Genomic DNA, 72,089 nt, shown 5'->3' with positions numbered 1-72,089 from the left:
GGCTATAGTGATGGGGCAGCACCACCAACATCGAGCTGGTCTGGTGCACTAGGCAATGGCCACTTACACCAGCCATGTTGGGGCTTAACCAGGGCTCACAACCATCCAAAACCTTTATTTTTTTTCTAATAGATTTTGATCAAAAATAAAAAAATCCAATCAAATAGGACTCGAACAATAATCCATACAAACCACCACATATAAATCTCCTAAAATATTTTTAGAATAGAGGGATCACTATATCTTTTTGTGCTAACTCTTTTTTGTGTGTTTTTAGGGGTTCTCTATCTTATATTTTATAACATCACTTCTAGAAAATATGAGACATCGCATTCTATTTATAGAAAAAAACTTGATAACCATATAAATGGTTGTCACACCCCAAACCCCAAGATCATGATTTTACATGAAAACATCTATGACTTATGAGCATACAAGGCATCTTAACTCTAAAAAAAAAGTATACTCAAAATAATACTTTGTTATAAGAAAATACCTTGAGTCATAAATTAACTAAACCCAATATAAATTATTTAACATCAAATAACCTAACTTCAAAGTCAAATAAAACTAAATGTACTATAAGTCTAAAATCATAAATTGATTTAATTATTAAAATCTAAAAAATCAATTTTAAACTTCTAAAATAACCACTTTACACTTTAAACCTCTTCCAAACCATATGAAAAATAAAAAAATAAGGGGTGAGTACCCCACACTCAGTAAGTAATATTTCATCTCCCTAGCTAGACCAAGCATGCCAAAACTTAATAGTGTATATATATATATATATATAAAACTTAAAATTAGTTAATTTATCATACAAAAATATTTGTACTTTAAAAGATTGAAAAGTACAAAACATATTTATAAATCATTCACAAACCTAAATAATTCAAACAAATTATTTTAAACATAAACTTGGATTGCACACTCATATTCAAAGTCAAATTTAGAATCAAAATACTATGATTACTCTAACCACAATAATAATAGGTTATATTTTACCATATGACTAGAATTCAAATTCTAAATAGACATGACTATAAATGTCAATACCCCAAAGACCAGGTTCAAAGAATAGTTAATTAAATTCATCTTCTTATTCAATCCATGAATGTGTTCCAAAAAATAATAATATTCAAAACACATTTGTAATCATAAACAGACTTTCACAAAATACTTAACTTTATTTACAAATTCTTTATCATGTTTGATATATATATTATTTACAAATCATTTATCATGTTTGATACTTCTAATTTATGAAATAACAAATATTTTAAATATATAAGTACCAAAATAACTTTTTAAAATATTTATTATTTCATAAATTAGAAGTATCAAACAATATAAATGATTTGTAAATAATATATATATAAAACTCAAAATAACTAATCAAATAGATGAACAATTACTTGCTTATTAAGCATATCCAATATTAACATTAGAGACAATCAAACACTCCTAACAATAATAATCACCATAAATTATATGCTCACTAATATCTAATGCAATATATAAGCTTATTTCTAATTCCTAGTTTAATCAAAGCTTAAATATATCACTAGTAGAAATGACTCTAAAATCCCTTCTGAAGATCACCCAACATTATAACCATGTCACTACAACCCCTTCCTTTAATAATAAAATATCTATTTTAAATAATTAAATATAAAAAAATTAATGAACTAAAAGATATGGAAATTATGGTCCCAAAATAATAATATTATAAAACACAATTAGAAAAGGCTAAGAAATATTTATATTTCAAGTATAGAAATATTATAAGTATAATTAAGGTGAAGGTGTTGAAAATTATTAATTCTAACGCTTTTGAGAAAATGATTTATTAAATTCATTCATTCATTTACATAAAAATAAAGTTTTGTTTATGAAACATCTTCCACTAATCAAATTCTATATGAAAATGAATTAATTTTAGTATATTGAACCTTTTAAAACCAAACTATAAAAGTTGTTTACTCTTGAAAATAAATTTAAGTTATTAACTACTCAATTTTAGTAATTAGAAATATTTTTTTCATAAATTCATAAAAAAAATCTCTACAAAATATTAAAAACACATTAAAACTCATTGGTAACATATTAAATAGAAACAAAAAGTTTGGGCTATCAAACATTCATGGTGAGTTGTACTCTCCAATTAACTGAGAGTGAGCTTAAAAGAAATTATGTTCTTATAAACCTAAAAATTACATATTTAAGTTACCTACTTTCAATAATCATAACTCTTAATCCACAACACTAATATGGGTGAATGACCTATCAAATTGAAGAACCGATAACATACTATAACCAGGTATCAAATTCTGAATGTAACACTTAATGAAAGTCCATATTTTTATGGCCTAAAGTTAACAACTTGTCATTTTGCTTCTAATTTCTTAATTTTACTATTACTTTAAATTGATCTAACAGAAAGATATAAAATCACTTTTAATGGCTTCCTATCAATATAAGATTCTGTTAGTACAACACCCTCTTTAAAAGTGATAAAAGATCAAATATCATAAATAACCTAATTCCTAAACTTTTTTCAATAACCTTAGTATGCATGCAAAAAGTCAATTAAAAGGTAAGGATAGAGAATACAGATCTTAAATTGATAAAAGAAATAAAAACTTTGGCCTTTTATCAAATATCCTTCTTAATCTTTCTCTCGCTCTCTATTGATATAGGCGTTGATTGTCTTATAAAATAAAGTATGAGTTACTATATGATTTTATTTTCTTTTTATTCTTTAAATTATTATGTAATTACTAATATACTCATTATTATTTATAATATTATTAATTAATTAATTAATTAAAGGGCTTGATAAAGACCTAATTAATTATATTATTTTATTTATTATTACTTTTTTGGGCTTTCACATTCTCCCCCTTTAAAAGAGGTTTAGTCCTCTAAACTTCACATACCAAGTCCTTTAAACAATTTTGGATGCGTTTCTTTCATATCACTTTCATATTTCATGGTCTTACACCTTAAATTTTGCTCCTTTTTTTCCATAATCTTAATTGGTACCTCATCATATATTAAATCTTCTCAAAGTTGTAGAGAAGTGTAATCTACAACATGATTATGATTAGGAACATATTGTCTTAGCATAGACATTTGGAAAATACTACAAGCACCTAACAATGTTGGTTGCAAGGCAAGCTTATAGATCATTTTTCCAATCCTTTCTAATATCTCGAAAGACCCAACATGTCTAGGATTTAACTCTCATCGAATTCCAAACCTCATTACTTTTTTTATTGGTGATACCTCGAGAAAGACATGATCACCAACATTCGATTCCAAACTATACCTCTTATAATCAACATAACATTTTTGCATACTCTTTGATGCATGTAGTCTTTCTCTTATCAATTTAACCTTCTTCATAGTCCTTTATATCACATTTGGTTCCAACTCCTTCCCCAATATCCTATCTTCACCTACATCATGTCAATAAATAGGTGACCTACATCTTTTCCCATAAAGGCTTTATAAGATGCCATCTAGATACTTGCTTAATAACTATTTTTATAAGCAAATTCCATAAAAGGTGACTAATCTTCCCATGAACCTCTCATATCAATCACACACCCTCAATATATCTTCAAGAATCTTTATGGTCTTTTTTTAGTGTCCATCAATTTGTGGGTGAAAAGGTGCACTAAAACTCAACTTTCTACCCATAACATTGTGTAAGCTCCTCCAAAACTAAGATACAAAATGACTAACTCTATCCAACACTATAGATAATGGAATGTCATGCAGTCTCACAATTTCTTTAATGTACAACTTTTCTAAATGGCCTAAGGAAGTCTCAACTTTGAAAGCTAAGAAATATGTATACTTAGTCAATCAGTCAACAATCACCTAAACTACATAATTACCTGTTTGAGTTCAAGGCAACACAAACATAAAATCTATGGCAAAATATTACTTGCCCCTTAAAAATATCACATATATTATTTCAAGATAATCTTAGAAATTTATTCAATCAAGTCCCTACCTATTTTTTCTAGGTCTAAAATTATAATCCCCCATATTAATCATATTATAATCCTTAATTTCTAAAACTTATTTGCCATCAAATCATACTTGATCAATGGTTCTTAATGTGTATGACTCATTAGGTTCTCTAATATGTTGTCCCAAGTATAAATCGCAATCCTAAATAAAATAGGATTAAATAATTAAATCATTATCTTATTATCAATTCAATAAATTGATTGATTTTTATATAAAGATCAAGTACAATATCTAGTAATGTGTCATGATCTTTAAATATTAGAAAAGTCATATATGGTTTGACTTAACTTCTCACTAACTAGTTTCTCAATATCATTATTTTCTCTTCATCAATAATGTTTTGATTTAGATATTAAAGCATGAAGTGTGTCTACTCTATCAAATCATGTTTGTTTTCGACATTACAATCATTGATTATTTGAATAAGATTTAAAACTCTTTTTAAAACTCATTCCACCTTGCACAAGGATTTTACAATCAATATTATTTAAGAATAGATAAAAAAAAAAATTTAATTCACCTAGAGTGATGAATCCTATGTTGATTACTCAAATATTATCATATAGTTCATGTTATGCTTAATATCTAACTATTTGTTATATTTGATGAGGACAACATATTGTCATGATAAAATAATAACACTCCCCTCAACTATCATGTCAGCCTTTTCATATAAATAAACAATATCTATATATGGAGTTCTTATGTTGATTAGTTCAATGTACATTTCATCTAACAAGCATTTACATATTAGTCTCAGGATTCACTCATACCTTGGCTTATAAAAACAATTGTTTCATTTCATAATGAAAAGAATATAATATGTACTTGTCTCAAAAACTCTAATTAATTTATAGTCTTAATAGAGTATCAACAAGGAATATTTAAGAACAATGCTTTGAGGCAACAAGAATCTCATAATTATAAGCACTTTTATAATTTTCTTTGCAAAATATTTTTCCCCCAGATAACTTTATCTTTATTCTATACTCATTAATCAAATATCAATGAATATTAAAGATAAATAATATTTATTAATAATAAATATGTTGTTTCATGAAAAAAGTCAATTCAACATGTAACTGGCCAAGTCAGTATAAGGGATGTACATTAACAAGCTGATTATATTGGAATTTAAGAGGCAATAAGTGAGGCTACATGGATTAAGAATTTCATATTTGAATTTATGTGGTTCTTAGCATAATTGACCCAATAGTTGATTATTATGATATTAATAAAGTCATTACACAAACGGGGAACCAAGTCTTATAAAAATTCCAAACATGTACAAAATTGATATCACCTAATACAATAGATCTTGAGATGAGGTAATGTGATCATAGAGAAAGTGCATGCTAAGAATATTATAGACTCGATGACAAAAGCATTATCCCAGAAGAGATATGAGAGTCATGTTTAGGTATTCGGTATGAGATACATAAGTGATAGGCTTTAGTTTAAGTGGAAGATGAAAGCTTAATGACTTATGAGTTAATAGATATTAGTTTATACGTGTAAACATAATATAATTGTTTAATCAACCTAACCATTTTTTAGCTTTCAAGTTTGTTTTAATTACATTATGCTTTTACTTATTTGATAGGATTCATCATTTTTTGTATTAAAAAGTTAATGTCACCGACCACTTATTAAGTGGATGATTTTTGAAAATCTAAGCACATAATATGAACTGATTTGATAAGAGTTATTAAATCAATTTCCATAAAAAAGTTCATCTACTAGGTAATAAGAGCAAATTGAGAAGTGCATATATGAAGTAGATACATTCCTAGTCCTAGGTTTATGTGGCACTATAAGATAAAGTTATCAAATTCCATAGTGACCATACTTGAAAAAAGTTATAAGAAATCTTGATTGATTCTTTATAGTCATTGTTGGTGTCATAATGGATTGGATACTCACGTACTTGACTATGTAAGACAAGATGTATGGGTAAAAGTACTCATGTTATCTTTTATACAAATGGTTCTACTAACACTAGGATTGTAATTAACCATTATTGCAAACATGATTAGGAGCCTAAAGGATCACACATATAAAGTATTGAGTACTTCCTAAAAGAGATTTAATAGAACTATGACTCACTTAGAAGTCTTAAGGAGATTAGACTCTATACCAATCCCAATAAGGTTAGGGTTACGATCATATTATAAATAGTAATCTAGATTTATCCTTAAACTAGAATACTAATGAGATTATGATTCGTTCTAAGAGTTCTAGTTGAACTAGAACTCTTGAAAAGATTCCAATATTAATAACAATTAAGACATGGTAGATAGGTTGGGGTATTTGACATAATATCAAACTAATTGGGTTTATGATAGATTGGGCTAGTAATTAAAACTTTGTATATAGGTTGGGCTATTTGACATAGTTTCAAACGAAATGGGTTTATGAGCATTGGAAGCTCACATAGTAGGTGTGAGTCTTTGCCATCCAAATGGACTTATGAGCCAATATGATAGTTTTGGTCATCACTATCTACATGGGCTTAAGAAAAAATATAAAATTAGAAGAACAAGTCCAAAAGTTTTGATTTACACATAACCCTAGCTCAACTAGGATTAAACCTATTATTTATCTTATCTCTTAAAAGGTATTTGGATCAACATCAAACATAATATGTTTTGATTATATATAAATTAAAATAAAATATAAAGGATCGTATTAGAATGGGTTTTAAAGTGGGAGAAATCAAAATTCTTAGTAGAAAGACACAACCAAGAAAAAAACTTAAAAGTATAGATAACTTTTTTCTCTTTAGTTTCTCTAAGTGAAAAAGACTTGTCATCTTTTTCAATTATTTCTATGTGCTGATCATTATTGGATGACAACTAGCATGAACTCCAAAATAACTTTTCCTTGATAAAAAAAGAGTTATATATTTGGAATTGGCATTCATTCATGTATGGATTGCCACTAAAGCCCAAGCAATTCAATGACTTAAAGGTTTTACTACAATTAAAGCTGAAAGAGATCTCTTCTTATTTGATAGTTCTCATTTTAAGCACAAGGTATTCTTTAGTTGATAAGTTTTGATTGATATTGTACCATATGGGTTATTATAGAGAGGTTGAAAGATTTAAATTTTGTTATGTTTATGCCTCAATGACCTACACTGAAAATAATAAAAGTTATCTCTTTAGTTAAATCTGTCTCACTATTAAAACCTAGAATCCATAAAATCTTTGAGTTTTAGCAAAGCTTAATATTTTTCTGACATCAACACCTTAAACACCACAATTTTCTATGATTATAATACCCAAAAATCAATTCTAGAAAACAAAAACTCCAATATTTAGTAAAAATCTTGCTTTCTTAAAATGGAACTTGTTACAACTACATTTATGGACTAAATAGACAAGGCCAAGCTTGAAAAAAGATCTGCACAACAATTCAAAAGCATATGATATATTATTTTCCTGCTTAATTTTGTATTTTAATAATTTATTCTCTACTTAGCTTAGAACTTTTAATTTAATTAGAGTTTTATTATTTGTGAATCTTAATGCTAGATATATTCTATTAGTAAATTTTAAATAGAAACCCTTTTTTATAAAGGATTTTAGGTTTAGAACTAATACAAATAGGGATGTCTAGTTTATTATATGAACATTTAGAATATTTAGACTTATATAAAATATCACAGATTTTTCTCTAATTCCTCTATAGTGTTACGGCTCTATGTTTAGGTCTTGAGAGCACTAGCTTTTATCTATGTTATATGCCATATCAATTGGTATCATAGTAGGTTAGCCTCTTTGATGGACGAAGACGGTCACAACCCATCCTACGATGCAAGAGTGAAAGCTTTTTAGGGTGTTATGCGGGCTTAGGAGTTGAGAATGGATCATTTAGAGCAGACTCATGAACATATAATGGATCGTTTGGATCAAGCCATAACATGTCTAACTTGACTATTGGGTGATGCAAACAAGGATCATAAAAAGGAGAGGAACTTACCTAGAGACTTACCTCGAGGCATGTTTAACCCTAAACCTATTCCTGAAGATCCATCTAGATAACTAGTTATATATGTAAAGAGTGTTGGTGAAGGTGAATTTAATGAAGGTCATAAGGCCTTAACATTCCTAGATAGACTACCATAACAAACACATGATTTTTGCATAATATGGAAATCCTAGTATTCATTGGAGATTTGGACATAGAAGAATTCATTGATTAGGTTGCAAAATGTGATAGGGTTAATGAGTACTCATCTTTCTCAAAAGAAAAGATGGTTAAATAGATCGCATATAACCTAAAGGGTAGAGCTTCTTCCTAGTGGAAACATCATACATATACATGGTTAAGAGAAGTGAGATAACTTATTACATCATGGATATACATGAGGTAGTTGTTACATGAGAGATTATTTCCTCCTAACTATGTGAAATATTTATTTCAACTATACTAGGATTATGCATAATGTAGTAAATCAGTTAATGAGTATACCGCTGGATTCTAAAGGCTATTAGAATATAACAGGCTCTAAGAGACAAACAATCAATAAGTTACAAAGTTTATAGGAGGATTAAAACTAGTAATCTAAGATAAGATCAGAGTACAGATGTTGTTTATGCTCTCTAGAGAAAGGAATATGGTGTTAAGATTGAGATGCTAATGCAAGAGAGCACTGACAATAGTATAAAAATGGATAGGTTTGATCCTTCTAGGAGGCTATATAATGAGACTATGATTAGATTCTACTAATAAAAAAAAGACAGTACAACCATCAAGGCCAACTCTTATGAGGCTAGATATTACTAGACTTGACAAGGCTTTGAGAAAACTAGTTCAAATGAACAAACCAAATAACCTTTATGTCAAGCCAATGATATCCAAGTGCTTTAAATATGGAGAACCATGAAACCATTCCAGGGATTGTAGGAGACATAAATTGGCCAATCTAATCAAAAGGCAGTATAAGCCACAATCCTTCAACAATGAGGGTGAGTTGTGTAAACTTAGAGAGGGCAATACAAAAAATTTAAATAAGTATAATGATGATGAGAGACAACCCATGTGATTAAGAAGATGTTACTAACACCAAATATTGTTGAGGATTCGGAGTGAAATAAGTTATTTCATACTCATTGTACCATTATGACTTAACTATTAATAGTGGAAGCTGTGAAATATTTTTGGTAATCATATTGCTAATAAATTAAAATCACCACTAGAACTTCATCCTAAAACTTACAATATTGGGTGGATTAAGTTGGAATGGGAGATATGGGTAAACCAACATTAAACAACACCTTTTTTCCATTATAAAGTATAGGGATGAGATGTATTATGATGTGGTAGATAAGGACGAATGTATTTTGATCTTCAGTAGGCCTTTGAAATATGATGTGGATGTTAAACACCTAAGTAGAGATAATTTGTACAAGATTCAAAAGAATGGTGTGAATCTAATCTTAAAGCATCTAAAGGAAAGGGACAAGATTTTTTATATGACCCCTGTGGATATAACAATTCAGAAACCCACAGTCAAATTAAATCTTCCTATAAAAGCTAAGAATAGGTTCGGAATTAAAGTTCACATAACAATAACCTATACTGAGGAACCAATACTATAAGTAATCAAACCCCCAGCCAACAATTATAGAGAATCATGAAAGAGGAGTATAAAAGACATCATGAAGATTAGTTAATTCTTTGAGAATTCAAGAGAAGTTCTTTTAACAACCAAAGCAAGATAAATCTCTCACAACACACATAAAAATACAACAAGAATATAATTGATAACTTAAACAAATAATGTTTTTACAATGCTATTTATACTTAAAAAACCCTTGTGGACCTAATTGACTACCATTATCCCAAACATTAAAATAAAATAAAAATAATAATTATAAATTAAAAACCTAATTGTCACCCATGATAAACTAGGAAAATTAGATGTAGGATAAAATCCTTGCCTGAAAACAATTCTTGGCTAATTAAACATATTGTCACCGCTTGGTATTTTAATCAAACAAGAAAACTTCTTTAATTAAATTTCCTTAATAAGGCCGCAAGCCACCCCAAAGAAAAACCGATGATTCTAAATTTAAATAAGCCTAGGAAGTGATGGATCAGGCCCTACTTATGCATAAATTAAATTGACTAAGGTCTGATATTCATTTTTTGATGTTGCCTTCTTGGAATCCACATTGGCCCAAATATTTTGAATAAGCCCATTAAATATATATTTGAGCTTTTTTTACCTTGATCTTGCAATTGGATCAATTAGGGATTGCAATAGATCTTTTGGTGTACTTTTAATCATATCACTTTTATTAGAATGACTAGTTTAAAACATGAGATGCAAGTAAATGTATAGAAAACTAGGTAAATTCATGCATTGATTATGAAGGTGTTAGTGGATGAACAAGCAAAAGAGAAATTGGTAGAAATTTCTAAAGCACTTAAGCCTTTAGTTACTAAGTTTAAAGAGATTTTACATGATGAATTGCCAGAAGGATTGCCATCAATGAGAGATGGTCGACATCAAATTTGATGTCGGGAGCTAGCCTTCCAAATCTGCCACATTACCGAATGAGCCCTAAAAAGGGTGAGATATTTAAAGAGAAGGTAGGGGAGATGTTGAGAAAACGGTCAAATTTAAAAGATTCTTAGTCCTTGTGAAATTTCAATATTATTGACTATAAAGAAGGATGACAATTTATGTATGTGTGTAGACAGTCATGTCGTCAACATAATCATTATAGGATACAAGATTATGATTCCTCAATTAGATGACATGCTTGATCAGTTACATGGGGCATTAATATTTACAAAGAATGACTTAAGGAGTGGTTACTATTATATTTAGATTTGACAAAGTGGTGAGTGGAAGATAACTTTCAAGATAAAGAAAGGATTGTATGAGGGTGATGGATAACGTTATACATCCTTTTATAAATAAATTTATGGTTGTTTATTTTGATGACATCTTGATTTATAATAGATCCAAGATTGATCATGTGAGACACTTAAGAAAAGAGTTTGAGGTGCTGTTATAAATCATATGTGAATATAAAGACATGTAGTTTTATAACTAATAAGCAATTTTTATTAGGCTTTATTGTTAGTGTAGGTGAAGTAAACCCTCGTGTAAATGTAGGGGCGAGGGTAGCACAACCCTTACCGAGTAAAGGAAGCTCTGGATGAAAAGACATAAATAGGTGATAGAAATAGTAATAAATATGATGTGTAATGGATAGGATGACCTTCATAAAGTAATTTAAAGGTATTGATGAAGTTGAAAAGAGAATTATGAATTTTGGGTTCAAAATTCATAACGTCAACGAAACTAGTAATAGGTGTTGACAGATAAAATAATAAGGAAAATGAGAAAGTGATTCCAAGGAATTATTATGGTAATAAGAAGTAAAATATAAGAAATGATGGTACGAAAAAGTGATGGTGTAAGCACTACTTAAAAATCAATAATGTTACTATGAAATAGTAATAAGTCTGACAATATATATATATATATATATATATATATATATATAAACTTATATTATCCATACAAGGATTGAACAAGAAAATTTAGATTTTGGCATGAAATCACCTACTAACCAGTTTTACGCTATCATGCATAACGCGGAATCCGACCATTAGATCGGGTTGAGAGTTTGTGAGGAGTCTCCTAATGTATTTTTATACCTTAGGTTAAAATATTATGTCAATCAAAGTTCATGAAGACCTTATGATTCAGGTCGGCAGCGAAGTATGTTACATGAAAAAAACACGAAAGCATTATAAAGGGTAAGATAGTAAACTAGGCAAAATTTCTCTTTATAAACAAGAGAAAATTGGCAGAATGTTCCATTAGCTAGGGAGAACAAGAAAGCCTCTATCTTTCATTAAATCTTGAGTGGTTTCATGCTTAATTAAGAGATTTTTATGAGGATTAATCATTCTCTTGAAAAATAAACATGATTTAAGTAAGTTTTGGAGTGAGAAATCAAGAAAATAAGATGAATGTGTAGAGAGACAAAGTGAGAAATTTTGAAGAGAAGGAAAAAGAGTTTGGGTTTTCTTGTATCAAACTCCACGGAAATGGTGTTTAAAATTTTAAGCAAGTCTTCTCCTTCATTTATATGCAATTTTAATTGGCTTTAGTAATGAGTACAAAATGGTTATGTGTTTAAGGTTGTGTCTTGATTAAATGATGAATTATTGTTATTAACCTTGTGATAAAATGTGTTCTTTGATGTATTTTAGGAATGCATAATGTGAAATTATATGAAAAACTGAAAGAAAATCCATGGATTTGTTCAATGGTGGCATTCAACCATAAAAAGGTACTTGATAAAATGTGTTCTTGATTGATTAGGTGGGTTCTAGTTGTTTTTGGATGGAATACATGATCAAAGTTAAAGTGAAAATCATTGTTATACCATGAAGGATATTCGACAAAAATAGGAAATGGTGGAGGAGGGATTTTAAATGTGAAGTTATGTTGAACTATAGTTTAAGCTTGAAATTTCTCCTTGATTTGGTGTGGGTAAGTGACAAATAAACATTCTTTTCAAACTCTTTTAAGTTTACATGATTTTCATGAATTGGTTAATTATGGGTTATGTTAAACCTAGGGTTTGGAAAATAATTGATGTTAATGACGAGTTTAATGTATGTAAAGTAGTTTTTTATGTTAGAAACATGCTAAACTAGGTTTGATGATGTTGGAGTTATAAAAGCAACCTTTGGTTTGACAAGAGGGGAAGTTTGGCCAAGCTAGCAATTTAGGGAGGAAATTGATTTTTGTATTAATGCATACTTGGAAAGGATTATTCATCATATAATTAAACAAGTTAAATGAGTTTGGAACAAGGAATGTTCTTTGGGTGAAGGTTTCGGCCATAATACATAGAAAAGGGTTTAGGATTTTGTCAATTGAATTTATAAACTTAAAGTTGTATTAGATTATTTAAGTCAGTAACTTAAAAGAAAAATGGAAGAGAAAACTCAAGAGCAAATGGCTTGAAGATTTCGGCCATTTTAGGAAAATGGTAGGGAAAACGGTGTTTGAGTGGATCATTGCCTTGAGTTATTGTTAAAACTTAGACCTGAAGATGTTAAAATGATTTTAGAATAAAGGAAATGGAAAGAAATACTAGTTTATCTATTATGTGTTAAGCATTTTTTAATACATCTTCTACCATTCAAAAGGGTGTTGGGTTTGGCATGGTTATCGAGAAGATGGCTATGGATACACATGCTATTACAGAGGATGTGAAACAAAATTTGATGAAGACCAATACCAAATACAAGGAAGCTTCCAATAGACACAACTATGCTAAAGTGTTCAAGGGAGAAGATAAGGTAATGATGTTTCTTCACAAAACAATTCTTGATGGGTTCGTATAACAAGCTATAGTAGAAGAAATATACTCCTTACACTATCCTGAAGAATATTAGTGACAATGCTTATGTTCTCAATTCACTAGATAATATGAGTATTTCTAGAAGTTTAATGTGTCAGATATTTATCATTTATATGATGATCAACCTTTGTATCCAGAGCTTAAGGTGACTCGAGGTCAAGTCTTTCGCAAGTAGTGGGGGCTGATATGGAACATGTTACAACTATATTTATGGACCAGATAAACAAGGCCAAACTTGAAAACGAAAAAAATCCAAGATGACGACTTTTAAAAGACAAGTAAGGATGGGAAGGGGGAGGCTCTCGAAACCAAACGAGACTAGAAGGAATATGGGAACTAGCACCATTCATACAAGTGCTTTTATCTCAAAGAGCCAACAAAAGGGCAGCCCTCTCTCTCTATCTTGTTCTTAGTAAGTCTGTGAAGAAACTTGAAAGTAGTTAATATAAAGCTTGAACTTGTTTTAATTATTTTTCTACTTAATTTTAGATTTTAATTATTTATTTTCTACTTAGTTTAGGACATTTAATTTAATTAGTGTTTTGTTAATTAGGAATCCTAATGCTAGATGGATTTTATTAGTTAAGAAATTTTTAATTAAAAATGTTTTTAGGTCCAAAACTAATATAAATAGAGATGTCTAGTTTATTTTGAGAACATTTAGAATATTCAGATTTTTATAAAATATTAGAGATGTTAGGGCTATAACTTTAGGACTCAAGAACCTCAGTTTTTATCTACAGTATATGCCACGTCATTTCTTATTAATAAAAAAACTCCTCCTCTTTCTTTATTTCTTTATATTTTCCTTTTAATCTATTTTTCAATCAATCTCATATGGATAACCACTAGCCTCGGTGGCCATGTTTTGCCGTAGAGATGGACTATTTCTTTTTGCGTGATAAATGATGTTTAGGTGTTGCAAGCATGTCTTAAAGAAGAAATAAAAATATGTGACTCGAGTCATAGACCCAACTGGATCGAATCAATTGGTTTATTTCAATTATACAAGAAAACCAACAATAAATTGATCAAATTAAAAATAAATAAAAAAAGTGATTCGAAAAACCTAGGGAAAAAATATTTTGTTCAAAAGGGAAAGATGATAAATTTAAATTCACAACCCATTAAATATGAAAGAACAAAATGGGGTAAAAAAGAATGAAATAAAAAGAATTATAAAGCTCTTTGTTTTTTTAAAAAAAAATATGTTAACTTTTTAAACTCGTGACCTGGTTTATTAAACCCGAAACACCCTATCTGAAAAAACCATGAAGTTTAATTCTCAATCAATCAAATATTGAAGGATGAAATTGAAAAAAAAATTAATTATACAAAAGGATTAAAAATAGCAATTAAAAGAATGATGATCCAAATTAAAATACAAAATAAATTTTATATTTGATTAAAGGGTAAAATTAAAAAGAAAAATTAATTTAGGAGAAAGACCTAAAAAAAGAATAAGGATCAAAATTTACCTAAAACTAAGAAATAATTTTTAATTGACTGATGAAATTGAAAAGAATAATACCTTTTATAAAAGGGCCAAGAAAAAATTAGAAATGAAAACAATAAGGACCAAATTGAGAAACATAATTCCATCAATTTGAATTGGAGGATGAAATTAAAGACCAATAAAACTTTTACATAAAGGCTAAGAAAAAAAATTTAAAATCAAAAGAATAAGGATCAAATTAGAAAATATAATATTTGATAAATTAGAATGGAAGGATGAAATTGAAAACAAGTAAAATTTATACAAAAAGGTCAGGAATAAAAACTAAAAATCAAAAGATTAAGGACTGAAGTTGAAATATCAACAACAAAGATGGTCAAGTTATACTTTTTAGGGGAGGAAAGAGAAGAAAAAAAGACCCACGACCGACAAACTAAACCACCAACACCAACACGTGCTACTTCATAAGAAAAAGAACATGTCAACACTTCCAACGATACGACATAATGATATTTTTGGATGCCGAGAGGTGTCGCACAAGCCGTCGAAGAGCACAGACACCTCCCACGAGCCTTTTGGTGTCATGCACATTCTTGTCCTTTTATTATATTTAGCCAAATATCAAATCTTCCCTAAACTAACTTAATAATAATGAAAAACAATTTTGTGGAAAGACAAAACAAGCCTCTTGACTTTAGTTTTAAATTTTGTTTTCTTTATAATTGTTTACTATTTTTTATATTCTATCAAATATCAAATTTCCCCTTAGATAATATTATAATAACAAAAAAAATCATTTTGAAAATATAAAAATACCTCTTCAAAATAGTTTTAATTTTTTTTTCAAATAGTATTTTGATCAATTCAGTATGTAATTGAAGTGATGGGGTAAGAAAGAATGGTACAAAAAAGTGATGGTGTAAGCACTACTTAAAAATTAGTAATATTATTATGAAACAGTAATAAGTTTGAATATATATATAAACTTGTATTATGCATACAAGGATTGATAACTAAGAGATCATGTGAAAAAATTTTAAATTTTTAATATATTTAAAAGCTAGTGTTAAGTTTTTTTTGGTAGAAAAATAAAACCATTATTACATTCCTCGAGTGAATAATGTCTCTGAATTTGAAAATACAACATTTCCCCAATTCCGATCAATTATCCAACAATGTTGTATTAGCTTATTTGTAACCAGTGTGTAGGTATTTGAATTAATAGATCAAAATACAATATTTTTGTCGGATGAGAATTAGTTGAAGTCCTCTTCGGTTGATTAATGAATTATTTGCAGTTTTGAACACGCGCGAGTGAGCGTGGGAGAGCCCAAAGATGGGAATGAATAAACAAATGTATTTGAAAGGATGCGAAAAAAGAGGGCCAAACAGTGGCTTAGATTCGGTCGCTAGGAATTAGATTTGTTTTGGCTTTACTTTTGGACTAGGGATTTATATTGTATCACTCAAAATACAATATTCGGTTCGCTGGCGCACAAAGGACGTGGCCCACATGTGGTGCCTCCTCGTTTGGCCACGTCTTTTAATTAACTTTTGTTTTCTTTAGTGAGCGCAGATCTGGCGTTTTCGGAGTGGGTGTTAGAGCGTGGGAAGCAAAAATTTCTATGCTCCAAATCTAAACGTGTCTCCTTGTAATAGGCTGTTATTGCATTTTGTCCACGGATTTAAAAAAATGGTCGACCTTTTGAGATGACAATGATTGATGCGTTGTCGTTTGCCTTTCGAGTGTTAAAAAATAATAGCATATGTGAACACTAATTAATTTGACCATCGTTGTTTATTTATTTATTTATTTATTTATTTATTTAACCATAAATTTAAAACTACCAAAATTCTCCATAATTGTTAGGGATTGGCTGCTTATTAACTTGAAATCATATCCTTTTGAAGATCCGGAGTTAAAAATCAAAATGGATTGTTTGGAATTTCTTAATGCTAGAAAATATCATATTGAACTTTTCCTTGGACTAAAAAAGTCCCATGTAAGTGTCCAAGTGAAGATGTTCAATTCAATTTGGTTACAGCACCAAACTCTCATAAATATATAGAAAATAGAGTCTATTTCAAGGATATATTTGATTTGTATAAAATAATTTGTATGTAAAATATTTTTATAATGATGGTGGTGATAAAAAAGATGATGCTGGTTAAAAAAATAATGATGATGTAACTAATGATGAGAAGGAGAGGAAAAGGAGGTGAGATGGTGGTATTATAAAGGTGGAGAAGATCGTTGTGATGGTGAGACAAAAGTGATGATTAAAATAGTTTGATAATATTATAAGTAATTTATTATTCGTAAAATATTTTAATGAATTTTACGAGTTAAAAATAATTTCCAACAAATTAATTAAATTTAAAGATTGACTATATTTTTTATTGAATAGTTTTTCTGTAAAATATTTTATAAGAAAACAAAAATATTTTCTCTGTAAATACAAACACGTTCTCCTTCTCCTCTTTGGTTTGTAGTTTCATTTTTCTTTTTTTGGAATAGATTTTTTCCTTTTTAACATGGGAATATCTCATACTCTCACTTCAAATTAGGTGAGCTGAGAAAGCCTCGTAAACAAAGGAAAGGAAAGGTCTCTTTTGACCTTGTATTCCTATTGGATCCGTAAATGAACTTCACTCATCTTTTGAGAGAACCAATGAAAAAATAAAAAAATATCTTCATCATTTTTTATTTTATTTTATTTTTTCAATTATCTACTATACTTTATAAAATTACAATTTACATTCCAACCAACATAAATTTTAAAATTAAATAAAAAAAATCAAATTGTATTCTTATATAATATATCGAAATCTCAAATAAAAAATATATTAGAAATTCATTCTCTTCAAAGTACAATCTATCTCTTCATATATATTTTTCTCTCTTCTCGTGAAAATCTAAACTTAAATTATATTGTGAAGTGTATGAATTTTATTTCTGGATTTCTTGATTAGATAAGATTGAATAAGTCTTGACTTAGATCGATTTAAGAAAGAAAAATAATTTTTTAAGTGGGTTTTGGCTGGGCGATCACAACCAATTAAAGTTTTTTTATTATTATTATTGGGGATCTAGGTTCAGGAGTGGTGGCTAATTTTTCTAAAAAAACCTTCCATAGAAAATTTATAATATTTAATATAATAACTCGTTAGTTATTAAATAAAATAATATTTTTTAAAATAATCATATATTTTTGTTGATAATTTTTTACACGTAAGAGCAATAATATAAAATGTTACGTGTCATTTAAAGTTAAAGATTTAAATTGTAATTTTTATGTAAGTGAAAAAAGACTAAACTATATAATAATCACGTAATATTTCCATGAAAAAAATGAACTTTGTCTATCAAGTATATGTTTTCTTGATAGATAATACACACACAATTGATGAGAGTGGCGAAATGTTTGTACATTCCGAGTATGTGGTGCTTTGCTTCGTTGATGTGATGTACTTGAAAATATTTCATGATAAAACAATTTCATAAATATATATTAATTTCCCCATAATCATTGTAATTCTCATAATTATAATCTATATTTTGAAGCTACATATTTCTTTTGGTGGCACTATTCTCACTCCTTTCCTTCTATTATATATTATTCCCAATCTGTAGTTTTATTGAGTAATTTTTATTTGCTAATTATAATATCTTTCATTTTTATTCTTCTTATGTAATTTTCCTGTTCAGGGTATTTTTCTTTTTGTTTAATTTTTGTTCAATTTGATTGATTTTAATAAAAAAAAAACAATAATCAAATCGAAACAAGTGAATTCTCAAGAATTTAAACCAAAACTAAAAGATTCAATTTATAAAATTGATTGGTTCGATTTGATTAGATTGTTTGCCTATCGAATCAAACCGAAACAATCAAATTTTCGTTTCCCTCCGTAAGATAAATGAGATGTAATATGCCTTACAATCAAACAAGAGTCAAATTTAATATCGATTAATTAACAGTGTTTAACTTATTTTCCAACATAAAAACAATTAAACTGAACTTCTTAATCGTTTTTGTGTCCAGAAAGTGCAGTAATTCAAAAAAATTACCATCAAGAAATTACGTAACTTACACGAAATTCAGAGCTAGAAAAAAAAAAATCTAATTGACCCCTTGTTCATAACCTGAATTTTGGACCAGGTCATGCCGAAGCTAGTTGTTTTAACCATGCAAAGAGTAGGTGATTAGTCCAACCAACAAAAAAGGAAACTTGAAGTTTTTGTGGCAAAAGGCTTTGGGGGCGGCGTGAGTGAGAATTGGGAGCGGTGTATATTTTTAGGGTTAAAGAACTTGAGATCAGTTCTAAAGTTTTTGAACAAAAACTGAACTTAATTTTTCAACTATTCAACTAAGAATATCCACAAGTTTTGCAAAACTATATATGTCGATTTCAAATTTCAAATCGATTTTCATGAATATTTTGTGGATATTTCATAATCGAAATGCAGATCAATTTTTTATATATAGTTTTTCTCGCTTCAAGTTAATTTATTTTTAGTTTTTTATATATTTTTTTATGTGTTGTTGTTAAAAATAAATTTTAAAAAATAAAAAATATTTTTTTAGTATATATTTATATAAAAAATATTTTAAAAAATAATTATTATTACAATATCAAACAGACTCATATACCGTACTACTTAAGTACCGTATTACTTATTATTGGTTATTTGAAATTGTAGATAAACATATCAAGGTGTCCTTCTCATTTATAAGTCACGTATAATATTATGTGTAAATATCCATATGATTTTGCTGTAAGAAAATGACATAAACTTAGGACTGAAGGTAGATTATTCAGCGTTATCAAAAGAAAGAATCATAAAAAATTCTTATCACGTTAATTTGATGTATTATAATATTCTCTTAAGTTTAAAAGAATTTGCCTCCTTTATTAAAATTTTATGGCTAAGAGTTTAGAATCGATTACTTAAGCATATATTTTATAAATCATGTGTTATATAATATCATAAGAACCATAAAAGATCGATAGTTTTTTTATTTTTAACATTTTCTTAACGAGATATTTTATTTTATGTTGATTGATTACGTCCTTCTATTCAAGAAGTTTTGCTTAATATCATCCGGCTTTTTTCTTATTTGATAGAAATCAAATGGGTATTTTCAATGATATTTCGAGATAAATATAAATTAAAATATTTGATCTTGTATCATAAATGGTCCCTTGATTTTTTTTTATATGGCATTTAATTTTTTTTATAAGAAAAGTAATAATTAAAATTTCATTGAATCAAAATAATTTGCAAGTGTAATTTCTCCCTTCCTAATTTTTTTTCAATTAGAAATATAAATTATGTAAAAATATAATTTTTACATTATTTTGTTAACCTAAAGACACCCTAGCTCGAACATTTACCTAGCTTTGATTATAAATTGAACAGGGTGATTGAACAGGGTGAGAGATGATTTGATATGATCCAATTTGATTTATAAAAAAAAATCTCACGATGGCTTCGTTTTAAGATGATGATGTTTTAGATTGACTTAAGTCAACTCAAAACTTAAATTAACTTATCAAATCTGTCTTTAGGCCCACATGGGTATAATAAATTATTTTTTGGAATATATTTTTTATTTAATTATATGACAATAAAAATAGCGATCAAATAAAATACAAAAAAAAAGAGAAAAAAACCTTCATTTAGGGTATCATAAGGCGACGTCGAATGGCGGGTTATCCTCCCGAGAGGTGTTGGAAAAGGAAAGGGTTTTGAGTATAATCATAAAGTTATGATTATGAAGTTTAGGAGTCGCCACCTAGCATTATGGTTACTAAGAAACCTATGGTTTGCGAAAGTATGGGTAGGGGACTGGTTGTGCAAGGGGAAGACATATCACTATAGTGCACCCTACCTAAGGTAAGTTGCATTATTATTTGATTGTTTTTCTAGGTTATGTTTATATCCAATAGTCTTTGTCTTTAGGCCCACATGGGTATAATAAATTATTTTTTGGAATATATTTTTTATTTAATTATATGACAATAAAAATAGCGATCAAATAAAATACAAAAAAAAAAAAAGAGAAAGAGAAAAACCTTCATTTAGGGTATCATAGGGCGACGTCAAATGGCGGGTTTATCCTCCCGAGAGGTGTTGGAAAAGGAAAGGGTTTTGAGTATAATCATAAAGTTATGATTATGAAGTTTAAGAGTCGCCACCTAGCATTATGGTTACTAAGAAATCTATGGTTTGCGAAAGTATGGGTAGGGGACTGGTTGTGCAAGGGGAAGACATATCACCATAGTGCACCCTACCTAAGGTAAGTTGCATTATTATTTGATTGTTTTTCTAGGTTATGTTTATATCCAATAGTCTTTTTCTAATAACTAAGGTAGATTTCTCTTCGTGAGAGAATATCTATCTTATTGGGTAAAATCCTAACTGTTCTAAAGTCTAAATTCTAGCATTATATTTATTTTGCGCTTTATATATTTAATACTTGAGGGTATAATTTATAATATAATTTTATACCCCAAATATTAAAGTCTACAGCTAAATCCTAGCACTTTAAATATAAAGTGAACAGAATGATTAGTTAAGGATTTTTGATATTTTGGTCGAACCCTAACGGATCATCATAAACTGGTTATGATATCCATTTTACATTTTAAAACATGAGAAAGATGCAATTTTTAAAAAATATATATATATACATGAAAAACTTTTAGGATTCGGCTGTATGTATGAAAACAAAATATATATTTTTTTTAAAAATAAAATTTAAAATTTTTTAGATTTGTTTTTTAATTTTCAAATTTTTTAAGAAACATTTCGTAGAAAACTAGGTATTTTAATACCGGATTTGTATCTTATAGTGTAAATGTACAACCCAATATTATGCAAAATTGGTAGAAAAACATGCGAGAAAATCATAAATTTTTTAAAATGAGTTTTGAAATTTTTTGGAAATTTTTTTCATTTTTTAATTATTATTATTATATTATTATTAAGTATATTGGGCTAGGCTAGACCCAGCCAGGTCGAGTTGGGCCAACTAGCGACCCAACAAATTTGACCTCTCTCTTTTTTTAGAGCTGGGCTGGACCGGCCTAGTTATCTAGGATGGGTCAAAACGAGTCCAGTCCAGTTTGTATTTGCTGGAAAATACAAACCTAGCCTCTCTCTTTTTTTAGGGCTGGGCTGGACCCGACCCAGCCATCTAGGCCAGGCCGCAACGGGTCCAGCCTAGTTTGTATCTGTTGATAGAAGCCAGCTGTTGCAGAACGTGAATTATTTCGCGTCCTACATGGAGACGAGATGGGGGGAATTAAAGAATGAGCTCACCTGGCGCAAGGGTCACGACTGTCGTCACTAGTCTGGCTGAGGACGATGGAAGTGTTGATGGCTCAAGGCAGTGTTGAGGTGGTGGTTAGGTTCTTGTGGTGCAGAGAGAAGAAGAAGTTTGTGGTGGAAAGGGAGAAAAAGGGATTGACAGTGGTGCTTTCTGTCGCCAACGAGGATAGGTTGATAAAGAAGGGTTGTGTTGTGGTTATTCACAACGGTGCAGAGGTGGTGGCAGCTGAAAACACGATGGAGAGAAAGAAAGAAGAGAGAACTAACGGCTAAAAAGAAAAAAACCTAGGAAGGGTGGCTGGTTTTTTGTCAACTTTGCACCTAATTATTTTTTGTTCTCATGCCATGGAATCCAACCCTATTTATATGGGGTGGAAGAGGGATATTTTGTCTTTAATGATGTCAAATCTTGGCCCTTAATTCAGCTAGAAAGGATCCCCACTGTTGGCTCAAAGTGACCATCATAAACTGTCAAGTTTGACAGTTGAAGGCTGCTTGAGTTGATCTCTTTAAGCAGGTGTCATAGCCATTGTGGCACTATTTTGACTAGAAAACTTTGTTTTGATTGCTAGAATTTCTTTACTTATATTGTCTCCTCTTAGTCTTCTTAATGTTCTGGTAATACCTAAAAAACAAGGAAATGAAACTCACGATAAAGATTCTCTTAGATGTCTCCACATCAAGTAAATATAGGACTTAGAATCCTTGTAAAGTATGGACTCCAATTCTTCAATTAATCCAAACCACATTAGAAACCCTATAGCTCAATCCCATGAAAACAATTAGGGCTTAAATAATTCTCATTTAATCTCCCTTTTCTATCCAAAATTAACCCATTTGATTGAGCTGAAAATAGCCAAGAAAGAACACTTTGTCAACAAATCTGTCAAAAAAGTAACAGAAACTTAAAACAATTTAAATAATATGTTTCTGAACTCAGATTGACCTGTAAGTTTACCGCAACATATTTCCATGTGTCTGGTATCTCGCTATAAAATTCTAGTTCAATTTGATGAATAGCTTAAGAGATATGTTTGATCTCACAAAGCTGGTTAGTTGGTATTTTAAAGCAAAATTCAGACCTAACTTGGTTTGTATTAATAAATGACTAGCATGCATAGGCATAACATCACACAACACCTCATCCTTATATTTTCCAACTGAAAAAGAAATCAAAACTTGTTTAGTAAGTCTTACTTCTTCATAACCATTTGACCATTGAAGTAACTTATTTTAACCTGAAAAAAAAACCTATAAAAAAACATTCTTAGAAACTCAATAAACTAATATCTTAACCCAAAAAAATCCTAAATTGGTCCAAAAATACAAAATCTAACCAAAGAAAATTTTTCTTTCTCGAGCTCGATCTAGTTTTTTCAGCATGATAAAGTGTAAAAAACACTTTAATGGAACTATTCTCGTTGAATTGAACGCATTAATATCAAAAATAGGTTTTCTGTCATAGTAATGCGAACAACCATTTACTTTCTCTCTCCTCTTTTATTTTCCAGCATCTCTCTCTCCTCTCTCAAACTCGAGGAATTAAACATGAACAAAACCATGTTTTGGACCAAAATGTAAAAACCTTAAAAAAGAGAATCAAGCTTGAAAAATTAAAAAACTTTAGGGACCAAATGTTTTTTGAAAAAGCTCTATGTCTAGTTAAATGGAGAAAAATGGGCTGTAATTTTTTCTATTGTCAATTTTAGTCCTTAAAGTTCCAATCTTTTTAATTAATGAAATTGATTTATATCTTACCAAATCAAACACTAATTTAATGCCGGAATATATTATAAGCATCAAGGGTGTTCACGGTTCGGTTCGGTTCGGTTTAGACTCAAAAAACCAACCGAACCGAATTACATTAATTTTGTGAAATATTAACCGAACCGGACCGAAAACCGGTTCAAACCGAACCGGTCCGGTTCGGTTAAATCCGGTTTTCTTGGCAAAAAACCAGGAAACCTAAACCTGAACCCTGACCCACCAACCCAAAACTCCACCCGGTCCTTTGGCTCTCTGATCCAAACCTTAGCAACCAAATCTGAATCTGTCATCGAAATTTACAAGAAAGACCTGGAATAATTCAGATACGGCTTGAAAAATGAATCTGCCATTATCCGCGATGTCGCTTCACACGCCGTTCATGATCTCCCCTCTTTCTTCGAGGCCAGCGTTGCCGTCGATCAGGAGTATATCAAGGGGTGATGGGCTCGTTTGGGGAAACCAATCTGGATTTTCACCTTTGCTTCTATGAACATGAACAGGTACCATTGGGGTTTCTTGAACCATAAACAGTTAAACACAATTCAAATGTTTGCTATCCCTGAAGCCAAGAAAACATCTAAACCAAATCTCTCTATATACATATCTGATACATCCATTATCAAGTTGAACCAAACAGAGGAGGCCAGGGCATTGCTTGTTAAACGCTTAAACGCAGATGGTAGTGCAGAAACTAGAAAAGTGCAGAAACTGGGAAAGGAAGATTGTGAATTAATTGAGAGGAAGATTGTGAATTTATTTGGGAAGGAGGCGGCTTTTTGTGAGATGAGATGCACAGGGAGGAAGGGTTAGCGAGTTAGGTTAACTATTTATACCATAATTTTTTGTTAATTGTTTAATGGGTCCGGTTCGGTTTGGTCCGGTTTCTGGTTCAAAACCGGACCAGACCTGCTAAAATTTATGGTTTTAAAAATCGGTTTTTCATTTCGGTTCGGTTTTTTCGGTTAATTTTTCTTCGGTTTTATCAGTTTTCTCGGTTAATCAGTTATTTTGAACACCCCTAATAAGCATATTGTAAGCCCAAAATCTCATTTAACTTCATTTGTAAGGACAAATTTGAAGAAAAAAAATTAATGAAAAAGTAAGAATTGCTTAGAAAAAAAAAAAAGAAATACGTTGCATTGTCACAGTAAATAATGCAATTTGAAAAGAATCTACAGTTAAATCAACAAACCTAATTAATAATATGGTGGGTTCAATCATTTTATTTTTCATGTCTCTCTCTGTCGTTGTTCTTGAGCATCATTATCGGGCACCCTAGAAGGTTGTAACGCTGACACACTATTATAGTTGACAATAATGCATCGACTCTTGGCTCCAATTAATTGCGCAGGTTCTAGCTAGCCATTAATCATGCTTACATAATATCGAAATCCTTGTCTTTCAATCTACCAAACTTGAAACCAGTAAAGAAATTGATGGAGACTGGAACCTCTTATCTAGCTATTGGTTGCTTTATGTACCAAAACATATAACAAGACCAATATTTAATTCCTTTAAGATCTAAGACTTCAAGCTAGAACATTAATAGTCTAGAAATGCAGATTCTTGAGGTCTGAATTTGATTGACAACTCCAAAGCAAACTTTCTTCCCATGTGATTGGTATTAATATAAAATCAACTCTCATAATTCCATTTAATTTAATATATTTGAAGTTCTGATGCTTCTCCACCATGCATGAGAGATTCACATGTATCTGTGGGTCACATTCGATATGTTCTTGTTGAGAAATAATCGATGGAGGATCCTAGAACAACGAGGAAGCGTCTACAACATCAGAAAGGTTAGTCTTAATGACCTGGTAGAGAGAAGAAATTCATGGTGTGAAAGGAATCGTAGCTGTTAAAGATAGGGCTTGGCTGGGGTAAGACGAGATTTGTCTTCAAATCTCAAAGATCATGCTGTCTTGTCAAATGAAAATGTCGCGCAGGTTGTTGAAAACCAATTTCAAAGAATCTTCGAACTGGATTCCAAAATGCCTAGAGCCTAGAGGTGTTGAATCTTGTTTTTCTATTTATCTGACACTTAAAACCCTAGAAATTATAAAATAGTTTTTGTACAATCACTGATTTTAAATACATAAAAATCTAGAAATACCCAGTAACAAGTAAATAAAATCAATAATATTAAAATACAAAGTCTTAAATTACATTAAAATTCGTTAAATTATTAAATTGAATCCTTAATTGTTTTATAGGATGTTTTTCGTCATTGTTTTACATTAGTTTTTACTTCTAAGAATTAAAGTATTAATAAAATCTATAATATTAATCCTTCTATCAAACTCTACTAATATTGAAAAAAATATTGTTAAGATTGATGAAATTCATATAATTTATTTTGACATATTTTGCTAATACCGAAAAACAATCAAACAATCCAATTTTATTTATAAAATTTCAAACTTTAGATAAAAAAAACTTCATAGTTTAAAATCAAACATTTTAATGTAATAATTATGCAACCTTGTTCACTTATAATTAATTCAAAAACATCTATTGATAATCAGATAAAAATTCTATAACTATATTTAGAAAAGCCGACCTCTTTAAAAGCTTTTGATGGACTTTTGTACTCTAAATAAAATAGAATAATTATAATGTACTAGCAATAGCAATAAGTAAATTCAATCACATCATTAATTAAAAAAAAGTTAAATATATATTAATAAAGAATCTAAAATAAAACTATTAATTCCAAAAAATATGTTATATTTTATAATAATTACTAAAATATAGATTAGTCTTTTATTGTAATTTTATTTATACCCAATACAAAATCTAAATTATATAAAATGAGCTATTTAAGTCACTCCTTGGTATTGTATGTTCTTTATTTTAACTATCATAACTCTTTTTATTAGTACAGTTACAATCAAAACTCTATACAACTTTAAAAAGAAAATAAAAAACATAAAATATGAAAATATAAAACTAATTAAATTATATCAAAATTTATCAAATTATTAGATCAATCTTTAATTAGTCTTTTAATTTTAGGTAATATTTATTAATTTCTTATGTTGTTTTTTTACTCTTTTAGACAAACACTAATAATATTGAAAAATAAAAGATTTATCAAAAACGTAATTTATACGGTTTCTATTCATATATGTAATGGTAATTTATATTCACGTAACAAATAAATAAAAAAATATTTAAAATAAGAAAAGGTTCATGATAATATAATATTAAGAAAAAAAATATTTTAATAATTATTATTTTTAATTGTATATATTTATCCTCATTTATTATTAACTATTTTGACTAACTATCAAAACTCTGAATGCCTGTTTGGTTCTTTTTTATTTGAACTTTTATTGCTTTGCTTTAAAACAAAACACTAAAAAGATGTTTTTCTAACTTTTAAGGTTTTTTAACTCTTTGCTTTGCTTTTATTGCTTTACTTAATTTTTTTAGAGTGGGAGATAATTTTATAAAAATAATTTAAACTCATATTAGCTTTTACTTCAAAAGACATGAGAAGTAATACATTTTAAGATGAAAAGTTGCTTATCTTATTTTAAGAAAATAACCTTAAATATTTTTAAATTAACTAATTTAAATCATATTTTATACATATTAATTAAATGATAGTTAATAACCTTAGATATTTTAAACTTAAAATTCCATTTAACCCCTACTATGTTGTGAGATTAATAACATCAAATTGTGTTGTTTTGTATTATTGGTAAAATCATTTAAGTTAAAATTATCATTGAGTACATAACTTAAATTATTATTTTTAGAAATTAAATATCTTGTTTATTAAACTAAATGAATTTATTAAGAAATTAAAATATTACATAGTTTTTTAGTAAATGTAACTACTAAATAATTTAATTAAGATCTATACAAGTTATAATCTAACATAATTAAAATTAATTAATTGAAGTTGATTGATTTTAAAATATTTAAGTCTAGTAACTATGTTATTAAATATTAGTTAATTGCTATGTATAAACAAAAATGATTTAAAATAGTTAGTTTTATAATATTTAAGAATATTTTTGTTTTTTAAATAATAAAACATTACCCCTAACTTTTTATAATTTGGTCAAAATTATACTTACCTACTGAATTTAAAAAAATATATATATAGTTTACATTCTAATAATTTACATTCTAATAATTTTTATATTATTAACCCGAACAACTTATCACTTATTTTCTCATCAATAGACTAAAAATCTTCTTCCAGAAAAAATTAATTTCTCTCTTATCCTGACATTTCTTCTTTTTAAAAAAATTCTAAATGAAACCTAATAATTTTTTATGCATTTGTCTCTTGAAGCTGTGGTGGAAAAATCGCAAATTAAAAACTCAGAAAGAACCCTAAATTTGTTTATTGTTTCGGAACAGATTGGTGGAGATGAGTTTCTTGATTTTTGCATTATCATTGGCAGGATTGGCTAAAATCTATGGTGGAACGGTGTAAACCATGTTTTTAAAAAATTTAAATTTTATTTGTTAAAATTTAATATATTTTAGATTATTTTAATGTGCTGATGTTAAAAATAATTTTTAAAAAATAAAAAAAAATATTATTATTTCAATACAAAAAATTATTTAAAAAATAATTTTAACCACAAACTAAAAAAAAAAAAAAAAAAAAGAGAGATCAATCATCACCTTTCTTCTCTCAAAATCTTTGTCCAGAGCCTAGACACGTTCAACAAAAACCCAGAGCACCCTAGCTAACCAGCCATCCACATCATCTTCCCCACACCACTGTACAAACAAAAGCCTAAAACACCAACGTCCATAGCTCTCTCTATCTCTCTCTGCGTAAAAAATCTAACCACCCTAAATTCTCCCATCCTCATCTCCTTCCTCAAGAGACAATACAAAAGAAAAACGACATAAAGGAAGCTTGTTGGGTTGCTCGTTGGATTTCTTGTCATCTCACTAGCTGGAAGTTTATATGGGTTTGTGTTCTTATTATTTTTTAGTCCATTGATCAAGAAAGTAGAGGATTTAACTTTCTTGGAAAAAAAGATGATGGGCTTGCAAACTTGGAAGTCATTGGGAGAGGTGGTTGTGGAGAAGTAATCATAGCTTCATTGCAAATGAAGAACGAAAGTGTGCCTGCGTGGTGCTGATGATGATGATTTGTGTATTAGCTTGCTTTCTATTTCAGATTTGTGTATTAGCTTGATGATGAGATTTAACAATGCTTGGTTATTGGCTTTTAGGATTTTAACTTGGGGGAAAAAATGAAATCGGTGACGTTTTTGTTATATTGTAGGTGTAAGTGCTTTTTAATTATTAAATAAAAAATAATTATAAACATATAAATAATTAGAATTTTATTTTTATTTTTTTTTACGAAAATATTAAATATTAATGCTCATATAAAATTCAAGATGCAAACTATAAATTTTTAAAAAAATCAGTAAAAAAATACAACTTCATTTAAATTATAAAATATTAAAGATAATTATATGTTTAAATGAAATAGAAAGCCTTTTATGTAAAAAAAAATTATTTTCCATGTTTTTTTTTTAAATGGAAGCTAATAAGCCTTAAAATTATATTATAAAAATTACAATCTATTCTCAGAAGTTAAGCAACTGATTTTTTAAATCTTAATCAAACACTTTTTCTAGTGCTTTGATTTAAAACAAATGAATAAAAGCTAGAAAAGTACGGGATATTTTAATTAATTATTTAAAACAAATCATACATGCTCTAACTAACCTTAATTATTTTATTTTAAGTATATTACATCAACTTGTATATATTTTAATTAAATTATTTAGTAGTTCTATTTGATAAAAAAAAAAAACTATGTAATGTTCCTATTGTTGTTTATTTTTTACTCATTTCTTTATGATATTTGAGTTTTTTTCAGAGAAAGAATTCATTTTTTAAAGAAATTCATTAATTTAGTTTTTTAAAAAAATATTTAATTTTAAAAAAATAAATAAATTATTTTCTTCATGAAAATTCTCACTTTTGACTAATAATACAACACGGTACATTGCCAAATAGTTTGACAAATTTAATCTCAAAATACAACATAGCATAACAACAGCAAGGGAGCTCTAAAAATGCAAAAAAAAAAAAAAAAAAAAGTCACTAAAAAATAATTAAATATTAAAATTTGCAAATAATTAAATTACATCAAAGAAAATATTTGATGCAATAATTATATTGAATCCTTAGTCAATTTTTTTATAAAGTATTTTTTGTTATTATTTTACATTACCTTTTACTCTTTTGGATAAACACTAATGTAATTTAAAAATACAATATTTTATAATCAATCTTTAAATAAAAAACTTAAAAGATAAATGTGTATTCATTGTTCATTTATTGAAAAGTATTTTTACCTCGTAAAATTATAAAAAATATTATATAAATAATAATTCACTTATAATATCATTCAACAATTACCACATAACTACCATCCATTACTTCACCACCACTATAATATTTGACACTATGCCATCACCATAACCTCTGCTACCACTACCCCACCATCACCCTATTACTCTATCTACCATTATCACCACCACCAATATCACCATCACAGTCACTACTCTATCATTACCACCATAACCTTTATCGTCAACACTTCATTACTCCACCGACCACATCCATCATCATCACCTAACAACAACCTCATTGTTTTATCTACCACAATCATCATCATTGCTACTACTTTTTACCACCATAACCTTTATCACTATCACTCGATCACCATTATCATTATTTAGCACCATTGCCCTCATTCATACCTTCAACCTCACCTTTTTTACTAATACCACTATCATCATCATCATCACAACATCATCATCATCATAACTTTTATTTGAACTCAATACCATAAATAGGCATTTTTATCTACAACAAATACCTATTTTTTATTTGAACTCAATTTTAAAATGTTAACTTTTATTGTATATTTTTGTAGTAACGTATTTTGTTTAGGTGTTTATTTGTTTCCCATAGAAATTCAATTTGAATTTGTGACTTAGATGTTTTGTGATGAAATAAATAATGGCTTATTTAATGGGTTCATTTTATTTATTGTCAATTTTATTGTCAAGTTGAAATTTTTGGTAAATGTATAAAAACATGAATTTTTATAGATAATTGATGATGAATTAGTTGTACTATTAAAATAGTTTAAATAAGTTTGAGTTAAACCAATGTTTTGTTGTTTATTTAATTTATGTAATTAATTAATACATGTTGTCATCAAAATTCTATATAGGTCTGACATAAGTATCATTCATGAATGTATCAAGAATCACTCAAAGGGTTATGTAGGATGGATTATTGTAATGAGGTTCAAGGTTTTATTAATTATGCACTATCTAATCCAAGAAATATTAGTAAAGGTGGTATTAAATATCCATATAAGATATGTAAAAATAAAAATTTTCCCGATCTAGATATTGTAACAATATATCTTCTATAAAAAAGGTTCATTAAGAGATACATGTGTTGGTTTGTACACGATAAACTATATGTTCCTTACAAGACCATAGTAGAAAGGATGATTGGGTTAACTTCTAGTTCTAACAATGTGCATGAAGTTGTAGATGAAAATAGCAATTCTTATACAAATATTGTTATGGATGTGATGAGACTGAATCAGGGTTATGACAGTCAATGCCCAATAGTAGATGATGAACCTAATACAGACACGGCCAGGTTTTTTGATCTTTTGAAAGACTCCGATGAACTATTATGGGATGGGTGCACAAATCAAAGTGAATTATCAGTCATTGTACAGGTGTTTACCATCAATTCATATCATAGGTTGAGTGAGGCTAGTTACAACAGAATTGTTGAATGGGCAAAAAGCATTTTACTTGAAGAGAATAGGCTAAAAGAAAACTTTTATGTTGTTAAATTTATGATAAAACCCCTCGGCCTAAGATACCAGAAAATTGACACGTGTCTAAATTTCTACATGTTGTCTACCTTGAAAATATAGAGTTAACCGAGTGCAGAAAATATGAGCATGTTCGTCATAAAACCAGAACTAGCAGGGGAAGGACTCTTGTCACACATAAAAGATTTAGATACTTCTCATCACACTTAAACTACAAAGGTTATTCATGTCACTAAAGACTGTTGAACACATGACATTGCATCATTCACATGATGCGATGGATGGAATGATGGGGTACCCTTCCGATGGTGAAGCCTAGAAATATTTCAATAGGTTGTATCCTCAGTTTTTAGTGGAATCAAGAAACGTGTTTCTTGGTTAGCCTTTTTCACTCTAGTCCTGAAAGTTTTTTAGGACCTTTTTTTTTATTGCAAGCTTATTTTTTTTTTTCAATTTCATCCTCTAACATTGGATTTAATAGGTATTAAACTTTATAATTTATTTTGATCTTCTTTTTATGAAGTTATCATGATCTTATAATTTAGTTCACAAGTTTTGCAGGTTAGCCAAGTTGACTCAGGTTATTTTTTGTTATTTTTTTAATTAATTTCTTTGTCAACTACATCCTTAAAGATTGTACTAATTGGGAATTGAGCTGTATAATTTTATTTTTTTTCTATGAGGTTATTATAGTTTCATGACCCGAGTCACGAGTTTTGTGGGTTAGTTAGGTTGACTCATATTTTTCTTGTCCTCTTTTAAATGAATTTTTTTTTTCAATTTTATCCTTCAATATTGGATTGATAAGGAGTTGGACTTGAAATTTTTTGTATTTCCTTTCTATAGAGTTATCGAGGTCTTTTGACCTGGGGTTGACAAGTTAACCGAGTCAACTCAGGTCATTTTTTTTCTTTTTTGTTTGATTTTTTTTTCAAATTAACTCTTTAGCATTTGCACTAGGAACCCTAACTGGTCTTAGAATCTGGATAAGGAAACTGGTTGTGTATAGAAATGATGTATCACCCCTGGTACAACATACCTAAAATAAGCTATATTGTTTATCTACCTAATATAAACTAAAGTGTTATTGTGTTTTCTAACTGTTAGTCTAACTAATAGTTAAAGTTGGTTCATCCCAGTAGAGTGAATCATAGTTTTAAGGTCAAGCCTAGTCATTCTTGACTCATTTTTTTATTTTAATATTGGGAATACGTCTTACATATAAGTTAATAATCTTTGATATTGGAAAAAAAATATTTTTTTGTTATTTTTAAAATGTAGGTTAAGTTCTCATGGATTTCATAAACTGGTTATTAAATCCAACAAAATGCGTGCAAAGATATTAACAAAAATATTTTTCTTAAATTTTTGTATTTAAGGATGCTAAATCATACCTTATATATATAATGGGCTAGAAAAAACTCAAATTCAAAATAATTATTCAAAATGAAATAAATAAATAAAATAGGATAATAAAAACAAGTCTTCATGCCACAATTCTTTCATGTAGCTCGTATCTCCAATTTTCATACATTCTTTGTAGATTTTCAGTCTTATCTTCAAACATGTTGTTTACTCTCGTCTGGATGCATTACTAGGCCTAACATATATGGTTGGAAAGCTTGAGATGTCTAGATTCCAAACAAACTTGAATCGCAGAAATATTCCACTTGTAGCTCTATATATGTCCAAAACAGTACACAAAGGTCTAGTTTGACAGATTTGACAAGATTTGTCTAGTAACTTTGACTCTTTGAAATAATATGTTTCTAAAATCCATTTGACCTAAACATTTACCAAACTATAGTTTCATATGTCTAGTATCTCCCTGTAAAATTTCAACTTATTCCGATGTATAGTTTGAGAGATATGTCTAATCTCGTAAAACTGACCAACAAACATTTTAAGACTAAATTCGGGCCTAACTTTGTTTATATCACACTAGTTTGTGTGGCTAGAGGGGCTTTCAATAATGAGATAGGGAGATTACTACAATGTTTGGTTTGCTTTATTGTGGTTTGGGGAAGGCGCTGTGATTTTTAGAAAATGAGCATATTTGACTGCTGGTTATAGTTGATGGTGGGTTTTACGAAAAGTATAGTGGCTATGGTGTTCTAAGAAAGGGTTATGATGGTGATGGATAAGATGGCTATGGTGTTTTGAGAAAGGGTTACGATGGTGTTAGATAAGATGGCCCCCATGGTGTTTTTTTGTTCTCTCATCTGTATGGTTGGCGGTTGGGTTTAAGAATAACGGGAATATGGTTTTTTGTGTCTTTTGGGAGAGAATGTGAGGTATAATGTTTTTTAGCTTTTCTTTTTTGGCTAATGCTCCTACCAATTCCCCCCTGTATATGAGATTTTCTCAATATTTATAGGCAAAATAATTTGTTTTTTTTTTCCAATTGCTTGGCTCCCAAGCAAACTTGGTGACTAAGCAACCCAAAATCACTTTGATCCCTCATTTTTCTTTTTCTTTTTGCACTTTTGGTCATCTTGTTCAAATATTTTTAAAAAAAAAATACAACATCAACGTTGACTCGATTAGAAAAATAAATCAGTTATTTTAAAATAAATACATCGAAAGTAGATTTTTTGAATTTTTAATTCTTTTGAAAAGACATTGAAAATGCCAAAAACAACACAAATACATCAAAAATATTTTTTTATTTCTTTTTAATTTTCGCTATCTTTGGAATATTTTTCAAAAAAAAAATAAGAAAAAGAGAGTCAAAACTGGATTATGACAGCAAGACCAACAAATTTTTTCCCCTTACATTTTCTTAATGTGCTATCATATACTTTTTTTAGAATTCAAGAAAAAAATCATCAATAAAAAAATAAAAAAAAATCTCAAAACATAATTTTAAAATAATAAATGCTTCTTGACAAACACCGGAACCGCGACTCGTCGGCAATGGATTCACAAAAGTTTATACTAAGACCTCTACCATTGTATTTTACAAAAGCACCATCAAACTACAAGCATGTTGGTGACATAAATGTGGCTTCAATCTTTTAGTGTTAGTTGATTCGTTGTGGCATAACTAAAGTTCAAGTGCCCACCCAACAAGATGACATTAAAATCATCCAAATGTTGTAGCCCCACGATGCTTTCATGTGATTGAAAAGAGTGCCACCTCTTTCTTTCTCCTTCAACTTTTGCTCGCAGTGTCATGTGTTGAATGCGCCCACAGTCACAAATGAACTCAAATGGGTCCCGAAGAAGCCTGTCCTCTCATGTTTCTCACTTGAATCACTCCTCCTTCATTTGGATTTAACAATAAATAAGCTAGACAATGTCGATCCATCATGTGGGCTTGTCATGAATGTGGACAGAACATGGCTCTGGCCTTCTGACTTTTAGGCTATCTGCTGCTAATGGTGTTTCTATCCATCATTGTTTTGCTAATCATGTTTATATTTGTCTTGTTTCTTTTAGGCCATATGTAATAGAAGGTGCTGCAATATCAACTAAGTTTATTTTTTCTGTTTATTGGAATTTATAATAATAAATTAATAATTTCTAAATTAAATCAACTACCGCATATACCTCAACTGGTCAGACCCTAGATTTACTCCCTAAATGCCACTAGTTTGAATCTCACAAACCTCAAGACCACTGAAGACTTACATGGTCATTAACTTCAAGACCCGTAGAATTAGTCGAAATACACGCAAACTGGCTCAAACACCAGATGGCCACAACCCATGTCTCTTAACTCTATTTACATTTCCGGTCCATATTAAACCATCCAACTCAGATAGGCTAGTTCGAGTCTACGAGGGCATTATTTCTACCAGAGAACCACATCGTCTGGGTTGCTAATTAGGTATAAAAAATCTCCAAGTTAAAGGAACCTTGTATCATGAGCAAATGCCAAGTTTGCTCGAGTTCGGCAGCAGAGATAGACAATAAGCAAATGCAGTGACAGTTGCCGAAAAGGGCTAATAATCTACCAGCATGTCGTCAGAAAAGTTTATTAGAAATCAAGCAACCAAACTGGGACAATAATAAAGGAAAATGAAAATAAAATCACTACTCTCTTAGCTAGAGATACAGAAGTGACAAGCATCACATGCCTCCGCGGCACCAAAACCAGCAAGTTGTTGATAGTAATGCAGCGGCAGAATTATTCATTCACGAAGAGTTCCAGAGAACAGCAAATCAACTGTATCAATTCCAGCATGATCCATGTGGAGTAACCATCAAAAACAATATGCTAGCAATCAACAGCGTTTGTATTATAGGATGCTAGCAATCCAAACAGGATATCTTTTGCTAAAACACTTTTTAATGTCACGGTTCTTTAAAAAATATGTGTATTATAGCTTTGCAATCCAAACAGGATATCCATGTCGAGCCACAATACTGCTGGCTATTAGGGGAAGAAACAAGGCTCAAATCCAACCACTCACCCCAACCCTAAAAAGCATTATCCCCCTGTAACCGGGTTAAGTTACAATATAATCAAACCAAAACCGCAACAAGTGAAGAAGAGCCATCACAACAAATAATCAGAGACTTAGCATTTGATCCCTGGCACTCTTTGATATTGATCAAGTGGACAATTATGATACTAAAACATTATACTCATTCATAAGTTTCTGGAATTGAGCCAAACGGGTCTGCAGTTGTACTATTCCTGCAGCCTTCTGTGAAAGAATGGCATTTAACTTGGAGATATATTCATCAAGTTGATTGCCTGGTTGGTCAGCTTCAGCAAGCAAGTCCATCTCCTGCATAAATATGAAAGATTATTTCAGTTTTATTATGGCAGAGAAATGTGATGCATCAAAAAGATATCATGACTCACCTCCCTAACAATGTCTATTGTCTCCTCCACTTGTTTTCGGTGCGCAGATACAAGATCTTCCTCTTCCTAAAAGAAGCCACAGCAAAATTTAATTCGCAATTGAACAACTGTTCAGAAACAATATAGAATATCTAGAATGCACTTGCCTTCAACAGGACATTAAGTTCATCATCTGAATGAGAATTGTTAGCCTGAACTGCAAGGACATCCCTCTGTTTCATCAGAGTATCTGTTCTCCGCCTATCCTCCAAAGCTGATTTTTGGAAGGTGTCTACCTTCTTATTATTATTCATCCATGATGGTTTTTCATGTTCATAGGATTCTTCAGTGTAATTGCAATCATTAGCAATGATGCCACTTTGACCAACACTCTGGACCTTGTAATAATCTGTTTGAACAGATGCAGATAAATTTCCCTCTGCCCTTCCGCTTGGAACACGGTCCATATTAAAAGGTGGAGATGTTTCTCTCTCAGTTGGTCTTGACCATCCAAACCTGCTCTTTTCATTGGGAAAATCAGCTATGCTATCTACAAAGGTTGGTTCAGATGGTGAAAATGAAGTCAAGGGCAAGGTAGTTGATTCCCTAAGGTTGGAAGAAGACAATGGATCCCTCTTGGAGTTGTTCCCTTTTGATAGACTCTTAACCCTGGAAAATAAATGTCTGTCAGAGGTATTCAAGCAAAACATAGAGCTCACTTCCTCACAGCTACTTCAGTTACAAAACCCCATACCTATCAGCATATCTGAGAGTGTTGAGAGTGTGTTCACATGATCCTGAGCTTGGTGAAATACATGATATCATAACAGTGCGGGAGTCACCAACAAATGAATCTCTGAGAACTTCTGTCAGCTTACTGCCTCTGAAGGGTATGTGACCCTGGTCACTGTCAAGAGCTCTGATACATTCTTTCAGGGCGAGTAAGCTCTTATTAATTTCAGCACCTTCTATTCTGAAAAAAAAAGTAAAAATTATTTAGTGGTTTAATTGAACCCCGCAGAATTTTTTTGACATCAAGGTGCTAAGACAGTAGTCATAATTGTAGAAGAAAGAAAAAAGGTCAAATTGTTGACTTGGTGCAATTTGTGACCAAGAAGATCTGTTTGGGCATCCAATGGAACCAGTTGAAATAAGGACAGTTTCAGAGAAACAAGATAGTAAGAGCATGGTCTACCTTGTCTGTTTATCATTATCAGTAGTATCTGCCCCGCGCTCACTTCCAGCAAGATCTATAAAAGACAATTTTCCCACTAACCGGGAAGGCTTTGAGTCAGAGCCATTGGCTGACTTCTTGATGGCAAGCTGAAGTATAGCATGTGATCGGGAGGATTCCTCATTTGCACCAGTTGTGCCAGTGCTTCTTGTGGCATTTCCTTTCTCAATGAACTCCCTAATTGCCTCAACATCTGAAACTCTGTATTCTTGCAAACCAACAATGCAGACCTGTTGTTTCCCATCCTCCCTCATGCACAGCTTTCTGCAGAACCAAGAAGCCGTTTGGATGATTGAACATAACTTTAGATTTTTAGCCAACCCAAAACCTATGACCTTCAATAACTTACTTCCGATCATTGAGGAGATCAAATAGTTTCCCTCCATATATCTCAAAGAAACTGACAAACAATTGAAAGCCTTGGTTCCAATATGTATGGCGCATCAATCCTAATATGTCTTGGGATGCTTTGAGAGGCAGCGGTTGCATGGTATAAGTCTTTCCACTCCCTGGTTGGGAATTATTAATCACCAAGTTTATTCACAAAAATATGATGGAAAGGAGTAAGGAAGGCATGGAAAACATAAAACAATAAGACCACAGAAACAACAAACCAAAACACAGGATTTCTTTCCTCCTATTCTTCCCTTTTTCACTTTCTATGAAGGTCATTTGCTGCATTTGTAGACCACATTTAAACACCATTACCCCAAATATTAAAAGAGTTTTACCATGCCGTTAAACCAGGGAAAGTTACATGACATGGAATACCAAGCACTGACTTGTGTAGTTTAGTTATAGCCAAGGTAAAAGCAGGAGAATGGGGAGAAATAAGTTAGAAGAGTTTATAACAAGGAAAGTGATTCTGTTAGTCAGTATCAAGCAGAGAGAATATCATATAAATCCAAACTGCTTGCCTGTTTGCCCATATGCAAAGCAAGTTGCTTTTGTTCGCTGGAAAATTAGAGGAACTATTGGTTGAACAGTCTGGGAGTACACCTAGATACATCAATAGAAAAAAGAAAAAAGAAAAAGAAATCAGATGAAACCAGCTGATAATTCATTCCTATAATGAAACACCAATTGTCGATATACTAATACTCACTTCATCATTCGAAACACCTTCATTCAGCACCGCATCAAAAACAAATTCATGTTTCTCAACATATTCAGTCAAATCAACCTGCACATGCATACATTATCATAGCATTTTACACCCTTCCATTCAAAACAACAACAAAGAAAAATAATAGAGATTCAACGCACGACGACATCCTTGGATTCACATTGTACATACAAATACCACAACAATGTCAATGTAAAGAAACATTTAGTCAGCAAGCAGTAATCACCTTGAGTTTGGTTTCATGAACTGTGAGAGAATTCGAATTCGAATTCGATTCGATGGTGATGATGTCTTCCTCTTTCTTTGCTATCTCCTTTTTGTTTAACGGTCTCTTACGTACCTGCAAGATTACAAATTCTCTCAACCAATCACTACAACTACAAGAAAAGATTTTGATTTGAGTAAATAAACAGAGTCAACATACCACAACTTTGATCTTTGCAACATTGTTGTTGCTGTTCAATCTTTCCTTGTCCAAAGACATACTTTTAGTAAGGTTATTATTTTCACCTCGACTTGCAGCTGCTGCTTGATTAAGTGGTTTTAGCTCTGGCAACAAGTCAGTATCAAAAGAATGGAGATCGAATAGACCAGGACTGAACTGATCATCTCCGATCTTTCTTAGACTCGATGATCTTGACCTGTGTCCAAAGTCCTGCAATTTTCAAACGCCACCCATCTCTTTTTCTTAAGAAGAAACATAGGCAAAGAAAGATTGAGATTAACTCATTAACTAACTAACCAACCTGTGAAGATGACTGAAGAAGCCATCTACTACTGTCCAGGAAATTATCCGAGTACTGACGGTGGTGATGCGCCGTCGTCGAATTCGATCTCGGCATCTGTCGTCTCCCTACAACGTTCATCCTTGATCTCTCTCTATTAGATTTTTTTTTGTTTTTCCTTTTCTTTTCAAAAATCAATTATCTCAATCTCTGCTGCCGCCCCTACAGTTACCCACTCTCTCTCTCTTTGCATGTAGAGTGTAAAGAAACAATTATAGTTTTTGTTGATTGAAGGACAAGAAAATGAGAGAGGATTTTCAAACTCTTAAAGGCAAGGACCGGAGGCAGGGGTGGGAGGGCACAGAGTGAAGCTGGCGCGTTGTTGTGGAGGTGGAACAAAGAAGCATCGGGGCCCATTTTGAATGAGTGAAGGGAATGAGTGATGTTTTGTCTCGTGTCTTTTGACTTACTTTTGAATGTGATGGTTGGGCAACGCGCGAGATGGAAGAAAGGGTTCACGCGCCCAGGTCTCTTTCTTCTCCAGCTATTGAAGCGGTCAAAACGAGGGGGGGCAGAGAGCATGCTGCTCTCGTCGTTGTGTGAGGGCGGTGGCCCCACTTCCACATCGGTGAATCTCACTCATTTTTTTTGTGTTGGAATAATTATGTGCCGTTGGATTGTGATCTAAAGGGTGTGGAGCCCATGTTTTGGAGTTTTTTAAATGCTTGCATTACCTGCGAATCGCGATTTAAGCGAATTGCGGGATTTGGTTTGGATAAGGTCGCGTTTTGGGACCTAAGTTTTTTTTTTTTTTTTCATTAATGAGTGGGAAAATTGAATTTGAAGTTGCGATCACAACTATGCACTAAATTATTAATAGAAATATTGTTAATTCAAGAGTGGTTATGGACATTTGAAACATGGGAACGTGTTTGTTATATTAATTTCAAAATTAATTTAGGCCCTGTTTATTAAAGTAATTTTTTTAAAAAAAATAAATTTCGAAGTGAATTATTTTCTGATGTTTGGTAGTATAATGAAAAATAAGTTGGAAAACATTTTTCAGTGTTTAGTTATGTTATGGAAAATGAGCTGGAAAATAACTTATTAATGTTTTATTTTTCTCAAGTTTATTAAAATAATGAGGAACAAATCTTACAAATTAAAAAGTTGAATGAGAATGAAATTGAAAAAAAATATAATTTCATAAATTATCTCAAATAAAATAAATAATAATCAAAATAATAGAGATCAAATCTAAAAATAAAAAAAATGAAAGATGAAGAAATTAAAATAATAATAATTAAGATTTTATAAATTATTTTAAATAAAATAAGTAACAATCAAAAGAATAAGGATTAAATTTGATAAATAAAAAATTTCAATACAAAAATAATAAGGAAAAAACAAATAACAATTATAAAAATGAGGACCAAAATTAATATAAAAATTAAATTTTAAGAGATGAAATTGAAAAATAAATATTCAAAACAAAATATATATAGCAATCAAAAGTTTGAAGACCAAATTTGATATAATTAGCAAATAATATGATATTTTTAAATTTTTCACAACTTCCGGAAAGTGTTTTCCGCCCAAATTTTTCAGGAAAACACTTTCCTGGAAACCAAGTTAAATTTTTCTTTGACTGAAAAGTGTTTTTCGTTGACCAACTTTTCTAATGGCAAACAAACACAGGAAAGTTTGGAAAGTGATTTCCCGGAAACCACTTTTCGGGAAACAAATATAGCCTTAGCTGAATTGATTTTTTTTTTTAGATTTTTATTTCAAAATAATTAAAAAATATTTTTAAAAAAATGTTGCAATTGTATTATTAAACATGTTCGTATAAGATTGGATTCAATTATTTTTATTAAAAAAGTTTTCTTTAGCATGCATAAAAACAGTTGATTTATTTTAAATTATTTTTAATTGAAAAATGATTTTAATTAAAAAAAATCAAACTGACGAGTAAGGAAATTGAATACCAGATATCTTAATTGCATGCTCTTTTGCGTTGTCATTCAATTATCAAAGCTTTGAAGCTGTTTCCAAGAAAAGAAAACAAGTGATAATTATTAAGTTACTTTAGTTTGACTCATCACGCTGTCTTGTTGAGATGGCCGAGTTGGTCTAAGGCGCCAGATTAAGGTTCTGGTCCGAAAGGGCGTGGGTTCAAATCCCACTCTCAACAAAGAGCATAATTTTTTTTCCTTTTCACTTTGGTCCTCACAATTGTGAGGATTCTTTTAAAAAAATCTTATTTAAAAAAAAATTAATTCTTATTGAACTTTATAATTTATTTTGATTTGCTTTCTAAAGAGTTTCTCGGTTTCATAATTCAGGTCATAAGTTTTGTAGATTAGTCTGTGTTTTTTTGTCATTTTTTCATTATTTATTTCTCAACTTCATCATTTTAACATTGAGTTGATTAGAAATTAAGTTTCATAATTATTATTTCATTTGTTTTTCATGGGGTTATCATGGTCTCATAATCTAGCTCGCGAGTTTTACAGGTTAGTCATGTTAAATCGGATATTTGTTTGTCCATTTGTTAATTTAATTTTGTTTTTAATTTCATCCTTCAACATTGGATTGATTGGGAATTGAACTTTTTTTTTTATGTGATTTCTATAGAGTTGTCCTAATCTCTTATCCTGGATTTAGTAGGTTATCTCCAGTTGATTCGAGTTATTTTTTATTTTTTTAATTTAATACTTCAACATTGGGCTGATTAGGAATTGAACTTTATAAAAAAAACTTATTATTTTTTTATATGGGGTTATCATAGTCTTATAACTCGGTCACGGGTTAGATAGGTTAACTTAGGTGTTTTTTGTCCTTTTTTTAGTTGATTTTTTTCAATTTCATCCTTCAATATTGTGTTGGTTGGGAATTAAGCTTCACAATTTATTTCAATTTGTGCTATATGATTTTATCTTGATCTCATGACCCAGTTCACGGGTTTGTTTGTTTGACTCTGATGGTTTTTTATGTTTTTTTTAATTATTTTTTTTTAATTTTATTCTTCAATAATTGATTGATTGAGAATTAAGTTTCATAATTTATTTTAAAAAATCAGATTGCCAGGGATTTTTTTAGGATTTCTTAATATGGGATGCAAAGAGCTATGGATTGGATGCCATGTAAGTTGTAAAAAAAAGGCATTAATTATGAAAAAAGACCAGGATTCACAACAAATTTTTGTGATATTTTGGTTGGGGAAGGGGGGGGGGGGAGAGAGAGGTTAGGGTTATGATTATTTTGGCTAGCTCTGGAATTCACGGTGGTGGGCTATGATTTTATATATATATAAAAACTTAATTTTTAAAATTATTTTTTTATGATTTTAGATTTTTTTAATGCTAAAATAAATATTATTTTAATACATTTTTAAGTGAAAAACACTTATCACAATCCTAGACACCAATTAAAAGAAAGAAAAATAAATTTCATTAAAGTTGTTGTGTCGAGCTAAGTTGAGGACATACTTTAAGATTATGATCCAACTATTTATATTTATTAGTATTACTTTTATATATTTTAATGTTTAATATTACTTTCACAATCATCTCTTTTTATTATTTCATGCCTTGTGTATTCATAAATTCTCATAAACCATAATTATTTTGTGTTTGTAGCAATGGTATCCCTCTTGGAAATTAAACAAAAATAAGAGACATCTAATCAAACAAGAATAAAAGAAATTAAATATGCATATTAGCATAGAAAATATATGTTCAAATATATATATCATCATGTTTAAATTATTTCAAATAAAATAATTTATACCTAGTGAGTTACGAACTATCTACACATTTAAAAAACTATCATTGTTTTTATGTATAATCTAATTCTTCACCTTCAAGTGCATGTATCTATTTTTCAATAGAAAATTATTTATCATATGATTGTTTTACTACTTCTCATGCTTCATTTCTCACATCTTTATCTTCTCATGAAGAGCCCAAGTCTTTTTAAAAAAATAGTACAAACTCTAGAATGGTGGGATGCTCTTGAAAAAAATAACATTTGATCATTTATAAGTCTTCTACAAAATAAATAGCACGTTGATACAAGTAGATGTACAAGATTAAACAACAATTTGATGGTTCTATCAAACTCTACTAGGCTAGGCTTGTGGCTAAAGAATATACTTAAACTAAAAGTATTAATTATCACAAGACTTTTTCTCCAGTTGCAAAACTTGTTTTGTACGAGTTCTTCTTGTAGTAACTGCGGTTAAAAAATGACCTTTTTCATTAATCAAATGTTAATAATGTATTTTTGCATGGAGATTTATCATAATAAGCCTACATAAAACTTCCACCGAGTTACAAGTATCATGAAAACAATTACTTTGTCATCTTAATAAATCTAATTATAGGCTTAAACAAGTCTCTATAAATTGGTTTTCTAAGTTTATCATACTCTTTTTTATGCTAGTTTTACACAATCTAAACTAATTATTTATTATTTTATTGTTACAAACAAGGTTACTCATCTTTAGTTTAGTTTATGTTGATGATATTGTCATTATAGGTACTTTTATTTTAATTTATGTTAATGATATTATCATTATAGATACTGACAAATTAGTTATTGCTAGTTTAAAATCCTTTTTTAGCCAATGTTTTCATCTCAAGGATCTTAGCAAGATGAGAAATTTTCTTGTTATTGAAGTCTTCAAGTCCAAACAAGGCATTTATCTAAGTCAACACAAGTATGTTTTAGATATTCTTGCTGACCCAAGTTATTTAAGTTCTCGTCATGCTTTTTTTCCCATTGAGCTTGAAGAGTAAAGAAAGAGAAGTTGTTATGTCGATTGCAGGACGAACTTGAAGTTAACAAACTCTAATGGAGACATCCTTTGTAATCCATTTATATTACAAAAGATTGGTTAGGAGACTCATTTATCTTGTGGTTACTCAATCAGATATTGCTCACTCTATTAATATCCCAAGTCAATATATGCATCAACCAAGGAAATCTCATATAAATATTGTCATTAAAGTAGTTAAATATTTAAGATGATAGTCCAAGTTAAGGTTTTTTGTTTTCTATTTATCTTAAAATTTATTGTGATTCAGATTGAACTAGCTATCCCCACGACATAATGTTCAACTACCGGTTATTATTTATTGCTTTGTTCTAATCCTATTTCTTGGTGCATAAAGAATCAAGCAATGGTATCCAAAACTTGAGGAATTATTGAAACTATCTTATTCATTATTAATCTGAAAAACAATTAAGTTAATTTATTTGGATTTGAATTAACCACACATACATATTCTAAAGTATATATTAATTTAATAAAATGTTTGTATGATTAAGTAATTAAGTACCATTTATCATTTTAACTAATGATTTTATAAAAATTAAATATAGTTAAATACATTTTAAATTTTTTTATATATATTATAATAATATGGAACAACAAAATGAGACAGTACAGAAAATTTTCAAAACCAGTAGTAATTCTTCAAAAAAGGAATCGGTAACTTTGAACGTGCTGGTGAATCTCATCGTGAGTCGGGCTTGGTGGAAAGCTGGGAGTTGGGCCGGTCCAACAAAAAGACCCACGACAGGTATATGAGAATTGATGAACCACGCCCGCCTAGAAAATGAGGTTGGAGGATAATCGGCAAAAAAATAAATAAAAATTGAGGTGTGTTCTAGCAGTTTGCGTTGAGGGTCGAGAGAGAGAGAGTGAGGCGGTCGCTGCTTGTTCTCTCGCCGTATTGATTGATACCAGAAATTTAAAGAAAGACAGAGTCCGTCTCTCTTCCGAATTTGTGGAATCAAATCAGTGAAGAAGAACAACAGCAACCTGTTCCATAAGAGATTATTCGAATAGGGAGAAAAAAACAATGGCATCCATTTACCTCTCGATATGTTCAACTTCGAAACCCCTAGCGGCGCCACCTAAATCTGCAGGAAGAACAACAGCTTCAGCGTCGTCGTCTTCATCTTGTTTTAAAAGCCAATTTTGCGGATGGTTTTTGGCTGGACGATTGGTTTGTTCCGGGAGCAGGAAACAGAAGAAGCAGATGCAGGTTGTTTCTATGGCACCTGATGAAGAGAAATTGACTCGCCGAAGTCCTCTCGATTTCCCTATCGTACTTCTCTCTCTCTACTACTACTTTTACTTATTCTGAAATTGTCGTGTCAAAGAATATTATTAATTATGTTGAATTAGTGTCGTCAAAACCCAAGTTAAACACCCTCAAAGACATGTTTCGACGAAAGTTGCTTAGGGGAAGGAAGCAAGGAAGGGGTGTTTTTCATTGTGATAATCCATGTTTCACATCTTTGATTTCTTTTGTTGTTCGAATTTCTTCTATCTATATTAAACACGAAAGAGGTGCTGTTGAGGGTAGTGATGTGCAAAAATCTCTAAAGAAAATGTGCCACTGCCCATATGGGTATTAATTTAGCAAAGGAGCTCTTCAGTTAGTAACAATTCCAAGTGAAGCTGACAATGTATTCAGAAGGTCTGCAAACACCCTTTGGAATTCAAAACTGAAACTAGGTCATATGCTCAATTGATATTCAAATGTTGTGTTTGTAGATTATTTCCGAGTGTCGTGCTATTTGGATAATGATGTCATTTGCTCTTATTTTTATCTATGCTTCATCCTTGTAATTCATTAGGCTTCGTGGAGTTCTTAAGAATGACTAGTGAGCATCCATGGTTGATGTGAGCTTAGTTTTATCGATGCAAAGTGGATCAAGTTATTGTCTGCTTGATTTCATAGGGCTATTGATTGAAACATACTCAAAGGTTGAGGTGTTGGGTTTTCCTTCTTTCTTGGTGGTGGGTGGAATATAGAGTTTGATTTTTTGCTTAATGAGTTCTGCGGAGCACTCAAATTTGAGTATATTGTCTAACCAGGTCATGTAGACTATAAGATCATCCCAACCAACCAAAACTATCTTTCTGCTCAACTTCTAGAATGTTGTCATCCAATTCTACTATTTGATTTTCTCTACTAATTGATCTCATTCAATTTTTTTAGTGGAGAGTTCATAAGGTTGCTTTATTGGATAACAAACAAGGTTGATTTGATCTAGGATGATATATCATATTCAGGTACAGCCACCAAAGCCCAGTTGTGCAAATTTTCAGGGTTGTATTTTGTATATGCATCATAATTAGAGATGGAAATCTGATTCTTGAAGTTGTAGTTCTGCAACTTGATCTCCATTTGGCTTGTGTTGCATCAGGGGCTACAGTTGTATTTTGAGGTAGATTCCTTGAAAACCATGCAATATTGGATAGATAGAGAGAAAAAGGATATACTGCGCTCAAAATCACCCATGTTGCCTTTTGACATCATGCATGAGGGAATCATTGTCTGAGTGACTGGTTATCTAGTCAACTGCTCTATTCCTGTATATCTTGAGCGTTGAAGCTTGAAAAATTTGCATGAACATTTTGAATTGCTAGGTGAATGGTTCTAATTATCAAAGCTGCTTTATTCATTTAGATAGCTTTCATCTTCTGTCTCTACTCCACTGAAAAATTGTGTATTAGTGTAAATCTTCTTTTTCATGTGGTTCTTCAAATGTTGTAATGTTGTGCTGTTTTTGCTGAAAGCATAAAGTTGGGCCCTGGTTTGGTTCTTATGAATTCATGGGAAATAAATGAAACTTCCTCTATATGTTAAATCTTTGAAATTTTTAATTCCATCAATTAGGTCTTTTGGGAACATTATGGGCTTGTAGTTTTGTCCTGAATATCTGCTGCTTGACATGGCATGGTGAGTGATAGTCTTCTGTAGAGTTCATTGATATCTGAACTTGGTGGTTTACCTTCATCTTATTCACATGGCAGGAGTGGGAAAGGCCGAAGCCGGGGAGTAGGCCTGATATATTCCCGCAGTTTAGCCCTATGAAGACACCAATACCACCCCCATTGCCATATGATCCTCCTGAAGAAGACGAGGAAGAAGAAGAAGAGAAAAAGAAAGAGGAGGAGGAGGAAGATCCTGAAAAGGAAGAAGAACCAGATAAGCCTGAGAAGCAGTAGTATTAGTAGCAGTGTGGTAGCCTTGAATTTCTTTTGAATTGTCTATCAATTCGCCAAGTTTTTGATGAGTCAAGTCTAGCTTTTCATTGGTAATAGGAAGTGGATGGAATGTAGTAATCATCCAAGGTAGGGTGAAGTTATGGCTGGTATTTACCAGTATGAGCTGCAAAGATCTTGCTATGGGACATAATACATGGCAAAATGCGATAAATAGATGTTAATTCATTGCTGTGTTGAAGTTTTAAATATTCTATGTTGTATTTCATTAATAATTTCTATTTTCACTATCTGCCTGCAGTACCATTTCTGAAATAAATTGCTGCTACAAAGAATAGACTTTATGATGGATTTCCTATAAACAACGATCTAAGGTATGGAAAGTCTATTTTCTAACAAAGGCTTCAAAGCTACTAAACGTATGGGTTCTAGACATAAATATGAATTATGTTTTCCTTGTAATAAACGATCTATAATCTCAGAACTTATCATTCTAGATAAGGAAACTCTATTACATAAGTTTTTTTCTCAAGCATTGTCAAGTTGGATTGCTGTCTAATTTAACCTAGAAGATAAAGCTTGGCAGGACAGCAGCAGGTGTAAAAAAAAAAAAAAAAAACAAACTGAAAGTAGCATGTTCCATTTGGGGCACCGAAAAATGCAGCAGGTATAACTCTAATTTCTAACGAAGCCTTCAAAGCTACTAAATATATGGGTTCCAAACATAAATTTGAATTATGTTTTCGGCTAGGCACACATTAGAACACTTGGACACCCTCCTTAACACAACTATCTACATTAGTCTTCATCTAGATGGCAACTAATACTCGTATCTATATTCACAGTATTCATCCAAATAGCCGACTATAATACTAAATCAACCATGGTAGTTTTCATCTAAACAACCACCTAATTTACATATCCATGTCCATTATCATCGTCTAAATAATCAATTATGATACCAATCAATAACATTAGTTTCCGTTCAAACATTCGATTAGTCGCATATTTATATCCATAGTCTCCATCCAAAAATCCAACTATAATACCAATCAATCATATTAGTCCTCATCCAAATGATCGATTATGATATCAATCAATCACAGTAATCTCTGTCCAAATGACCGACTAATCATATATAAATTTACTAGTCTCTATCATTATAGCTTATTTATTTATTTTTAACATTTTTAGGTTCAACTGTTGTGGTCAATTATAATTTACATAGTGACTACTGCTGTTGTGATCAATCATAATTATATACTAGCAATAGTTGTTGCAGTCATCCACAATTATATACAAAATATCTTAGATATAACACCTCTATTTGTAAGTCAGGGATGTACAAAAACTCATAAGAAGGGTGACAACTCTTAATAGATTTATCTCTCATCTAGGATAATGGACTTCATAGTGAAGTACTACTTTAATGAGTCACTCGTGGATGTATCATGCAATATGTTCTAGTTTGGAGACAAGATTGTGTTTATTAGCCTTAAAAAATATGTCTTTAAGTATATATTATGTTTTGAGTTTGTATCATCTAATAATACCACAAGGTATGAAGCTCTCCTAGCTAGCTTAATGTTGGCAAAGGTTTTAAACATATTCCCCTTTAAAGTATATGACGACTAATAATTGATAATGGATTAGTATGAGAGCTAATTTAAAGATAAGGATTCCTTGATGATCAGGTACCAATAAAAGATATTTGGGCTACTAGTTGGTTGAGAAGAGAAAGGGAACACAGTCTCTCTTATAAGAATTTTGATAAAGAAAAATAACTGATAAAATCTTTTATTAAAGTTAGTAAGCGCTAACCCTATAGATTTTCTCCTATATGTGTGGATAAAGGTCATCAAAAGTCCAAGTATTGAGAATAAAAAGATGCATGTAGGTGTAATCAAGGTCAGCTATGGAGATGAAGATAAAGATTGGAGGATTTTCGTTAAGAAATACGAATTAACTAAAGACTAATCTATGGATAGGGTTAAGGTTGTTCACCTTATAGGTAAGGCAATATGGTATTGATTGGTGAATAATCAATTGTATCAAAGGTCTATAACTACACTATTTTTAAATTGTGTATCCATATACGAGATCCAATATGGGTTGAAAATAGATCCACAAAAGGGTTTATGACATATATATAGGTGTAAGAGCTCTAAAAGCTTAACTAACTCGAGCAGGTTTTTACTAGCCCACCATTACCTAAGATGTCATGGATTTTATTAAAAATATAACAAGTGCTAAGGGTTCGTCCTTTTACGTTATCAATCCTCGACTGGAATGATTGTCTTTGCATCTTTTTTACCCTTGTTTTAATAAAATAAAAAATGAATATAATATGACCATTCTCTAAGGCATATGAAAGAAGATGATTTGTTCTAGTAGTTGTAGAGTATTTCATAAAATGGATAGAGGTTAAAGCCCTAATTAATATCACAAAAAAAAACTTCTTCATATGAAAAACATAATTTGTTATTTTATCTGATCCAAGGTTTTGATTATAGACAATAAGACCTAATTTGACAATACAAAAAATAAATGAACACTAACAAAGACTATAAATATAAAAAATATTCTCCTATATGTCTCATCCATAGACAAATGAACAAACAAAACTCATGAATAGAGTAGTTCTGAAGAGGCTCAAGAAAAAGATTGAAAAAGCAAAACAAGAATGGATAGACCTCTTGGATAAGATTTTATGGGCCTATAAAACCATCCAAACAACCTTCATGGGGGAAACCCCATTTCTCCTGACTTGTAGCAGAAAATAGATGTTCCTTATGAAGATTGGGTGCCCAAGATACATGGTACAAAACTACTTTAGTAAAAATAATGAAAAAGAACTTACAATGAATTTAGACCTATTAGAGGAAACCCAATTGATGACTCTAGTATATAATAAGATTTATAAACAAAAGACAACTCAGTACAATGATCATAAAGTGAGAAACAAATGTTTCTATGTTGGGGAACTATCTAGTCTTGAGAAAACTAGAGGTAATAGGAAACCTTGAGGGAAAAAAAAAAAAACTAGCATCGAAATAGGATAACCTTTACAAAATTGTTTATTTGATTGATGCAAAAACTTATCACCTCTTGAACACCATTGGAAAAAACCTAGCTTGTGCATGACATTCAAATCACTTAAAAATATACTATCTTTAGGTTAAGGACTTGATATCTATATCATTAAGTATTTTGAGCACCATGAATGAATGAAAAAGTACATGCTTTCTCCTCTAGTATTAATCTTTTTACTATATTAAATTACCAGCATTTCCAGGTAAAAGGCAATGACTCTCGAACATTAAAAATTATTTTGTCCAAGTATAAAGGTAACTATATATAGATAGAAAAAATCACCTTTTCCAAGTATAAAAAAATGGCTCATTTATTATAGGGACACTACCTTGTCCAAGTATAAAGGCGAAGATTCCTCATAGATATAAAAGGCTATCTTACCTAGGTATAAGGGTGTATATAACCTTACTCATGTGGATGACCCTCAACAAGTATTCTCATAAAAAAAAAATTGAAGTACAAGATTATAAGGGTCAAACCTATTAATGAACTAAACTTGTCCAGGTCAAGTCAAAAGCAGGGGTACCCCTAGGATAGATAAAATCTACTACCATAAAATCCACTAAGTGTTAGGATGTGAGATCTCACTCCTTATCTTGGTATAATGATATGTTAAACCTAAAATTTTCCAAGTGATTGGACTTTAGATCTCAATTTCTATTTAGGTGTAACATGTATGTCTAAAAAATTTCTAAATGTTGAGATGTTGGATTCCTCGGCGAAAATAAAAGGGATATTAAACTATAAACAACAAACAAAAACCATACAAGTTATAAAATACCAATACTTAAAATTTCAAAAAAAAAGCTTACATTCATAAAATTCCTTGTCTATTAAAAAAAAAAACTAATGTTTACTGTTAAAAAAAAACTAATATTTACTGGAATAGTGCTTTGTTTTTTTTTTTTTTAGTTTTTTTTTCAATTCTATCTTTTAATATTGAGCTTACTAGGGATTAGGCTTCATAATTTATTTTGATTTATTTTTTATGAGGTTATCTTGGTCTCATGACCTGGGTTGCGGGTTGACTTGAGTGTTTTTTAGATTTTTTTTAATTTCATCATTCAACGTTGAATTGATTGAGAATTGAACTTCATAATTTGTTTTGATTTGCTTTTTATAAAGTTATCATAGTTTCATGAGTTTAGTTGCGGGTTTGGCGAGTTAGCCTGGGTTAACTCAGGTCATGTTTTATTTTTTAATTGATTTTTTATAATTTCATTCTTCAACATTGAGTTGATTAAGAATTGAGCTTCATAATTTATTTTGATTTATTTTTTATGAGCATATCATGGTCTCATAATTTAACTTGTGAATTTGACATGTTAACTTGAATCGATATAATATGTTGTCGTTTTAATATTAAAAAAATATTAACATAAATATTTTTAGTCAAATTACATTTTAAATGATTTCTATGTTATCTTTGAATCTGTTAAGTTAATTAAATTAAATTATATCAATCTTTATATATTTTAATTTATTTTACTAAAAAAAAATATTAGCAATATTTAGAATTTTTTTATATATATTTTTAAATTAACTTATCCCAATATAGTTAACGCTAATGATAAAGTATATTGTTGTTAGTATTTTTTTTTTAAAAAAAAAACTTGATTTCAAAGCCAAACATCTCTTTGTTCAAAGAAAAGAAAAAAAGTGAATATAACCTAAATAATAAAAAAAGATAAAAAAGCTTCCCTTCCCTTCGTTTGCTTAAACCCTAAACCATCCACCCACAAAGAATTCATTATCGGTAACTTTGAGCGTAACGTCGGAACTCCACCAACTCACACTCGCCTAGCCATCGGCGGTTGTTCTCTTGCTGTCGGAATCCGCCTGTGGCAGTCCTTTATTCTATTAACCAAGCCGTGCTCGGACCTTGCCTCAGCTTGAACGTGGGGGCATACTTTCAAGGTGAGTGGTAACTGTAAATATGTAATATATTCTTTTCATTGAATCCGTTTATGAATATCTGATTGAATCGTAGAGTTAATGTGGGCTAAAGAATTGTTAAGTTTTGAGAGAGGTTAGATGGAATTCTTAGACATTCACTTGGAAAAATCTCAACATTTTCCGGGACCTCGGCATATTGTGTTTTGGAAACTAAATGTGAATAACTTGTGTACGGTTGTCATTGGATTAATAATGATGGTATTTTGAATCGATATGAGTTGATTGGTTGTGATTTTCGATCGTTTATTGGCAAGCACGAAAAAGAATGGCGATACCACAGTTATATGGGCGGACAAAAAATGTGACCAAAAGATCAAAGAAGTACCTGGAAGAAGCACTGTATGTGAGGCTGTTCAGAGAAGGCAGCTCAGAGGTAAGTGTGAGACAACAGTTAAATCAGTTCCTCAAGAGCTCCAAGCTTGTCTTCAAATGGGAAGTAAGCGACACCATCAAGAAGCTTCGCAGTCGCAATCTTTATCACCCTGCTCTCAAGGTATCCTTCTCCAAATCCTCAATTTCATGTTCCTGTATTCTAATTAATTGTTTGTGATATTATATAAAATTAATGAACATTTTACTCCTATGGTTTAGAACTTCAATGCTTATGTGATATGATTGTCTGAATCTAGAAGTTGAAACATGTCAAATTTTATGAACATTTAAGTCCATTTTTTAAAATTTTATTTTGTGCCTTACAGTTAATCTATGACCATTTGTCTCAAACTAGTGGTATGTTCTGAATCCCCGTATTAAAAACTGTTGTACCTTATTTTTTTGGCTCTTAATGTTTCCAGGGTTAATGTATATTATGGTTACTTTGTATTTTGCTTCGTTCTTTTCCGTCACCCTCTTATGTCATAATCATGTATTTGCTTAAAAATTTTCAATCATACCATGCATAATGTATAGCATTATTTCATTGTTTCACAGCTATCAGAAACTATGTCTAAGAGGGGTATGAATAAAACTGTGAGTGAGCAAGCTATACATCTTGATCTTGTTGCCAAAACTCGAGGCATACCTGCTGCAGAAAATTACTTCATTGATCTACCCGAAACATCCAAGAACCTTCTAACATATGGAGCTCTTCTCAACTGTTACTGTAAAGAATTGATGACTGAAGAAGCTGAAGCTCTCATTGAAAAGATGAAGGAGCTCAATCTTGGTTTAAGCTCCATGTCTTACAATAGCTTTATGACTCTCTACACAAAAGTGGGTCAGCCTGAAAGGGTCCCAGAAATTATACAAGAAATGAAGGCTAACAATGTCATGCCAGATTCTTACACATACAATGTCTGGATGAGGGCTCTGGCAGCTGTAAATGATATTTCTGGTGTTGAAAGAGTAATGGAGGAGATGAAGAGGGATGGCCGAGTTGCTGCCGATTGGACAACATATAGCAACTTAGCCTCGATTTATGTTGACGCTGGCTATTTTGAGAAGGCGGAAACAGCACTTAAAGAACTGGAGAAGAGAAATGCAAACAAAGACCTTTCTGCCTTTCAGTTCCTCATTACTTTGTATGGCCGAACAGGAAACTTGCTTGAAGTTTATCGAATATGGCGTTCTTTGAGGCTGGCTTTTCCTAAAACTGCAAATATAAGCTATCTAAATATGATTCAAGTGCTGGTTAACTTGAAGGATGTACCTGGTGCAGAGAAGTGCTTCAGGGAATGGGAATCTGGGTGCTCAACTTATGATATCAGGGTCGCAAATGTTCTCATAAGTGCATATGCCAAGGAAGGCATGCTAGATAAGGCAGAGGAGCTCAAGGAGAGGGCCTGCAGGAGAGGAGCCAAACCTAATGCTAAAACCTGGGAAATATTTTTAGATTATTATTTGAAAAATGAGGATATCAAAGTGGCAGTTGATTGTTTAGCTAAAGCGGTATCTACTGGTAGAGGGAATGGTCAGAAGTGGGTTCCATCACCTGTGATTGTAGGGTCTTTGATGGCACATTTTGAGCAGCAGAAAGATGTGGATGGTGCAGAAGGTCTTATTGAGATTTTGAAGAAGGCTGTAGATGATGTAGCAGTGGAGGTATTTGAGTCATTGATTAGAACTTATGCAGTGGCTGGAAGGAAAAGCCAGATGATGCGTCGCCGATTGAAGATGGAGAATGTGGAAGTGAGCGATGATTGTGAGAAGTTGCTTGAAGCAATATGCGTGGAGTGAGTTTTATGTACTGTTTCAGTTTGTTCCCATGATAACATTTGTTCTAGGATCAATTTTGAATGGTTTAACTTGCTACTTGTTCTAATAATGAAATGTTGCATCTGCTTCATTTGTTATGGTGGAGATACATATAGCTGACGATAAACAAAGTAATGCTGTGTTTGTAAGCTCCATTGTCCCAAAACTATGAAACTAAGGGTACTGCTAAATTCACTATCATTTTGTTATTCCCAGTATTTGATTTTTTGAGAATGACTAATGCGACATTTTAATGGTGTTTATTTTTATCCAACTCTTGAGTGTTTTATGTCAATTACCTAAAATTAAAAAATGAGTTTTGCATAATTGCTGTGTTTCATGCGACATTGTATTGAGCTCTGCTTAATTGCTTCTACTCTACTTTCACACCCGCGTTATCTTCTTCTTGTAACAAGAAGAAGGCTCGTTCAACAGTATGAGTTTTGTGTCGCAGTGGGCTTATGAATTTGAGCATGCAATAGTTACAGAGCTAGCAATACGTTCTATACCAGACAAAATTAATACTTCTACAGGCCAACGAATTAGCACTTCGAAGTTTATTTTAATTTGCGCTTCCCATTATTTTGATCTTACTCCTTTCCCAGATAACCATTTTATTAATTCCGGACATGCCAGGCAGGTTGATTCCGGATTCAGTCGATGCGATGGCTGGACTGGTATAAATAAGATAAAAGACCAGGATGAGTAAAAACCCGGTAAAACCGGGTTGACCTTATAACCTGGGCGACCTGAAAAAACCCGGTTGAGATCCTTTTTTTTTTCAAATGTGTTTTCTCCTAATCAAAGACCTCTTTTTTTATATATTTTTTAGTTGGTTATTAACCCTTTTCGAAATTCACTATGTAAATACTAAAAGAATATTTTATTTTTTCAATGTGGGATTTAAAGCCTTTTAATATATATACTCTATGTTCACAAGAAAAAAATTATATTTTTTCAATGTGGAATAAAAAATATTTTTAGTTTAAATACTTCAACTTAAAAGGATAACGTACTAACATAATATCTTTTCAATATAGGATAAAAAAACCTTTTAAAATAATCTTTTAAACTCCATTACTTATAACATGTATAACCTATATTTACATAGATTATTTTGTAATTTTTTTCATATAAAATATTAAAACTTCAAATATTTTTTTAAAAATTTTTCTGGATTAATCCGAGTTGACTCAAAGTAACCCATGTAACTCAAAACCCAGCTTCTTAACTAGGACTTCTAATCAGATCTAATAACTACGAGATGACATGCTTGTGCGCTGCCACGGGCTTATAAAACAAATGTACTTTATAGTATTATAATTGTGAACCAGCGCTAGATAAGTAATAGAAGCTAAAGGTATGATGGAGCCAATATTTCATGACGGAAAAAAAAGTTGTGTTGGTGATCAAAAACTTAGAGACTGAATAAAATGATTTGTAGCAATCCACAGTGTTTTGTGAAGAAAGATACAGTGCTTTCGCCACATGATTTAGCTTTTCTGTTAATAAAAAGCAAAAAAAATTACAAAGCTAAATTTTCTACCAACTTAATATTAAAAAAAAAAACCAACAAAGATAATTTTGGAAGGAAAAAAACCCATGAGGAAAAACGTTGTAGCAATTGACAATGTTTCATGAGAAAACTACAATGTTTTCCCCAATAAAATAAAATAAAAGGCCATTTAGAGAAATATTGTAGCAATCCACAGTGTTTTGTGAGAAAAACTACAACGCTTTCCCCATATGATTTAGCTTTATTGTAATTATAATTCTTAACTAACTCAATATTAAAAAAAATCGACAAAGATAATTTTAGAAAAAATCATAAAAAAATCATAGGGAAAAACACTGCAACAATTCACAGTGTTTTAAAGAAAAAAATTACAAAGCTAAATTTTTAATCAACTCAATATTAAAAAAAATCAACTCGATAGAGACAATTTTAAAAAACAAAATAACAAAAAAAAACAAAAAAAGAGAAAAAAAACCATGTTGGAAACACTGTAGCAATTCACAGTCTTTTGTGATGAAAGCTACAATGCTTCCCCACATGATTTAACTTTATTTGTAATGACTTGTAATTGTAATTCTCAACCAACTCAATATTAAAAAAATAAAATTGACAAAGATAATTTTAAAAAAATCATAAGAAAAAAAACCATGTGGAGAGACACTGTAGCAATCCACAATGTTTTGTGAGGAAAGCTACAGTGCTTTCCCCACATGATTAAGCTTTATTACAAAGTTAAATTCTAACCAACTTAATATTAAAAAAATAAAATCGATAAAGATAATTTTGGAAAAAAATATTACAAAAAAAAAAAAGAAAACGCAAAAGAAACTGGAAAAAAACCATGTGAAGAAAAACTGTATCAATCCATAATGTTTTGTGAGGAAAAACTCATATTTACTTGTAATTGTAATTCTTAACCAGCTCAATATTTAAAAAATAAAATTGACAAAGACAATTTTAGGGAAAAACATAACAAAACAGGAAAAAAAAAAAACCAAGTGGGAAAAAACACCGTAGCAATGCACAGTAATTTGTGAGGAAAGTTACAGTGTTTTTCTCATATGGTGTAACTGTAATTTTTAACCAGCTTAATATTAAAAAATAAAATTGAAAAATAAAATTTCATAGAAAATCATAAAAAAACAAAAAAAATCATGCGAAGAAACATTGTAGCAATCAACAATGTTTTAAAGAAAAAAATTACAAAACTAAATTCTTAATCAGTTCAATATAAAAAAAATAAAATCGACAAATATAATTTTGAAAAATAAAAAAATAAAAAATAAAAACTATGTGGAAAAACATCGTAGCAATCCACTGTATTTTAAAAGAAAAAAATTACAAAACAAAATTTTTAACTAGCTCAATATTTAAAAAGTAAAATCAACAAAGATAATTTTTTAAAAAAAAAATAAATGAAAAAAAAAAGAACAAAGAGGAAAGTTGGAAAAAAAAAGAAAAGAGAAATGAAAAAAAAGAAAAAAGGGGAAAGTTGAAAAAGAAAATGAAAAAGTGTAAAAAAAAAGAAAAAGTGAAAAAAAAAGAGGAATGTACTGTGGATTACTATTATAATTCAGAGTGAAGTTAAATTCTAACCAACTCAATATTAAAAAAATAAAATCGACAAAGATAATTTTGAAAACAAATATTACAAAAAAACACAAAAGAAACTGGAAAAAAAAACACGTGAGGAAAAACTGTATCAATTCATAGTGTTTTGTGAGGAAAAACTTGTATTTACTTGTAACTGTAATTCTTAACCAGTTCAATATTTAAAAAATAAAATTGACAAAGACAATTTTAGGGAAAAACATAACAAAACAGAAAAAAACCATGTGGAAAAAATACTGTAGCAATCCACAGTAATTTGCGAGGAAAGTTACAGTGCTTTCCTTAAATATTGTAACTGTAATTTTTAACCAGCTTAATATTAAAAAATAAAATCAAAAAAGATAATTTCAGAGAAAATCATAAAAAAACAAAAACAAAAAAAAAACCATGTGTAGAAACACTGTAGGAATCAACAATGTTTTAAAGAAAAAAAATTACAAAACTAAATTCTCAATCAGCTCAATATAAAAAAAAATCGACAAATATAGTTTTGAAAAATAAAAAAATAAAATAGAAAAATTATGTGGGAAAACACCGTAACAATCCACTATATTTTAAAAGAAAAAAATTACAAAGCAAAATTTTTAACCAACTCAATATTTAAAAAGTAAAATCAACAAAGATAAAAATTTTTTTAAAAAAAAACAAACGAAAAAAAAAGAAAAAATAAACGGAAAAAAAGAAAAAAGGGGAAAGGTGGAAAAAAAATGCAAAAATGCAAATACAAAAGGTGAAAAAAAAAAAGAGGAATGCACTGTGGAAACACCGTAGCAATTCACAGTATTTTAAAGGAAAAAGATTACAAAGTGAAATTTTTAACTAGCTCAATATTTAAAAATTAAAATCAACAAAGATAATTTTAGAAAAAAAAAAGAAACAAAAAAAAAGAAAAAAGGGGAAAGCTGGAAAAAAAAATGAAAAAGTACAAAAAAAAAGAAAAAGTGAAAAAAAAGAAAATAGAAAAACTATATGGAAAAACACCGTAGCAATCTACAGTATTTTAAAAGAAAAAAATTACAAAGTGAAATTTTTAACCAGCTCAATATTTAAAAAGTAAAATCAACAAAGATAATTTTGGAAAAAAAATAAACAAAAAAAGAAAAAAGAGAAAAATTGAAAAAAAAAGGAAAGTAATTTTGGAAAAAAAAAGAAAAAAGAAACGAAAAAAAAGGGGAAAGTTGGGAAAAAAAAAGAAAAAGTACAAAAAAAAATGAAAAAGTGAAAAAAAGAAAGAGGAATGCATTGTGGAAACACTGTAGCAATCTATAATATTTTAAAGGAAAAAATTACAAAATAAAATTTTCATCAAAGATAATTTTAGAAAAAAGAAAAAATTAAAAAAAAAATAAAAAAGGAGAAAGTTGGAAAAAAGTAAAAAAGTAAAAAAAGTAAAAAAAAGGAATGCACGGTGGATTTCTTGTAATCCATAGTGTATTGGGTGTGGATAAACAATGAATTTCCCCACACTCTTTAATTTTATGTATAATAATAATAACAATGCATAGAACTCAAAAAAAATAAAATAAAGAAGTTTATTTGAAGTTTCCAAGGGCGTGCTTGATCACAGCTCAAAGAGAGGACTAAAAGTTTTTGGGACGCTATTAAATTCACATCAAACATTAACCTTACATATACAATTAATGTACTTGGTGCGCGGAACGAAAGTGGAGGAAGGAGACAGGATAAGATAGGATATATTGAGTAGCTATCCTCGATGATGTGAAAGGCAAAAGGTAAAATTAAGATTAGACCAAAGAAGACATAAAGTTATATTATTATTATTATTATTATTATTATTATTATTATATAATTGATATTATATTTATTATATTATTCCATTAAATACTATAGATTTTAATTTTTCTCTCAAATAAAGTTATAGAATGTTTTTTAATATAGCAAGTGTTCTACTTTTTTTTTTCTATACATTCCTTCATGGTTTTTTTTTCCTTTTAAAATTTAGTTAAAATTAGCCTTTGAGTCCGTGTTTCGCTGTGAATTGGCCAAAAAGCTAATAATTGCATTAAAAAATATGAATGTTGTTAGTTTTATCAATATGCAATGAAATATTTGAAATGATAATAAAAAACTCAACCAGTATATTAACCAAAATAAATCATCTATCATAAGCGTTAATAAATGAAAAAAGTCGGTGTGACTTCTTTGACCTAATGGGTCAAGAACGAGTTAGTTGGCCAGTTTAAATGGCGATTTGGTTAAAAAAATTACACAACTGTCGTTTAATCTTACTTTAACCCTAGCTAAAACCTGAAACAATGAAATGTCAAGGGATTAAATAAAAATTAAATAAATAAGGGAGTAAAATGAAAAGATGACACATTATATTGATCCGAGTTAATATGTGAAACTCACAACGGTGATGGACAAGATCATAATGAGTTAACTGGTTGGATAATCTATCTCTCTTTTTTTCCTTTTCTTATTTTATTTCTGGTTGGGCCTTGATTGGGTCTTAATTCATCAGATATTGGATTAAATTTGTAAGTAAATTGAAGATAAAATTTTAAAAAATATGTCATATTGTATTACCTCCGGTCAACTTGAATTAATAGATAAAATTTACAACCCAGTTCATGGACATAATCTCAATTAGGTATAATTTGTTTAAGCTAAATGATACTCAACGATGAAAATTGCATTTTTTTTAAAATTAAGTTAAAAAAATAATAACAACAAAGGGTTAAATTACATTCCTCTTAAAAATTAAGGGGAAAATGCATTAAACAAAAAAGGGCTCAAATGTTGTGTTTTAACCCATCAAAATTTTGATCCGCGCCAAAAACCAAATTAGGTCTAATAATTTTTTTTCTTAAATCTATTATACACCAAAATAAAGAATATTAAAAATATTAAAAAAAAGCCCTAAAAAAAAGTCTGGGCATGTGGGTTGGCAACCCTGGCCTCGCACCCGGGCCTTATATCTTTTTTTAAAATAAAATATTCTAGACAACTTGTCATTTGTCTACCCAGATTTCATCCGCCATAGTGATGGCTAGAAAATCAGGGCAGACCTATTTTCCTTTAAAAACTCAATTTGTAACCCATTTTAAACAAAAACAAAAAAAAAAACCTCACAAACACCTTTAAAACTCTATAAACTAATTTATCAACCAAAGAAACCCCGAAAACAGTTCTAAAACGCGAAATCAAACCATGTTAGATTTTTCTTTCTCGAATTTAATCTATTTTTTAGGTAATATTAAGATTTTAAACAACTACCATCGAGCTACTCTCTTCAAATAAAACTCGTGGATACCAAGATAAACCAATTTGACGACTAGAATATGCGAAAATGATGACTTTCTCTCTATTTATTAGAATTAGATGAAACCTCCTCTCTCCTTCACAAACTAGGACTTGAAAATAATAAAAATGAAGTTTTGTACCAAAACTAAATTTAGAAAAATATAAGGGACCAAACAGTTTAAACTTTTAAAATTGAACGACTAAGTTGTACTTTTCATGCCAACTTTAAACACACCATTTATTTTCAGCTTCTTTTCTATATTGGTCCTCATTCTTTTAATTTTGTCCATAGTCAACAATACAAAGTAATTGGCTATTAACTTTGCAATTAAAAGACTTAATTGATGAAAACAAAAGTTAAGAGAACAAAAAAAAAAAAACAACAGCACTTCTCCAACACAGTGCATTGGGAGTGTGTGAACAATATTTAACATTGTTCAACACCATCTTCCATTTTAGTATATTTGTTATTCATTATAATGAAATAATTAATTTTTTTAGTATTTTATTTCATTCAATACCATTCATTTTATCATTTATTTTTGAATAAAATTATAATAATTTCTTAATATAATATTATCAATCATTTAGTTGATTATTTTACATTAACCTACTATGCAAAATTTTTATTTTAAAAAGTTTGTGCTTGGTAGATTAAAGTTTATAATTTGTTATATTATAAAATAGTTTTCTGCGGCTAATCATTGTTTTTTTTCTTGGATTGCACACAAGATATTTAGACATGATTTTCAATGTGTGTTTTTATTTTTATTTTTATTGAAACTTGTTTTTCATATCATGCTATTTTTTTTTATTTAATAAAAAAATGCTTATGATAAGAAAAGTGTTTTCATTAAAAAAAACATATAATTTTTCATTTACTTTATTAAACACATGCGTAAGTTTTTTAATTCACAATTAATTTTTTTATGCTGCTAAAAAAACACACAAACAATACCTATCCATTTCTTTTTATTTTTTGTGTTAAAAAATAATATTTGATCTTACCTGCAGTGCAGTGCCGGCAAGTTAGCAGTTAAAGCAGTTAATTCAAGAAATAATAAACTAGATTGTTAATTAATTATAATTGTTCTGCACCTAGTTTTCGTTTTTCTTCTGATATGGGATAATGGGTGGTTGAACAAATACATACAATTTGAACTGTTGGTTGGTTGTGTTGCTGACAAGGAAATGCACAGTATGGCTCTGCTTCTGATTTGCAGAGGGACGTGTCTGAGTCAAAAGCAATGTTATTAAAACAACGATTGTCAGATTGGAATTATCTTAATTTCTACCCTTTCCTTGACCTTCGCATGTTTCATTGCTTTTCAGTCACCCTCCACTTCCTAATGCCGTGTACAAAATCATGACCAAAATCCTGTCAGTGCGTATGTTTTTTAACTGTTCGATTCAGTTGGTTATATCTGATGTTAATTTTGTTTATGTAAATATATTTAATTTATTAATAAATATTTATTAAATATTTGATTAATGAATTAAACATTTAATTAATAAATATAGAGGAAAGATAAAGTTATTGTAACAAAAAAGTTTTGCAAAAAAAAAATTATAAAATTGTTATAATTATAAGATTTAATTATGACCAAAATCTTTTTAGTGTATTCGTGATTTTATTTATGTAAATATATTTTATTTATTAATAAATATTTATTTATTTTTAATATTTATTATTTTTTAAATTGATAATAAATTAATTTGAAAGATTTTGATTTTTTTAATATTTGAGGGATTTTAACAGGTTACTAGATATTGTACTTGATTTCCAAATATAAATTAGCTGTTGAATTGATTCAACATTAATTTATTTAATTTATTTAATCCTATTTTATTTAGGATTGTAAATTATATTTGGGCCAACTTATTAGGAACCTAATGAGTCACATATATAAGATTCATTAGTCATAAATTAAAATGGGACGATTAATCTAGTATGACTTAATTATAAATAAGTTTTAAAAATTAAGGACTAGAGTGTAATTTATATAGGGAATTGGAATTCTAAACCTAGAAAAATCAAGCAGGAACTTGATTGAATAAATTTTTAAAATTATTTTGAAATAATATATATGATATTATTCAGGGGGCAATTGATATTTTATTATTTATCAAGTTTTTATGTTCTCTCATAAATAAAAAGCTATTCTCTTATTTCATATGGTATGATATAAGTAGAGTATAATATAAAAATACTTAAATAGAAAAGAAAAGAGTTAGAATTCTAAGATATAGTAATTTCTAAACGGGATTTTAAATATGATATTAATTAATTTTTTCTTGTCAAAACTTTTTTTTTTAAATGGGATCCTAAATATACTATCTGAATTGATGAATTTATTATCTTTTATTTTTAAATTTTTTCATACTTCCCTAATATTTGAACATTTGGATGTTAATTTGGAAAGACAATGCGCTCAGCATTAAAAGAAAAATGATAATATTTTCGAGGGAAAAGAAGGAAAAAGAAGCATGCTCGTATACCATCGCCCTATTGTGGTTGTTGGAGTCCAAGTTAATTTATTTTACCGTTGAAACGGCCGTTCAATCATCTCCCAACTCCCATTGTAGCCGAGGCAAGTAAGAAAATGGTGGGGGTCCAGCTTACCAGAATATATTGCTTCAATCGCAATCATCTTCGACCGTCAATTCCAGACCGGACCCCATAAACCTCTTCCCATCTAACGGTTGGAGTGAGCCGAACCCCAGATAATTACGCCGGCAATTGTACATCCAATTCTAGATTCCTTAGTTACCCTCCATAACGTTCGAATAATGGGCTCCATTAGAAAAGCATAAAAGTAGAAGGCAAAGGTCACGATTGTAATTGAAAAAAATAATAAGAAATAAAGGTAATCACAGAAACAGCTGAGCGAAGTGCCAGTCATTAGTATTTGAAAAAGTGTCCCAAAACGATTTTTAATTTTTAATTTCTTGGAGCTTACTGTTTCCACTTCATAAAGCTTTCCCTTCTCTCTCTCTGTTCAGAGTTGACGAGAGCTTCTTCAGTAATGCCTAATTCTTAGTTTATTTTTTTTTATTTTTGTTTTTGGCTGCAATCAAATCTACATTTTCGAGCATTTTTTGGTTGAAGGAAAGTAAGAAGAAGAGAAGATGCTGGACGGGATTCTAGGCCGAGGATCTGGTGCAAAATGGTAAATATATTTTATATGTTATGTTTAAAGAATGATTTGAAAGAGACAGAGAGAGAAAGATTAATTTTTGGTTTGGCAGTAAATCGCTGATAAAGTCGACGAAGAATCAGATCGAAGTGGTAAGAAGAAAGAGAAATGCGACTTTGAAGTATTTGAAGAAAGATATGGCTGATCTCCTTGCTAATGGCCTCGACATCAATGCTTATGGCAGAGTACTCATCCTTTCTTTCCTTCTTTAACGTAATCAAGTTGATATTGTTTTCCGCTGTTGGATCTGATAAATGCTTTATTGTTAAAAATAGGATTTCTCTTAAAAGAAAGAGTTTGGAAGAGGATTAAAGTCAGCGTTTGAAAAATTTAAACGAAAGCAATATTTGTCTGAAATATCTCGTTTTTTTTTTTTTTTAGAGTTTTGTAATAAAGTCTGTAGAGAGGAGAATGCAAGATTTAATATAAATTTCTTCATTTTACTGACAAGCAAATAGGAAGCATGTAACTAATGTGAAATGTCCAACTGTTTTCTGTGTTTGTGATTTTTTATTTTGAACTTCTGTTAAGCTTCCTTAAATGAGGTCGAGCATTAGGCCAAGTTGAAGTCCATTGAATTGTTTTTTTTTTCTCTTGATTCTTTATTTATGATTCCAATCTAAGCTCTTAAGTAAGTTTCTGAAATATTAAAATTTTAATTCAGGCTGAGGGACTGCTAGCTGAATTGGACCAATTGTCTTGCTATGATTTTGTTGAGCAATTTTGTGATTTCGTGTTGAAACATCTATCAGTCATGCAGAAATTGAGGTATGCGTGGTTATTTTCTCGCCGGGCAAGTTTAGTTTTGTGCAAATATTTCTTTGTTCATATTGTTTGCAAGCAACATGATATGGATCTATAGGCATTCACGGTAAAATAAAATTATGAGATAGGCAGATAATTGCTTAACACTGCCATGTTCTCTTGTGGATGACAGTCTCTTTGTTGCCCCATGTTCTCCTTCAAAAAAATTATCATTATTGGACTTTTATCAGCCTTTTGGCTAAGATCAAGGGCTTCCAGTGCATGGATTAGGTACACCATCACATTTTTGGTCATTGAAGATAGATGCAATGTATACATAAGTTTCTGTTGGGGTTAGCTTTTATGATAATGAGCGCCTGTTTTGACATATTCTTTCTGGGAGGTTTTGCTTCTTGTCGTTTTTACCAAATGGTTGCCCATTTTCATTTACACTGAGTTGCATTTCAATTTGGTTGAAAAGTGATACAAATATATTCATAAATTGCTGTGGAAATATGAGTTGGACAATGTTTATCTGTATTAGCATGGCCATTGGCATACAGTATGTTTGGCTTGAAAGAACCAATAAAGATAGATTGGTTTTTAATCCGTTCATATATAAAAAGGAAAATAAAATTGTATGACTTCCAAGCATTCAACTTTGTTGTGTGAGAATCACTAAAAGGTATCCTAGATATATTTAAACCAAAGATGGTAATATGGTTTCTTTTGACTGAAAGATTTTAACATGAATTCTTTTATAAGTTAGATCAAATTACTAATTCCAAAATTTTATGAATATTTCTCTTGATTTTTTTTTGTCATCTTTACAGGCACTGTCCTGAGGACTGTAGGGAGGCTGTTTCATCCCTGATGTTTGCTGCTGCAGGATTAAACAATTTGCCAGAGCTACGCGACCTTAGAGATGTATTTTATGAGAGATATGGGAGTTCTCTGGAATTGTTTGTGAATCAAGAGGTAATTCCTTGTAGATCCTTTCCTTGTACGCAATTTATATCCATTGCTCTCAATAACTGATCATTTAAATCCTCATTAATAGTTTCGTGAAAAGCTATCGTCAAAGTTTGTGACGACGGAGAAGAAAATTCAGTTAATGCAAAATATAGCATCGGAGTTCTGCATAACATGGGACTCCAATGCATTTCAACAGAGGATGGCCAAAACCCCAGAATCTAAAAAGGTTTGCCCCTTTGTTTCCTTTTTATTGTCTTTTGTGTATTTGTTTATGTTGGGGGTGGAGGGTGAATTATTGCTAGCAGACTGTAATAATGGTTAATATCTATGATCTGATTTCAAATGTCATTTCATCCAAGACTTAACTGCCTTTTTTCTTCTCACTATTTTTAATCAATTCCCCCTCTGTTTTTTCTTTGGTTTTTTTGGGGCAGTAAGCTGTATCTTCCTTATGGCTGATTGTTTTGCAGGACAATCATGGGTGTTTACACAGCAATGATGACAGATACATGCCTAATAATGACAAGGACACCATCCCAAAAGGACATAAACATGATTTTCCATCGAAAGAAAGACTTGAATGTGACAAACACGAGCCAGTCAGGGCCAGGGAAGAAATTGTCTTTAGAAGGGACAACCGGGACATTCTGTTCCAGGGAAGGCAAGAAGCCACGCTGGAGAAACATCAACCTTGGAAGGAGGATACTCCCCTGAAAACTGTTAGACTAGGTAGTTCATCTCAAAGGAAAAGAATGGAAAGTGTGGATGGTGGATCCAAAATGCTAGATGGTAGGGAGAATTCTGCTCCTAAAAGGGATGACAAGGACACAATAATTCGTGGAAAGCCAGATATCACTCCTAGTTATGGAGGATTATGGTCAAACAATGATTCATTGACAGCACACAACAATTATGGTGGACAACACAAAATGGAAAACTCAACAAGAGATGTTTTGAAGGAAGAAGCACATAAGCTGAAACCTTACTATAACAATGCTATCCCCCCTCCCTACACTAAAACTAATTCTAAACTGAAGGATACCAGACATGGAGCCAGTGTAGGGTCTTCCCAGATTGGTTCTGACATTAATGCAGTTCAGAAAGATCCTTCAAGGGATAACATAGCCAATTCTTGGAACAGCTCGGAGAAAATCCAACAAGGATCATATCTGCCGGATCATGAGAAGCAGAATGTTGGACTTACAAGACAAGATGATCATGGACATGAGAAAAGTAATTATTATCAGAATGATGGTATTGGTAACCCCATACCAAAACCAAGATCCATGAGGCGGAGACACTCAAAGTCACACTCCACTCATGATGATGCTGGAAATTCGGAAGATACAGGTGGTGTGAAGAGAAGGTCAAGGAGCAGGAGAAGGGGGGATGACTCAAGAAAAGGCCTGCAAATCTTGTTTGATGATGAACACTATCAGAATGATGAAGAAGAAAGGATGATAGATAAACTTTTGATACATTACAGCAAGAAACCTTCTGCGTTTGAACCTGGAAATGTGGTGAGAAGAAAGTCAAAAAGCCGTCACCCACATCAGCAAGGCACTACCGAGGCAGATAAATCCCCACGACATACCAGCAGGGACGGGCCTGATGAAATCTCAGAGACGGTTTCTGCACCACCCCGATCCATTTCACTTCCTCATGAAACAAATTCATCAGAGGCAATGAAATTGTTTACTCGAGCTGCTTCTTTTCAGCCAGACAGATCAACCGCAGCTCGGCATGTGCATCCTAAGTTACCAGATTACGACGACCTGGCAGCCCGTTTTGCAGCCTTGAAGGGGAGGTAAAATCATTGAGCAATCAGATTCAGAATCTTTTATCATTGCCATGATCGCATGCTGTAGCCGGAATCTTGCACGTGTTCCTTGGAGAGTGGTTCTTTCGCTGTCTTTGAGGAGGAAACAGGGCTTTTCTACTTGTATTCACTGAAGTAGCAGGTTGGCTTTTTCTACTTGTGATTTCTAATCCTCTGTAATTGAGAGGGGGTGCTGTGCTTCACACTGGCATTACATATCTCTGCAATCTATTGACATTGGCGTTTACATAGCTTGTAATATCTGTTCTATTTCTATTCAATTTTCACCCATTGGTCGAGAGAAGTTGAGATTAAGATTGGTCTTTCTGTAAAACATTTCCTTTTCATAATAGCAATTACTTGAGAGAGGGCATTGTACTTTTTCATAGTTATGTGTTCAATGACTGTTATGACCTTGAATGTCAGAGAAACCCCACTAGATCAGAACAAAAAGCCCTTTAAATTTCCCATGCCCAATGCCCCCGGTTCCTACCTGCTATCCTTGTCGAAGGTAAAGTACTGTTTCCCGCCAAAAACGAAAAGCTTCTCACCCTGCCTTTTATTACAGCCCCTCTTTTACTGCCTCTTACTCCACGCTTCACGCACACGCACACGCACACGCACACGCACATAGAGAGAGAGAGAGAGATGAAGGGCTCCTCCAAGATCATAATGGGAGCAACACTGGCAATGGTGGTGAGCCTTGCCATTGTTTTGGCCCTAGTTCTGGTGCTGCTAGCTGAGCTTTACTGCAGTCTTTTACTTCGCCGGCGTCAACTAAGATCCACCTCCAACACCACCACCACCACCTCTGCCACCACTACCACCACATCCACCACCAATACTTCCCTGTCGCAGTCACCACAACCCCAGAATCAACCGCCTTCTCTTCCTCTATCAAGCTACTATGCTCAGGGGGTCCTTCGGGCTCCAAAAAGTTTCTTATTCCCTGCAGTTTCACCCAACAAAGAAAACAAGTCGGCAGAAACAAGAAAAGAACACTCTCAACTTCATCGTGTCCTCGAAGTCCATACCCAAGTATTAAACCCAGGTCTCAGCCCCCAGCAAATTGGTCTCATAAACATTTCACCTCCATCAACTGCCTTCGTATCTTCACCCCATCAAGTTGAAGAAAACCCTGTTCAAATTAGGAGTAGCAATGCCTGTAACGACAGGGAATGTGCTGGTTGTGGAGAACATCTTGTTTACATATCTAATCCCATTTACGACAATGATGCAAGCAGACCAAGCACGGTGGATACCCCATATGAAACTCCTGATTCTTCACCATCACGTTTGGAAACATGCGGTTCTAGTTCAGGTGAAGAAGAAATAGCCTTACCATCCCCATCTGCTCCACATTCAGTCCCCGGGACCCCTCCATTGACTCCAATGAAGAAGCTCCCAGCTAAGGCTTGTTCAGTTTCATTGAGAGATGCAAGGTCTCTGGGCACTTCAGGGAGCGATTCTGTTAGTAACAATGGCCTCTCATCATCATCCTCAGGCTCTCCATGCACATCTCCTTCATGGTGATTAGCATTTAATTTTATGTTAACCTTTACGAGGTGCATGCCTGTATTGTGAATACGGTGAAAGCTAGAGTGAAGAAGTCCCTACCACCTTTTTTGTTTTTTTGTTTTTTTGCAGACATGGCCATTGCTCGGTCACCCGAGCCTACGCTTATGCTAAATAGAAAAATCTCTTAGGGCAAGGGGGAGTACCTCTCTCTCTCTCTCTCTCTCTCTCTCTCTCTCTATCTCTATCTTCACTCTGCAGAAATGCCTCTCTGGTTTCATCTGCTTGTAATTGTACGGGGTGTTTTTGGACTTCCAACTGGGTTCTGGTGGAAGACTGAACCAACCACCCAAGCATTAATTTTGATTTTTGTTTGTTTTTATTGTAGACGCATGTGAAGAAGTCAGGAGTGGAATAGAAAAATAATAAAAAAAAGATATCTGTTTTTGAGGGACCTCGGGTTCCTGTCTCGATGCATGAAAAGCACAAAACAAACTGTCACCTGCGAGGTGTTTGTCCACTGTAGAATACGACCAGACCAGACCAGGAGGCCAGTCATATTGTGTTGTATTTTTCCAGATGTGGAAGAAGCTTCACTGTCTGCACTGCCTTAATAATTTCTCAGTCCTTTTTTGGCCGTAGGAATGGTTTAGTGATTCGGGCACCACCCATTTTTGCAATTGTCGTGCCCACAAGGTTAAAAAGACACAAATGCTGTCCAGTTTGTGGTCTGAGCTCCATAAAGATGTGTTGGAAACTTGCCTGGCAGTTTCATCACTTTTATTTTCTTTTCATGTCAGTTCATCCTTGCGTTTGTTTCCAATCTCAATACCCCCCCTTTTAGTAGTGCGCGGAGATTTGTAAGAAAATATTCTTTTTTTATATTTTTAAATTGTTGGAGGCTTGTAAAAATTTATTTATTTTTATATTATTTTAATATATAGATGTTAAAAATAAATTTTAAAAAATAAAAAAAATATTATTTGAAATTTTAGATATAAAATCATTAATAATTTGAGTTTGTGTTCATTTTCTATTAGATTTGTGCTTAGGAGGTTGAGGGGGTCATTTTCAGGCAATTTTACTTAAAATATTATATTGGATGGTGGCAGGCAATTAGACTAGATTCCAACGAATCTTCTAAGAAATAAGTGAACGCACATCATTTTTGCTTCTGGATGGCCTTCCAACCCGAGCATACCTGGGCTTGCTTCCAAGCCCATCAACTCATGGAATTGGTTTGTGACCCATGTCTTTTTTTTTCTATATAGTTTCTTAAAATATTTGTTAGATGTATAATTGTATTATAAAACTTTCTTTGAATGAATATTGAAGGATATTAGTTATTAAAGTAGAGTATAATTTATTTTATTTGTTTGTAACTTATTACAATAAAAAATCAATTAACCAAATTAAATCAACATTTGTTTAATATTTCTTTTTAATTTGAAGAAAAAATAAATAATCTCCCCTTATTTTAGTAATTATTTTATATTGTGGAACAAAAACTTTTTATTACTAACATTATTAAATAATATAATATGCATAATACAAATAAACTAAAAAAAAATATGTTTAGTGTTTTTAACATGTTGTACAATGACAAATACAAGAGTAAAGACTTTTAGATTATGTATTGTTTTGTCCACTATTAATTTAACCAGTACACAATGTAAAAGCCCACAATTATGGATATTATACTTAAATCCATTTTTTTAGCCTTTAAACAATACACAAATACAAGAGTAAAGGCTTCTAAATTTGTCTATTATTAAAGACTTCTAGATTATGTATTGTTTAATGATTTTAGCATATTGTATAACAAAAAAAATACAAGAGTAAAGGCTTCTACTATGACATACAACTTTTTTTGTTCCATCTCTTCTTTTCTATATTATTTTGCTTTTATTTTGTACATATACCAACCATTATCTAATGGTGGGCATGAAAGGGATTCCAACTTTATTTATCGTAATTCTTAATTAATAAGAAACATATATAACAGAGCTAATTGTGGTTTGTATCTAAAAAAAACATGAGACACAATTTTTCATTATGAAACATAAGTAGTCATAAATGTGTATAAGATATATATTGGACTTGGTTACAACCTTGCTAAGCTTCTCATAGATACAATCCAATATAGATTGGTAATGGACTCACCTTATAATTACTCAAGGAAAGGAAGATCTCAAGATTTCCAAACATAGTCGATTCATTAAATATTATAATCAATATAGTAGTACATTTAGATAATAAGGATAGGTTTCACTTTGGCTTCGGTTGTTTTGCTCAAGTTCATTTTGATACATAATTTTTTTCCCCATAATTTTTTATTCAATTATTAGATCATGCTGAAATTTTGCGAGATATCCTAGAAACATTGTTTCTTTTAGGGTTAAAATTTGATACCT

At 30.8% G+C, this 72,089-nt stretch overlaps 5 protein-coding genes and 1 non-coding gene across 8 annotated transcripts; 5 read left to right on the top strand and 1 right to left on the bottom strand.

Moving 5' to 3' along the window:
- Positions 1 to 36,185: 36,185 nt before the first annotated feature.
- Positions 36,186 to 40,123, bottom strand: LOC7476279 (kinesin-like protein KIN-13B). The gene is made up of 11 exons (XM_052449028.1): positions 39,782 to 40,123; positions 39,460 to 39,690; positions 39,262 to 39,375; positions 39,015 to 39,092; positions 38,827 to 38,908; positions 38,259 to 38,418; positions 37,871 to 38,173; positions 37,430 to 37,648; positions 36,839 to 37,344; positions 36,697 to 36,758; positions 36,186 to 36,619 (listed from the first exon to the last, which is right to left on the bottom strand). The coding sequence occupies exons 1-11, from the start codon at positions 39,899 to 39,901 to the stop codon at positions 36,452 to 36,454; spliced, it is 2,043 nt and encodes a 680-aa protein (XP_052304988.1). The 5' UTR covers positions 39,902 to 40,123; the 3' UTR covers positions 36,186 to 36,451.
- A 1,750-nt stretch (positions 40,124 to 41,873) lies between these two features.
- On the top strand, positions 41,874 to 41,954 carry TRNAL-AAG (transfer RNA leucine (anticodon AAG)). The gene has a single exon. It is a non-coding gene; the product is annotated as a tRNA-Leu (tRNA).
- Positions 41,955 to 45,381: 3,427 nt separating this feature from the next.
- Positions 45,382 to 48,079, top strand: LOC7476278 (uncharacterized). The gene is made up of 2 exons (XM_002324951.3): positions 45,382 to 45,879; positions 47,598 to 48,079. The coding sequence occupies exons 1-2, from the start codon at positions 45,631 to 45,633 to the stop codon at positions 47,790 to 47,792; spliced, it is 444 nt and encodes a 147-aa protein (XP_002324987.1). The 5' UTR covers positions 45,382 to 45,630; the 3' UTR covers positions 47,793 to 48,079.
- A 4,470-nt stretch (positions 48,080 to 52,549) lies between these two features.
- Positions 52,550 to 55,240, top strand: LOC7462981 (pentatricopeptide repeat-containing protein At1g60770). Of its 3 annotated transcripts, none has more exons than XM_024589544.2 (3): positions 52,550 to 52,799; positions 53,103 to 53,331; positions 53,769 to 55,240. In XM_024589544.2, exons 2-3 carry the CDS (start codon positions 53,104 to 53,106, stop codon positions 55,011 to 55,013), a joined length of 1,473 nt encoding a protein of 490 aa, XP_024445312.1. In that variant the 5' UTR covers positions 52,550 to 52,799; position 53,103; the 3' UTR covers positions 55,014 to 55,240. The 3 variants fall into 3 exon arrangements, with proteins under 3 accessions (XP_024445312.1, XP_024445311.1, XP_002324293.2); XM_024589543.2 differs by having other exon boundaries at positions 53,093 to 53,331; XM_002324257.4 differs by having other exon boundaries at positions 52,551 to 53,331.
- Positions 55,241 to 64,295: 9,055 nt separating this feature from the next.
- On the top strand, positions 64,296 to 68,546 carry LOC18107618 (uncharacterized). The gene is made up of 7 exons (XM_024590450.2): positions 64,296 to 64,448; positions 64,535 to 64,595; positions 64,675 to 64,807; positions 65,287 to 65,390; positions 66,200 to 66,344; positions 66,427 to 66,567; positions 66,812 to 68,546. Exons 2-7 carry the CDS (start codon positions 64,555 to 64,557, stop codon positions 68,150 to 68,152), a joined length of 1,905 nt encoding a protein of 634 aa, XP_024446218.1. The 5' UTR covers positions 64,296 to 64,448; positions 64,535 to 64,554; the 3' UTR covers positions 68,153 to 68,546.
- A 153-nt stretch (positions 68,547 to 68,699) lies between these two features.
- LOC18107619 (endochitinase A) lies at positions 68,700 to 70,129 on the top strand. Its single transcript, XM_006371835.3, has one exon. It carries the CDS (start codon positions 68,809 to 68,811, stop codon positions 69,691 to 69,693), a length of 885 nt encoding a protein of 294 aa, XP_006371897.3. The 5' UTR covers positions 68,700 to 68,808; the 3' UTR covers positions 69,694 to 70,129.
- Positions 70,130 to 72,089: the final 1,960 nt, after the last annotated feature.

This window comes from Populus trichocarpa, chromosome 18 (genome assembly GCF_000002775.5).
Source record: "Populus trichocarpa isolate Nisqually-1 chromosome 18, P.trichocarpa_v4.1, whole genome shotgun sequence".
NCBI classification, from domain to species: Eukaryota; Viridiplantae; Streptophyta; class Magnoliopsida; order Malpighiales; family Salicaceae; genus Populus; species Populus trichocarpa.
This window is presented reverse-complemented; position numbering and strand designations above follow the sequence as displayed.

What these genes read in the sequence shown, in the direction of transcription:
- LOC7476279 (XM_052449028.1), bottom strand. Translation starts at nt 39,901, where the DNA reads ATGAACGTTGTAGGGAGACGACAGATGCCGAGATCGAATTCGACGACG. An exon ending in TTCTTCAGTCATCTTCACAG is followed by an intron (nt 39,691 to 39,781) that starts GTTGGTTAGTTA and finishes TGAAAATTGCAG; the next exon opens with GACTTTGGACACAGGTCAAG. An exon ending in GATAATGATAAACAGACAAG is followed by an intron (nt 37,649 to 37,870) that starts GTAGACCATGCT and finishes TTTTTTTTTCAG; the next exon opens with AATAGAAGGTGCTGAAATTA.
- LOC7476278 (XM_002324951.3), top strand. Translation starts at nt 45,631, where the DNA reads ATGGCATCCATTTACCTCTCGATATGTTCAACTTCGAAACCCCTAGCG. An exon ending in GTCCTCTCGATTTCCCTATC is followed by an intron (nt 45,880 to 47,597) that starts GTACTTCTCTCT and finishes TTCACATGGCAG; the next exon opens with GAGTGGGAAAGGCCGAAGCC.
- LOC7462981 (XM_024589544.2), top strand. Translation starts at nt 53,104, where the DNA reads ATGGCGATACCACAGTTATATGGGCGGACAAAAAATGTGACCAAAAGA. An exon ending in TTTATCACCCTGCTCTCAAG is followed by an intron (nt 53,332 to 53,768) that starts GTATCCTTCTCC and finishes ATTGTTTCACAG; the next exon opens with CTATCAGAAACTATGTCTAA.
- LOC18107618 (XM_024590450.2), top strand. Translation starts at nt 64,555, where the DNA reads ATGCTGGACGGGATTCTAGGCCGAGGATCTGGTGCAAAATG. An exon ending in ACATCAATGCTTATGGCAGA is followed by an intron (nt 64,808 to 65,286) that starts GTACTCATCCTT and finishes ATTTTAATTCAG; the next exon opens with GCTGAGGGACTGCTAGCTGA. An exon ending in AATTGTTTGTGAATCAAGAG is followed by an intron (nt 66,345 to 66,426) that starts GTAATTCCTTGT and finishes CCTCATTAATAG; the next exon opens with TTTCGTGAAAAGCTATCGTC.
- LOC18107619 (XM_006371835.3), top strand. Translation starts at nt 68,809, where the DNA reads ATGAAGGGCTCCTCCAAGATCATAATGGGAGCAACACTGGCAATGGTG.